Consider the following 72,089-nt stretch of genomic DNA (forward strand, 5'->3'; position numbering starts at 1 on the left):
CTGCTGTACATATTCAGCTGTGGGTCGACACTATACTGATCTGACTAGTGACCTTGTAGTAGCCTGACCAGACTTACTAGCTACCGCATGGCGTTTGCACTTGCTATCTCGTGGACTCTGACTGTCTCAGTAGCTGGGTCCCGAGAGAGCGGGAAACCTAGTGCCCTCTGGCTTTATAGTGGTAGTGTCCTGCCTGGTGATTGGCTGTGCTGTATTGTATGCTTACTGATCATCCTATGTGTCAATGACTGCCTGTCTGCATCTCATTATATACATGAGTGGATATTATGACATCTCCCCCCTTTTTTTGGGGGATCGCTGCCATTGCGGTCGCGTGGGCTGGCAGGATCGCTGGCAGATCGGTGGCCTCGTGGCCAGGTACGTCCGGAGGAAGCATGATAGCCGGCGGAGCACTGCGGTCAGGTGGTGAGCATGGAACTCTTTGCAATGCCCGTCTGTTGCGCCGTAGCAGGGAGCCATCAGCCATGCGAACAATGAAAGGCCTCGGGGCAACTTGTTTGACAACAACAGCTGTGGCTGGCCAACCGCCCTCGGGCAACTGGACGCGAACATGATCGGCTGGAGCCCGTTCAGGTAAATCCGTGGCATGCGCATCGTATGTGTCCTTCTGTTGGGCCCGGGACTGCTGCACTTTTTGTAGTACCGTGAGGTGGTCAAGGTCTGGAACATGGATGGCTGGAACTGTGCTCCTCAGAGTGCGATTCATGAGCATCTGCGCTGGAGACAACCCAGTGGACAGTGGGGTTGCCCTGTATGCCAGCATTGCCAGGTTGAAGTCGGAGCCTGAGTCTGCAGCTTTGCACAGCAACCGCTTGACAATATGGACCCCTTTCTCGGCCTTCCCGTTTGATTACGGGTAGTGGGGACTGGAGGTAACGTGACGGAAGTTGTAGGACTGTGCAAAATCAGACCATTCTTGGCTGTAAAAGCATGGACCGTTGTCGTTCATTACCGTGAGCGGAATCCCATGCCTGGCGAACGTTTCTTTGCAGGCTTTGATGACCGCCTTCGACGTGAGGTCGGACAGTTTCACCACTTCTGGGTAACTGGAGAAGTAGTCGAACAGGAGTACGTAGTCACGCCCCTTGGCGTGGAAAAGGTCTACACCTACTTTGGACCACGGAGAGGTCATGATCTCGTGCTGTTGCAGTGTTTCCTTGGGTTGAACCGGTTGAAACTTCCGACAGGTGGGGCAGTTGAGGACCGTGTTGGCAATATTCTGGTTAATGCCTGGCCAGTAACCCGCCTCCCGAGCTCTGCATCGGCATTTCTCGACTCCAAGGTGACCCTCATGGAGTTGACCCAGCAACAGAGCCTGCATGCTTTGAGGAATAACGATCCTGTCGAGTTTCAGAAGGATTCCCTCCACAACCGTCAGCTCGTCTTTAACATTAAAGAATTGGGGACATTGTCCCTTCTGCCAGCCATTGCTGAGGGGCTGCATCACGCGCTGCAGTAAAGGATCCTTGGCCGTTTCCTCACGAATTTGGACCACCCGTTCGTCAGAGGCTGGGAGGTTGGTGGCACACAATTGCACTTGCGCTTCTATGTGGCAGATGAGGTCACCTTGTTCTCACGGTGTGGTGATGGACCGGGATAGGGCATCTGCAATGATCAGCTCTTTGCCTGGCGTGTAGACAAGTTCGAAGTCGTAGCGGCGGAGTCGAAGAAGAATTTGCTGTAACCGAGGTGTCATGTCATTTAAATCCTTCTGGATTATGTGGACTAGAGGCCTGTGGTCCGTTTCAACCGTGAATTTCGGCAGGCCGTAAACATAGTCATGAAACTTGACTATTCCTGTCAGGAGACCCAGACACTCCTTTTCGATCTGGGTATACCGTTGCTCAGTGGGCGTCATGGCCCTGGAGGCATATGCCACTGGAACCCAGGGCGAGGAGTCATCACGCTGGAGGAGCACCGCCCCAATGCCGTCCTGGCTTGCATCAGTTGATATCTTGGTTTCCTTGGTTGGGTCAAAGAACGCTAGCACTGGGGCTGTGGTGAGCTTTGCCTTCAGCTCACGCCATTCCGCTTCATGTGTGGGCAGCCACTGGAATTCCGTTGACTTCTTGATGAGATGGCGGAGGGCCGTGATGTGGGATGCCATATTGGGAATGAATTTCCCGAGAAAGTTGACCATCCCGAGGAAGCGGAGGACCGCCTTCTTGCCCTCCGGGGTCTTCATGGCGTTGATCGCCAAGACCTTGTCGGCGTCTGGCCGCACACCCTGACGTGAGATGTGGTCGCCTAGAAACTTTATATCAGATTGACCAAATGAGCACTTGGTCTTGTTGAGCTGGAGACCATGTTCATGAATTTGCTGGAAGACCTGCTTGAGGCGAGCGATGTGTTCCTGGGGCGTTGTGGAGCAGATGATCACGTCGTCCACGTAAACTCGTACCCCCTCGATGCCCTCCATCATCTGCTCCATGATGCGATGAAACACTTCGGAGGCAGATATGATACCGCAAGGCATGCGGTTGTAACAATAGCGGCCGAATGGGGTGTTGAATGTGCACAGCTTGCGACTGGACGCGTCCAGCTGTATTTGCCAAAAACCCCAGGAGGCGTCCAGCTTAGAGAAGAATTTGGCATGAGCCATCTCACTGGTTAACTCTTCACGCTTCGGGATCGGGTGGTGCTCCCGCATGATGTTGAGGTTTAGATCCTTTGGATCAATGCAAATGTGGAACTCCCCTGATGGCTTCTTTACGCAGACCATAGAGCTGACCCAGTCTGTTGGCTCCGTGACCTTCGAGATGTGCCCTGGTCTTGGAGGTCCTGTAGTTGCTTTTTCAGACGATCCTTGAGAGGGGCCGGCACCCGGCGTGGTGCATGAATTACAGGGGTGGCGTTTGGCTTGAGCAGGTTTTGTATCGGTACGGGAGCGTGCCCATCCAATCGAATACACTGTGGTACTGCATGATAATGTTGTCTATGTCGGCTTGCAAATTTCCATCAGGCGAGGCCGTCGCCGGTGACGATGACATGGTGTGGACGTGCTCAACCAGGTGCAGGAGCATGATGCCCACCCGGTATGGAAACTTGAGGCACTCAGCATCAGGGTCCGTTGGGCTGTCGGGATCGGAATCTGGCATGCCTTGTTGTATTGAGCGGATACTTCTGCGCCGCAGCTGGGATCGGTGGCTGCTGAGCGGTGGAGCAGATCTGCAGAGGGCTGCGTAGTGGCCAAGCTTGCCACACTGGAGATATCGGCGTCCTCTTGCCGGACATTGCCGCTTTAAGTGAACGGAGCCACAATTTGGACACGTCATGACGCTGACGTCAGCGCAATCCGTGCGCCATCGCGCATGAGCAGTGCGGTGGGCCGACGTACGCACCTGCGCAGTCGGGTTTTCGGTCTCGTCGTCCACTCGGTCATGGCGTGCATGCGCAGGGATCCGAGAAAAGCACGTGAAACGACCACTCTCCTCGATGCTCAGGCCCTGCATCTGTGCAATGGCCTGCACCCTTTCTGCCTCGTGGGAGGCCAGCTTTGCAGTTTCTGCTGCTCTGATGTGGGAGTAATGATTCTTGGCATGCTCATGGACAACGCACGTCTCGATAGTGACAGAGAGGGTCAACTGTTTGATTTTAAGGAGCTGCTGCCGCAGGGAGTCGAAGTGGACCCTGAAAACGATCTGATCCCAGATCACGGAATCAGCCGTCGAGTCATATTTACATGACTGCGCTAGGATGCAGAGATGGGTCAAGAAGGAGTGAAAAGGTTCATTCTTACCCTGAAGCCTCTGCTGGAAGATGTACCGTTCAAAGCTCTCATTCACCTCAATGTCGCAGTGGCTGTCGAACTTCAGCTGGACTGTTTTGAATTTTGTTTCGTCTTCGCCGTCGGCGAACGTAAGCGAATTGTATATATGGATGGCGTGGTCCCCCGCAGTGGAGAGAAATAGCATGATCTTCCTGGCATCCGATGCTGCCTCGAGGTCAGAGGCCTCGATGTACAAGAGGAACTTTTGCTTGAAGATTTTCCAGTTGGCGCCGAGGTTGCCGGAGATTCGGAGTTTCGCAGGAGGCTGGATGTTTTCCATTTCACCGGATGGCTGCTAGCTGGTCGATGCTGATTCACTCGAGGTAGGTCCGTCAAGATCAATATCATTCTGGTACCATGATGTGTTAGGCAGGTTGGTTCGATGTGGACTGCACTCGATGCAGGGAAGTTAGAAACAGACGTCTAACACTGGAGAAGATCCAGCACTGTTTTATTCAACTAGATGAACTGCTGTACATATTCAGCTGTGGGTTGACACTATCCTGATCTGACTAGTGACCTTGTAGTAGCCTGACCAGACGTACTAGCTACCGCATGGTGTTTGCACTTGCTAGCTTGTGGAGTCTGACTGTCTCAGTGGCTGGGTCCCGAGAGAGCGGGAAACCTAGTGCCCTCTGGCTTTATAGTGGTAGTGTCAGTCTGGTGATTGGCTGCACTGTATTGTGTGCTTCCTGGTCATCCTGTGTGTCAATCACTGCCTGTCTGCATCTCATTATATACATGAGTGGATATTACGACAAGAAGGAATGTCAACGATTATTGTTTGAATGGGTGTAAATTGAGAGAAGTGGTTACTTAGTGGTGTCCTCGTGCATCAGTCGCTGAAAGTAAGCAGGCAGTAAAGAAGGCGAATGGTATGTTGGCCTTTATAGCGAGAGGATTTGAGTAAAGGAAAATAGAGTTGTCACAGTCTCAGATGACAATGGCCTGCTTTCCCCTTTGAGGGGGAGAGCTGACTGGTAGTGATTTATCCCGAGGATCACCCACACCTTAGGAGCAGGGCAAGCTTGAGGAGATGGGGCCTTCGTGAATAACCTATGCTAGAATGGGAAGTGAACCTAGGCTGCTGACCTTACTCTGCATCATAAAGCAGCTGTCTAGCCAAGTGAGCAAACCGGCCATGGAGTATAGGGATGTTTTACTACAATTGTACAATTGAAAATGAAAAAATGAAAATGAAAATCGCTTATTGTCACAAGTAGGCTTCAATGAAGTTACTGTGAAAAGCCCCTAGTCGCCCCATTCCGGCGCCTGTTCGGGGAGGCTGGTACAGGAATTGAAACGTGCTGCTGGCCTGCCTCGGTCTGCTTTAAAAGCCAGCTATTTAGCCCAGTGTGCTAAACCAGCCCCTGTACAATTCCCTGTTATCGAAGGAAGGATGTTTTTCGTATGGAGGGAGAGCAGCGAAGGCTTACCAGGCTGATTCCTGGGATGGCGGGACTGTCATAAGAGGAGAGACCAAATCGGTTACAATTATATTCATTGGAGTTTAGAAGAGTGAGAGGGGATCCCATAGAAACGTATAAAGTTCTAATAGGATTAGACAGGGTAGATTCAGAAAGAATATTCACAATGGTGGGGGAGTCCAGAACTAGGATCATAGTTTGAGGATAAGGGGTAAACCTTTTAGGACTGAGGTAAGGAGAAATTTCTTCACCCGAAGAGTGCTGAAGCTGTGGAATTTGCGACCACAGAAAGCAGTTCAGGCGAAAACATAATGGGACTGTACTCGTTGGAATTTAGAAGGATAAGGGGGGATCATATAGAAACATATAAAATTATGAAGGGAATAGATAGGATAGATGCAGGGAGGTTGGTTCCACTGGGGAGTGAAAGCAGAACTGGGGGACATAGCCTCAAGATAAGGGGAAGTAGATTTAGGACTGAGTTTAGGAGGAACTTCTTCACCCAAAGGGTTGTGAATCTGTGGAATTCCTTGCCCAGTGAAGCAGTTGAGGCTCCTTCATTAAATGTTTTCAAGACTAAGATAGATAGTTTTTTGAAGAATAAAGGAATAAAGGATTATGAAGTTCAGGCGGGAAAGTGGAGCTGAGTCCACAAAGATCAGCCATGATCTCATTGAATGGCAGAGCAGGCTCGAAGGGCCAGATGACCTACTCCTGCTCCTAGTTCTTATGTTCTTATATTTATGTTCTAATGAGAATATGTTTGATACGGTTGTCTGGAACGCAATGCCTGAAAGGACTGAGGAAGCAGATTTTGAACTGATTACCAGAGGGAACTGGATGCTGACATAAAAAGTAAAGATTTTCTGGGATATGGGAAATGGAAAGGGGAATACGTCTCATTCGATAAACCTTTGAATGAGCTGATACAAGCACTATGATTTCCTTCTTTTCTGAAAGTTATACCCCAAAAGTCATGGGGTAAGGGCTTCATTTTTCCTTTTTTATTTATTTTTTAATAGTTTCTTGGATGTGAATATCACTAGCTATAGGCCAAAACTTACTGCACATCCCGAATTGCCATTGAGTAGGTGGTGAGCTGCCTTCTTGGACCTCTGCGGTCTCTGTGGTGTAGGCACACCCACTGTGCCGTTGGGGAGGGAGTTCCAGGATTTTGATTCGGCAACAGTGAAGGAATGCCGATATATGTCCAAGGCAGGAGGTTGTGTGACTTGGAGGGGTCCTCCAGGTGGGATGTTTCCGTACATCTGCTTGTCCTTCTAGATGGTCGAGGTGGTGGGTTTGGAAGGTGCTGTCAAAGGAACTTTGATGAGTTGCTGCAGTATATCTTGTAGATGGTAGCCACTGCTGCCCCCTGTGTGTCTGTGGTAGAGGGAGTGAATGTTTAAGGTAGTGGATGGGGTGTCAATTGAGCTGACTGTTTACTCTTGGAAGGTGTTGAGCTTCTTGACACAACCCACAGCTTTTTGCTCAGCATATAGAATGCTTGGACCGATCACTGAAAGGTCATTTTTTCAGGTACATTGTGATTACCTCTTTGCTCTTGATCATTAAAAATGTAATTTGTATAAAATGAAACCACCTTATGAAAAATCATTTGTTCCCAACCATGTTCTTACCAGCTTTGAAAGCAACTGGAAATAATAAGCCAAGACGTGATAAAGAGACTACAGTTGGATCCATTGGCCTGATTTTCTAAGTGTGATGAAGTCACTCAGGTGATTTAAGTTTTGAATGCAGGAGGTGCACTTAGTGTTAAACCGGTGGCATTTAGCACCTCCAGGAGGTGGGGGCTGCCTGGTGCCCGCAACAAAAGCAGGTGGCAGCCATATTGGAGAATGCAGCTGGCTTGCTGGTTTGAGCAGGTGTGAGGAAAATAAAAGTCGTTTTAAGGGACATTTGTATCGGTGAACATTAGAAATAAGGTACAGTTTTAAGAGGGTTTAATTTAATGTTTCTGAGCCTGGAAGGGTAAAGGCTGTAGTTGGATTCATGCTGGACAAAGGTGTTTGTATGTGTGGGGGTTGGTTAAATTCCTGCTGTGTTTCCATGGTGCTTACCTTTTCAGTGGCGGCAGCAGAGTTCTGATCTGGGAAGAGAACCGAAGGCTCAGGGGAGTACAAAAGACAGGTAAGGTAAGGCCAAATTCACTTACCTATCGGCAAGGTAAAAGTACAAAGACAGACGATAGCATTCTGAGGTGAATTCACAGTTCAGAAAGTGACATGGGACCAACGAGAGCAGATGATTTGTGAGTAAGTCCGAGTGGGCATTTTAAAATTATATTAAATTGTAAGTCACTGTTTAAGCAAGAGTAGGGATTATTTGATTTATTTTATTTTTTTAAAGAAGGGTTTAAATTTAAAGGGTTTAGTCATGGCAGGAGAGATCAAAGCCTTAGAATGCTCCTCCTGCTGTATGTGGGAAACTGGGCACATTTCCAATGCCCGGGACCATCATATGTGCAGGAAGAATGTCCAGCTGCAGTTCCTGAAAGCTCAGGTTTCAGAGCTGGAATGGTGGCTGGGGGAGCTGTGGAGCATCTGTGAGGCTCAGAGCATCATGGAGAGAACTCAGTGAGTGCAGACAGAACCAAGTCCCTGGCACCACAAGCAGCCTGGTCCATATAGGAGGCTGAAAGAGAGGAAGAGCATTCATAATAGGGAATTCTATTGTCAGGGAAATAGAGAGGCGCTACTGTGGCCATCAACGTGACTCCAGGGTGGTGTGTTGCCTCTCTGGTGCCAGGGTCCAGGATGTCACTGAATGGCTGCACGGCAGCATGAAGGGGGTGGGTGATAAGGCAGGTGGCATGCTACATGTTGGTAGCAATGACATAGGTAGAAAGAAGGATGAGGTCTTGCATCAAGAATTCAGGGAGCTCGACACGATAGCAAGACATCTGGTGCTGTAATCTCTGGATTACTCCAAGAGCCAAATGCTAGCAAGAACAGAAATAGGAGAATAACGCAGATGAATGGCTTAAGAGTTGGTTCCAGAGGGAGGGTTTTAGATTTCTGGGACCATTTCTGAGGAAGCTGGAATGTGCACAAACGAGACGGTCTACATCTGATCCGGAGCGGGGCCAACATTCTTGCGAGTGGATTTGCTAGTGCTGTTGGGAGGAGTTTAAACTAATTCGGCAGGGGAAGGGGACACAGACTGTTAGCGCAATAGCGACATAGCGTAACACATTTTAAGCAATCAAGTGAAATGAAATGAAAATCGCTTATTGTCACAAGTAGGCTTCAAATGAAGTTACTGTGAAAAGCCCCTAGTCGCCCCATTCCGGCGCCTGTTCGGGGAGGCTGGCCTGCCTTGGTCTGCTTTCAAAGCCAGCGATTTAGCCCTGTGCTAAACCAGCCCCTTTTTGTTGCAAAAAAGTTGCAAAAAATAAATGTTTTGGATTGTGGGAGAGCAGATTTTAGTAAAATAAGTCAGAGGGAATACAGCAGCATTAAGTTACAAGGGAGTTAGGCCAGGCTGAATGGCCTCCACTTCAATGGCAGGCATATTACAGGTAAAATGGTTGAGTTAACGGTGTGGGTGGACACGTGGAATTGTGACATAGCAGCCATCACAGAGACGTAGTTGAAGGAGGGGCAGGATTGGCAGCTCCGCAATCTGGAATCTTCTGGCGAGACACGGGAGGTGGTAAAAGAGGGGGAGGCATTTTATTATTAGTTGAGGAGTCAGTTACTGCAGCAATGATAGATGATATATTGGAGGGGGCATCAAATGAAGCTTTGTGGGTAGGGCTCAGGAATAAAAAAGGGGCATTTATAAGTGTTTATTATAGACCCCCAGATAGTCAGCGGGAAATTGAGGAGCAAATATGTGCACAATTCACAGAGGTGTGTAAAAATAATAACAATAGGGTAATTATATCAGGTGATTTCAACTTTCCTATCATTAATTGGAATCATCTTGGTGTGAAGGGCTTAGGTGTAATGGATTTCTTAAAATGTACGCATGAGAACTTTTTCGGTCAATATATAGAGATCCATCAGGGACAGAGCAGTGCTGGACCTAATTCTGGGGAATGAAGCTGGACAGGTGGTTGAGGGGATGGTGGGGAGCATTTTAGTGATAGTGACCACAACATGGTATAATTTCAGCTTGTTACGGACAAAGAAATTGACAAGTTGCAAAGAATAAATGTTTTGGATTGTGGGAGAGCAAGTTTTAGTAAAATAAGGCCGGATCTGGCCAAGGTACACCGGGAACAGTTACTTGAGGGCAAATCTGCAGAAGATCAGTGGGGAGCATTCAACAAGGAAATGGGGAGGGTAAAGGCCCAGCTTGTTCTAGGGTAACAGGAAGGAGTAACAAGCCCAGAGAATCATGGCTGACCAGAGATATTCAGCGTAAGACGCAAAGGAAAAGAGAGGCTTTTAGCAAGCACAAGGTGAGCAAATCATTGGAGGCATTCGTGGAGGACAGAAAGTGCAGGGTGGAGCTTAAGAAAGCAATTAAAAGAGCAAAGAGGGGACACGAGAGAGCTCTGGCTGGTAAAAGTAGGTAAAATCCCAAGTTATTCCATCAGTGTATCAATGGGAAAAGGAGAAACAGGGAAAGAGTAGGGCCCATTAGGGACCAAGGGGGAAATCTGTGGGTGGAGCCAGAGGACATTGGTAGGATGTTGAAGAATACTTCACATGTCTTCACCCAAGAGACTGAGGAGGTAAATATGGAACTCAGGGAGTGAGACTATGAGATTTTTGAGCAAATTGACATAAGGAGTGACAAGGTATTACATAGAACATACAGTGCAGAAGGAGGCCATTTGGCCCATCAAGTTTGCACCGACCCACTTAAGCCTTCACTTTCACCCTATCCCCGTAACCCAAATAACCCCTCCTAAACTTTTTGGTCAATCAGGGCAATATATCATGGCCAATCCAGCTAACCTGCACGTCTTTGGACTGTGGGAGGAAACCGGAGCACACGGAGGAAACCCACGCACACACAGGGAGAACGTGCAGACTCCGCACAGACAGTGACCCAGCAGGGAATCGAACCTGGGACCCTGGCGCTGTGAATCCACAGTGCTATCCACTTGTGCTTCCGTGCTGCCCCTTGGAGGGGTTGGCAAGCTTAAAAGTGGACAGATCTCCAGATCCGGATGAATTGTGTTCCGGGGTGCTGTGGGAGGCGAAGGAAATGATTGCAGGGGCTATAATCCAATTTTTTAATTCCTCTCTGGCCACGAGGAAAGTGCCAGAGGACTGTTGAACAGCTAATATGGTTCCACTGCTTCAGAAGTGTTGTTGAAATAAGCCAGGGAACTATAGACCAGTGAGTCTCACTTCAGTGGTAGGAAAACTATTGGAAACAATTCTGAAGGAGAGATTCTATCCCGACTTGGAGAAGCAAGGTTTGATCAGGGCTAGTCAGCATGGCTTTTTCAGAGGGAGGTTATGCCTTACAAAATGTTTTTCAATTTTTGAGAAGGTGACCAGGCATCTAGATGAAGGTAGTTCAGTTGATGTTATTTATATAGAAAAATGCACATGGGATACAGGATAATTTGATTAGGTGGATTCAAAATTGTCTCAGTTGTAGAAAACAGAGAATGATGAAGACGGCTGCTTTAGTGACTGGAAGCCAGTGACTAGTGATGTACCACAGGGATCCGTGCTGGGCCCCCTGTTGTTTGTCATTCATATAAACAACGTAGATGATTATGTGCGGGGCAGAATCAATAGGTTTGGGGATGACACAAAGATTGGCCGGGTGGTTAACAGTGAGGTTGACTGTCTTGGGGTACAGGCAGACAGAGACGGATGGTCAAATGGGCAGATAAGTGGCAGATGGAATTTAACCCTGAAAAGTGTGAGGTGATACACTTTGGAAGGAGTCATTTGACAAGGAAGTATTCAATGAACAGCATGACACTAGTAATTTCTGAGGAACAAGGGGACCTTGGCGTGTTTGTCCATAGATCTCTGAAGGCGGGGTGGCTGTTTAATAGAGTGGTGAAAAAGGCATATGGGATACTTTCCTTTATCAATCGGGGAACAGATTACAAAAGCTGGGAGGTCTCATGGGGTCGAGGGTGTACTAGCTAGATGGATAATGAACTGGCTGGGCAACAGGAGACAGAGAGTAGTAGTGGAAGGGAGTTTCTCAAAATGGAGAACTGTGACCAGTGGTGTTCCACAGGGATCCGTGCTCGGACCACTGTTGTTTGTGATATACATAAATGATCTGGAAGAAGGTATAGGTGGCCTGATTAGCAAGTTTGCAGATGACACTAAGATTGGTGAAGTAGCAGATAGCGAGGAGGACTGTCAGAGAATATAGCAGAATATAGATAGATTGGAGAGTTGGGCGGAGAAATAGCAGATGGAGTTCAATCCGGGCAAATGCGAGGTGATGCATTTTGGAAGATCCAATTCAAGAGCGAATTATACGGTAAATGAAAAAGCCCTGGGGAAAATTGATGTGCAGAGAGATCTGGGTGTTCAGGTCCATTGTACCCTGAAGGTGGCTGCGCAGGTCGATAGAGTGGTCAAGAAGGCATAGGGCATGCTTTCCTTCATCGGAAGTGGTATTGAGTACAAGAGTTGGCAGGTCATGTTACAGTTATATAAGACTTTGGTTTGGCCACATTTGGAATACTGCGTACAGTTCTGGTCGCCACATTACCAAAAGGATGTGGATGCTTTGGAGAAGGTGCAGAGGAGATTCACCAGGATGTCACCTGGTATGGAGGGCGCTAGCTATGAAGAAAGGTTGAGTAGATTAGGATTATTTTTATTAGAAAGACAGAGGATGAGGGAGGACCTCATTGAGGTCTACAAAATCATGAGAGGTATAGACAGGGTGGATAGCAAGAAGCTTTTTCCCAGCGTGGGGGACTCAATTACTAGGGGTCACGAGTTCAAGGTGAGAGGGGAAAAGTTTAAGGGAGATATGCGTGGAAAGTTCTTTACGCAGAGGGTGGTGGGTGCTTGGAAAGCATTGCCGGCGGAAGTGGTAGAGGCGGACACGATAGCGTCATTTAAGATGTATCTCGACAGAGACATGAATGGGCAGGGAGCAGAGGGATACAGATCCTGAGAAAATAGGCGACAATTTTAGATAGAGGATCTGGATCAGCGCAGGCTTGGAGGGCCGAAGGGCCTGTTCCCGTGCTGTAATTTTCTTTGTTCTTTGTTCTTTATCATGTTGGAGTTGTTTCGAACTTTGATGAGGCTACAGCTGGAATACTGTACGCAACTCTGGTCACCACATTATAGGACGGATATTCTTGCACTGTAGGGGGTGCAGAGGAGATTCACCAGGATTTTGCTTGAGATTGGACACTTAAGGTATGAAGAGAGGTTGGATAGGCTTGGGTTGAATTCGCTGGAGCAGAGAAGACTGAGGGGCAACCTGATCGATGTGTACAAGATTATGAGGGGCATGGACAGGGTGGATAGGGAGAGCTGTTCCCCTTAGTTGAAGAGTCAGTTACGAGGGGACCCAGATTCAAGGTGAGGGGAAGGAGGTTTAGGGGAGGATATTTTTTACCCAGGGGGTGGTGATAGTCTGGAATGTACTGCCTGGGAGGGTAGTAGAGGCCGGTTAAGGCATTGATAAATAAAAGGCCGAAGCATATAGGTGTTGCTTGAATATTTTGTTCTAAAAAAAAAGTGGGCAGCACGGTAGCATTGTGGATAGCACAATTGCTTCACAGCTCCAGGGTCACAGGTTCGATTCCGGCTTGGGTCACTGTCTGTACGGAATCTGCACATCCTCCCCGTGTGTGCGTGGGTTTCCTCCGGGTGCTCCGGTTTCCTCCCACGGTCCAAAGATATGCAGGTTCGGTGGATTGGCCATGATAAATTGCCCTTAGTGTCCAAAATTGCCCTTAGTGTTGGGTGGGGTTACTGGGTTATGCGGATAGGGTGGAGGTGTTGACCTTGGGTAGGGTGCTCTTTCCAAGAGCAGGTGCAGACTCGATGGGCCGAATGGCCTACTTCTGCACTGTAAATTCTATGATAAACTGGTGTCTTGAAAGGTAGAGAAGCTTTTAAGAATTTGTTTAGCTAATTTGGTTGCAGTTAGAGTTTGGTTGTGCGAGAGAAGGTAACTCACGCAGCTCTGAGAAGTGGTTTGTTGAGAAGGTGAGAGAGGAACCATCTCTCTCTGCTTTTCTGGAAGAAAAGCCTTACCATAGAGTATTGGTTACGAAAACAAGTGTACAGATCCTTACAGCAGCTAGGTAAGAATCTAGTGAAAGGAAGAGAAGTTTCCAAGACGTCCGCAGTTAAAGATACTAAAACAGAGAACTGTTCAGTAAAGACAGATCAAGCTGAGAAGAGATCTGAGATGCCAGAAAGATATTTGCAGTGATTTTCAGGTTTGTGAGATTTTATTGCAACCTGTGCAATGTGGGTTGAAATAGCTCTCAGAATATGTGGCTGGATCTTGGATTTTGTTCAACAGCAGTTAAAACAAAGGAAACATAAAAGGGGTGGTGCAAATTCTTGGACTGCATTCACTTTTAAAAGTGGAGCAGAGCTTTGGGTCAAGAAAATAATTTGCAGATTCTTGACTGGATTTCGGAATGCAAACGGTTAAGGAAAAGCATGATTATGAGAGAAGATTTTAACGTGCGCTTTGCGGGTTGGAGTTTGGAAACTCTCATGCGACAATCATCTGGGAGAACTCCGAGGAAACAATCATTGACTTGGAGTTCAGAGTGAAGTGTGTAATTGCCCACAGTCACTTTGTGTGCTGAAAAGGGACTTTGCATTAATGAGACCATTGTCGATTAGAATGTTCTTTGTAATCCGTATTAATCCTGAAACCTGTGTGTATTTGTGGAGCCAAACAGGGAGTAAAGGAATATTGTATTATAATCCATTTTTCCCATATTTAATAGTTTTTTTTTCTTGTTGTTGAAACTAATTACCGGTCCTGTGGCTCTGTTTGTCCATATTTAAGAAAAACTAAAAGTTTCCATTATTCCCGTCCAGTTATAATATCAAATGGGAGCTCCTAAGAAGACCAGCAGTGTTTACATGGGGTTGTCATGTTAAGGCACAGTGCTGAACTTCCTGTTAATTGGTCAGTCCGAAGAACAACAGAATACCTACAGTGCAGAAGGAGGCCATTCGGCCTGCCGAGTCTGTATGGACCCTCTGAAAGAGCACCCTGCCTAGGCCTACTCCCCCGCCTTTTCCCAGTAACCCCATAGCCCCACCTAACTTGCATATCTTTGTACACTAAGGGGAAATTTAGCATGGCCAATCCACCTAACCTGCACATCTTTGGATTGGGGGAAGAAACCGGAGCACCCGGGGGATCCCTACGCGGACACAGAGAGAACGTGCAAACTCCACACAGTCACCCGAGGCCGGAATCGAACTGGAGTCCCAGGCACTGTGAGGCAGCAGTGCAAACCACTGTGCCACCATGCCACCTGTTCAGTTTTCCACAAGGACAGATAAACAGATAAACTACAATGAATCCAACAATTGTGCAGGAGCATGTTTAAATCCTTCCATGGGACTTGGTCATCATTGGCTAGGCCAGCATTTGTTGGCTATCCCTAATCACCCTTGAGAAGTTGTTGGTGAGCCACCATCCTGAACCGCTGGTGCCGGTATACGTAAAGTTCTTTTGGGAAGGGAGTTTTCGGATTTTGATCCATGGACCAGAATGTCTAGATCCGTGAAAATGAACATTTTACCTCGCATTCACAACTGCCCACGTCGGTTAAAAAGCTCCTTAACAAGCAGAGTGGGCTGTTAATTGGTGGCAAGCCGGTTGGGGGTGGGTGGATTTATGAAGAGAATTCAGGAGCGTAGAGGCGGCACGATAGCACAGTGGTTAGCACTGTTGCTTCACAGCTCCAGCGCCCCAGGTTCGATTCCCGGCTTGGGTTACTGTCTGTGCGGAGTCTGCACGTTCTCCCCGTGTGTGCGTGGGTTTCCTCCGGGTGCTCCGGTTTCCTCCCACAGTCCAAAGATGTGCAGGTTAGGTGGATTGGCTGCGCTAAATTTCCCCTTAGTGTCCAAAAAGGTTAGGTGAGGTTATTGGGTTACGGGGACAGGGTAGAGGCATGGGCTTAAGTAGGGTGCTCTATCCAAGGGCCGGTGCAGAATCGATGGGCCAAATGGCCTCCTTCTGCACTGTAAATTCTATGATTCTATAAATAAGGCCCCGACAGCTGAAGACACAGCCTTCAACAGCGGTTGGGAATGCCGAAGAAGAGAGCATTGGAGGAGTGCGGATATCAAGGAGGGTCGTGAGGCAAGAGGGGATTTCAGAAATAGGGAGGGGCAAAGTGGCGGAGGGGTTTGGAAACATGGCTGAGAATTTAAAAATGAAGTTCTTGCTGAGCCAGGAGCCATGGCAACACAGACAACCCGTGATAGGTTTACCGGGAGATAGTTTCTTTGATGCAAGTTCAGATACTGGTGGCAGAGGGTTTTGAAGGAACAGAATGTTTGCAAAGAATAATTTTAAGAAGCATATTTAAATGCAACCCATTTTTTTGCTGAAATAAATCATCAGCAGAGGGATTAGTAATAGTCAAAACAATATGCTCCCATGAGAGATACAAAAATCATGCAATGAGGAAATGTACGGCATCCCACACTCTGATTTATTGTTGCTTCATGACTAACGGCCTATATATAGGATCATAGCGGTGAAAGCGTGGTCGATTACTGCATTGTGGCCCATTGTGCTCCAGTAAAAGCTCCTGCTGCACATTGTAATGCTGCCGAACACTATGTTCTGTTCATCACCTAATCATCGTCGCCTCGAAGCAGCTTTTCCTTGGCCGAGACACAGCTGCAGGGGATTGATTTTCTTAAAGTGCAAAGGTTCTCATATTTGCTGCAAAGTTCATTTCAGGAACAAGTACAAGATGTCCTTCGAAAGTGAGACAACAAAGTGGATGCCTTTTTACATGAAATACAAAGGACTTATTCTCCAAGCACGCACAGGTTTCTCAGAACGGCTTAAAGTGCTTTCCGCAATAAACTAACTGAAAGTGGAGCAACTGTTGCCGCGGATCATCATTTGGTCGACACTGAGGGCTCATTAGTGAGCTCAGTGACCTGACACTCTGCTTTGATTGAGGGTGCAATGTTGACGAGGTCACTGGAAAATCTCATTACTTTAGTCGTGGGACGTTTAATATTGTTAAAAAGGGAGACACATTGCTGAAGCTTAACGTCTTGCATGTGCGCTGATAGCTACACTAACAACTAGTCCACCACGCTGGTGGCTCATTTACACGTACCAGCAGTGACATACGTTCGAACGCAGGGGTCCATTCTCTGCAAACAAAAGGGATACGTTCAGGCCTTGCACATTTTTGGAATTACCCGGGAGCTTTGGGAACCAATAGTTCCCCATTACTTTCTCCATGGCAACACCTTGGCCAAACAGTGCTCAATTACTAACCAATCAGCGTCCTTTACTCCTGTAGCATAAACTGTTGTGGTCATAGGAACATAAAAAATAAGAGCAGGAGGGGCGGGGAGGATTAAGCCCTCCAGCCTGCTCCACCTTTCAACTAGATCACAGACAATCAACTACCTGAACTTATCTTCTCACACAACCCGCACAGTCCTAGTTATCTTTAATATCTAAATATCTATCACTCTTGGGCGGCACGGAAGCACAGTGGTTAGCACTGTTGCTTCACAGCTCCAGGGTCCCAGTTTCGATTCCCGACTTGGGTCACTGTCTGTGCGGAGTCTGCACGTTCTCCCCGTGTCTGCGTGGGTTTCCTCCGGGTGCTCCGGTTTCCTCCCACACAGTCCCGAAAGACGTGCTGTTAGGTGAATTGGACATTCTGAATTCTCCCTCTGTGCACCCGAACAGGTGCCGGAGTGTGGTGACTAGGGGCTTTTCACAGTAACGTCATTGCAGTGTTAATGTAAGCCTACTTGTGACAATAAAGACTATTATTACTATTATTATTAGGAATCTCTGCCCTGAATATACGAAATGGGGAGATTTTGCACCCCTATCCACCCTCAGTGAGAACAGCGACATGGACATAAAATCTTGAGAGAGTCAGGAAATGAGATTCTCACTGACGAGATCAGGTTTTCCGATTCTCCATGCCCCTCGCTGGCGATGTAACGCGGTTCACGGCCACAAAGGGCGAGAACTTCATTTTAATAGATTTACACACATTTTCATCTCGTAGCCAAGGTCCCCGTGTCTGCGGAGGGGGTGGCGGGTGAGGGTGCTGGAGGCGGGTGAGGGTGCTGGAGGAGGGGGGGGGGGGGTTGGTATTTACTGTGCTGATCGGAATGTCGTTTTTAAAGTGCGCCCGATCTCTTTGCAACCGGCCTCACCATGCCCATCAGGCCCCGCCCCACCACAGTGACGGTGTAAACCACCCCCCTGAATTATGTTTTCAGGGATTTCAAACTCTGGTCTAAAAACTCAACTGTGCAGCTGGACAGCTAGACGTCGGGTTTCCGTCCGAGCCTGACACGCTGAAATAGTCTGGTAAAATTCCACCCATTGACTGGTCACCCAGGGCCTTAATCCACAGCCTGGGTTAACGCCCCCAAACAGATTTCAACAAGGTCTCACAGAGCAAATTACTATGCAAAGCTAAAGTGCATGGGGCTGTGGGAAGTGTCCGGCGATGGATAGAATGCTGGTTAGCAGGCAGGAAGAAAAGAATTGCAATAAATGGGTCTTTTTCCGATTGGCAGGCAGTAAGTAGAGGGTTATCGCAGGGATCTGTGCGAGGACCCCAACTGTTTATTAATGAATTGGACGAAGGAGCTAAATGTATTATCTCCATATATGCAGATGATACAAAGTTGAGTGGGAGGGTGAGCTGTGAGGAGAATGCAGAGATGCTTCAGCGGGATTTGGACAGGCGGAGTGAGTGGGCAGATGCACGGCAGATGCAGTATAATGTGAATAAACGTGAGGCTATCCACTTCAGTAGAAAAAAATAGGAAGGCAGATTATTATTTGAATGGGTGTAAATTTAGAGTGGTGGATACTCAGCGAGACCTTGTTGTTCTTGTGCATCAATCGCTGAAAATAAGCAGCAGGTACAGCAGGCAGCAAAGAAGGCAAATGGTATGTAGGCCTTCATAGCGAGAGGATTTGGGTATAGGAATAGGGATGTTTTATGACAATTGTTTAGGGCATCGATGAGGCCACACCAGGAGTATTGGGCGCAGTTTTGGTGTCCTTATCTGAGGAAGGATGTTCTTGCTATGGAGAGAGGTCAGTGAAGGTTTACCAGGCGGATTCCTGGGATGGCAGGACTGTCATGTGAATGTGGCTCTACCCACCGTGCGATGCATGTGTTCCTCCGGGATCTGGTAGCTATAAAACTCTCTCATCTTCCTCTCGTCAAATGACAATGAGCTGAACAAGGTCCGAGAGACAATTCTTGAATTGTACATGCCACCCATTTTCAATCTACATGTGTTTTCTCCAGGTGCTCCGGTTTCCTCCCACAAGTCCCGAAAGACGTGCTATTAGGTGAATTGGACATTTTGAATTCTCCCTATGTGCACCCGAACAGGCGCCGGAGTGTGGCGATTAGGGGATTTTCACAGTAACTTAATTGTAGTGTTAATGTAAGCCTACTTGTGACACTAATACAGATTATTATTATTATTTAGACCAATTAATTTCCTGCTGAGGTTATGCAAGGTTGGAAGGCAGGAGGAGATCCTGGTGATCAGTTGTTTTAGACCATAAGACATAGGAGCGTAAGTAAGGCCATTCGGCCCATCGAGTCCACTCCACCATTCAATCATGGCTGATTTCAACTCCATTTACCCGCTCTCTCTCCATAGCCCTTAATTCCTCGAGAAATCAAGAATTTATCAACTTCTGTCTTAAAGACACTCAACGTCCCGGCCTCCACCGCCCTCTGTGGCAATGAATTCCACAGACCCACCACTCTCTGGCTGAAGAAATTTCTCCTCATCTCTGTTCTAAAGTGACTCCCTTTTATTCTAAGGCTGTGCCCCCGGGTCAGAGTCTCCCCTGCTAATGGAAACAACTTCCCTACGTCCAGTCTATCTAAGCCATTCGTTATCTTGGAAGTTTCTATTAGATCTCCCCTCAACCTCCTAAACTCCAATGAATATAATCCCAGGATCCTCAGACGTTCATCGTATGTTAGGCCTACCATTCCTGGGATCATCCGTGTGAATCTCCGCTGGACCCGCTCCAGTGCCAGTATGTCCTTCCTGAGGTGTGGGGCCCAAAATTGCTCACAGTATTCTAAATGGGGCCTAACTAATGCTTTATAAAGCTTCAGAAGTACATCCCTGCTTTTATATTCCAAGCCTCTTGAGATAAATGACAACATTGCATTTGCTTTCTTAATTACGGACTCAACCTGCAAGTTTACCTTTAGCCACATTATAGGCTTTCTCTTTTGCTTTGATGCATTCCCTAACTTCCTTTGTCAGCCATGGCTGCCTAATCCCCCCTCTGCACTTCAGCATTATGAATTTTGTCACCATTTAGAAAATAGTCCATGCCTTTATTCTTTTTTCCAAAGTGCAAGACCTCGCACTTGCCCACGTTGAATTTCATCAGCCATTTCTTGGACCACTCTCCTAAACTGTCTAAATCTTTCTGCAGCCTCCCCACCTCCTCCATACTACCTGCCCCTCCACCTATCTTTGTATCATCGGCAAACTTAGCCAGAATGCCCCCAGTCCCATCATCTAGATCGTTAATATATAAAGAGAACAGCTGTGGCCCCAACACTGAACCCTGCGGGACACCACTCGTCACCGGTTGCCATTACGAAAAAGAACCTTTTATCCCAACTCTCTGCCTTCTGTCTGACAGCCAATCGTCAATCCATGTTAGTACCTTGCCTCGAATACCATGGGCCCTTATTTTACTCAGCAGTCTCCTGTGAGGCACCTTATCAAAGGCCTTTTGGAAGTCAAGATAGATAACATCCATTGGCTCTCCTTGGTCTAACCTATTTGTTATCTCTTCAAAGAACTCTAACAGGTTTGTCAGGCACGATCTCCCCTTACTAAATCCATGCTGACTTGTCCTAATCCGACCCTGCACTTCCAAGAATTTAGAAATCTCATCCTTAACAATGGATTCTAGAATCTTGCCAACAACCGAGGTTAGGTTAATTGGCCTATAATTTTCCATCTTTTTCCTTGTTCCCTTCTTGAACAGGGGGGTTACAACAGCGATTTTCTAATCCTCTGGGACTTTCCCTGACTCCAGTGACTTTTGAAAGATCATAACTAACGCCTCCACTATTTCTTCAGCTATCTCCTTTAGCACTCTAGGATGTAGCCCATCTGGGCCTGGAGATTTATCAATTTTTAGACCTCTTAGTTTCTCTAGCACTTTCTCCTTTGTGATGGCTACCACATTCAACTCTGCCCCCTGACTCTCTGGAATTGTTGGGATATTACTCATGTCTTCTACTGTGAAGACTGACGCAAAGTACTTATTTAGTTCCTCAGCTATTTCCTTGTCTCCCATCACTAGATTACCAGCGTCATTTTGGAGCTGCCCAATGTCTACTTTTGCCTCCCGTTTGTTTTTAATGTATTTAAAGAAACTTTTACTCTCATTCCTAATGTTACTGGCTAGCCTACCTTCATATTTGATCCTCTCTTTCCTTATTTCTTTCTTTGTTATCCTCTGTTTGTTTTTGTAGACTTCCCAATCTTCTGACTTCCCACTACTCATTGCCACATTATAGGCTTTCTCTTTTGCTTTGATGCATTCCCTAACTTCCTTTGTCAGCCATGGCTGCCTAATTCCCCCTCTGATAACCTTTCATTTCTGTGGGATGAACCTCTGTACTGTGTCCTCAATTACTCCCAGAAACTCCTGCCATTGCTGTTCTACTGTCTTTCCCATTAGGCACTGCTCCCAGTCGATTTTCGTCTGTTCCTCCCTCATGCCCCTGTAGTTACCTTTATTTAACTGTAACACCTTTACATCTGATTCTACCTTCTTTCTTTCAAATTGGAGATTGAATTCTACCATATTATGATCACTGCCTCCTAAGTGTTCCCTTACTTTAAGATCTTTAATCAAGTCTGGCTCATTACATAATACTAAGTCCAGAATGGCCTGTTCCCTCGTGGGCTCCATCACAAGCTGTTCCAAAAAGCCCTCCTGTAAACATTCAATTAATTCCCTTTCCTTGGGTCCACTGGCAGCATTATTTACCCAGTCCACCTGCATATTGAAGCCCCCCATGATCATTGTGACCTTGCCTTTCTGACATGCACTTTCTATTTCGTGGTGCATTTTGTGCCCCCGGTCCTGACCACTGTTAGGAGGCCTGTACATAACTCCCATTATGTTTTTTTTGTCTTTGTGGTTCCTCAACTCTACCCACACAGACTCCACATCATCTGACTCTATGTCGTTTAGTGCTATTGATTTAATTTCATTCCTAATTAACAAGGCAACCCCGCCCCCTCTGCCCACCTCTCTGTCTTTTCGATAGGTTGTGAATCCCTGGATGTTTAAATGCCAGTCCTGAACCCCCTGCAACCACGTCTCTGTGATGCCTACCACATCATACCTGCCAGTCACAATCTGGGCCACAAGCTCATCTACCTTGTTCCGTACACTGCGCGCATTTAAATATAGCACCTTTAATTCTGTATTGACCGTCCCTTTTTGTTTTCTTAGTGTGGTGGACCTCGGTTTACTGAGCCTTTCCATACACTGTGTCATATTTTGTGGGAGTGGGACTATCGTAACCTCGCCTGAGTTTTGTCTTTTCGTGCTTTTTTGTATTCCTAAGCAGCTACGCTTCCCACTGATTACTTCACCTCTTGGTTCCCTGACTTTCCCGTCCCCCCCAATCTCTAGTTTAAAGTCCTATTGACCACCCTATTTACTCTTTTCGCCAGAACACTGGTCCCAGCTCGGTTCAGGTGGAGACCATCCCAACGGTATAGGTCCCCCCTGTCCCAGAACTGATGCCAGTGTCTCATGAAAAGGAACCCCTCATTCCCACACCACTCTTTCAGCCACGTGTTAACTTCCCTTATTCTTGCCTCCCTATGCCAATTTGCACGTGGCTCGGGCAGTAATCCGGAGATTATGACCCTTGAGGACCTGTTTTTTAATTTGAAACTTAGCTCTTTATAATCTCTAAACAGGTCCTCTTTTCTAGACTTGCCTATGTTGTTGGTACCGACATGGACCACAACAACTGGATCCTCCCCCTCCCTCTCCAGTATCCTTTCAAGCATGTCAGAGATGTCCCGCACCCTAGCACCGGGCAGGCAACATACCATGTGGGACTCTTTATCCTGCTCACAAAGGATACTATCTGTCCCCTTGATAATAGAATCCCCTACAACTACAACTTGCCTATTTACTCCCTCCCCTTGATTGATCTGCTGAACCATGGTGCCTTGGTCAGCTGACTCATCCTTCCTGCAGCCCTGTTTCGCCATCCACACAGGGAGCAAGTGCCTCATACCTGTTGGACAGAGTCAAGGGCTGAGGCTCCTGCGTTCCTGACTGCTGGTTCCCTTTACCTGCCTGACTTGCAGTCACACCCTGCTCTCCCTGGCCACTGGCAGGATTTAAACTACTTACTCTGACAGGTGTGACTGCCTCCTGAAACACAGTGTCCAGGTAAGTCTCCCCCTCCCGGATGTGCCTCAGTGTTTGAAGCTCAGACTCCAGCTCATCAACTCTGAGCCGGAGCTCTTCGAGCAGCCAACACTTACTGCAGATGTGGTCGCTGCAGCTCGCAATGGGATCTGCCAGCTCCCACATCAAGCAGCTCAAGCACATCACCTGACCAGCCATCACTGATTAATTAATTAGTTTAATTTAAGTTTACGAGTTTAGCTGTGTTTTTTTTTAATTTGGGGCAGATTTGCTATCAACCAATCAGATCACAGCTTCCCTCTGACATCACTTTTGGGGGAAAAAACTGGAAAACTAAGTTACCGTTAGGTTTTTATACTCACAGAGACTGCTCCTCCTCCTCCGAACGGCTCCCGAAATTAGGCCCGGAGAAAGTGAGAGAACAAACCAGTCGGGAAAAAGCACCTTCTCCCACTCTTCACCGAATTACCTCACTGCACCAAATTACCAAATTCTCACTCTGTCTGTGTCTCACTCACTCAGGCTGTGTCTCCTTGACCAGCGCAATGCTTACTAAGTGCGCTTTCTGTCTGTCTTTTATACAGACTTTAAGATGACTCACACTAAAACTTCAAAGAGAAGAATACAATGTGTACCTTTGTGCCCCTTAACAGGCCTCAGGTGACTGGTTTTAATGACTATTCATGAGATGTTAATCAATGCCACTAGTCCACAGGATAACCGGCACGCCATTAACCTGGAGAATTGCAAACTCTTTCTATTTTATCTTTTTCATGGTTACTTTAATCAATGTCAGCTGTTCAAAAAAGAAATTTGAATTCCAAGCTGCCACAGTGGGGTTTGTACTTCTGTCCTCTGGGGACAACATCACCAATGACAAAGTGCTGCAGAGGATTGGTCAAAGGCATTGTGACGGAGAGACGACTGAGCTGGCGGGACACATGTTTCATCCCCTGGGCGTAGGCCCCAGCAGAGTGGCGATAGAATGGACACCACCAAATGGAAGAAGGAGACAATGTCGGCTGAAGAAAATCTGATGAGGTACATTTAAGGATGACCTTCAAGAGCAGGGTGTCACCTGGGCCAGAGTGAAATAAATTGTGATGGACTGGGGGCAGTGGTGGAGTCTTCCTCTCCATTTTCTTACATGGGACCAAGGAACTAAATCTAAGTAGGTCTTCTAAAGAGTTAATCTAAATCGATTAGGCTACTGGACCAACAGCACCACCACTACCCAGGTTTTCAAAAGGAACTTCCCCGTCAAGGACAGAATGAAAAGCTTATTGACATATACTGTGGGAACATTCACGTCTTGGTAACCCAGCTATTGTGTGTGAACAGGAGTATGAGTGCATTCAGCACTGCTTTACCCTCAGTTCCCATCATTGTTCAGGTACGCTGTATCCTTCCCTGCATTCACTGAGCTGTGTGGAAATAAGGAAAGGCCAGTTCATTGGAGAGCGTAGGAGACAGGTGCTTCCTGCTGCTTTGAATGCTGAAAAAACAACCTCACCTGTTGTTCACACAATGCAAACAATCTTTTCAGAAGAATGTACAAAGGCCTGAACCTTCAGCACATCACAGGCCATGTTTTCTTTTCCCAACACTCAGCTTATTTAAGGGGTGAATTTCTCGCTGCAGTACAGGTTCTCTGAGTGGCAGTTCTGTTTCGGAACCACACGCCAACACCACAGATAGTTTATTGCCCAGCAAAACACTGCGCTGCACCCAGGCCCCATACCGCATAAATACCATGTTAATATTTAATTTTCTGTCAGACATAGTCGCGGACTGCAAAAAATCAAAGCACAGAACAAGAATTGGACTGTCGGATGGTGAAACCCAAGTTAACAATAACGGGTGATATTTTTCTGTGAATCCTCTCCCCAAATCCCTCTACTTTGTTCCTCCTTTCAGAGGCCCCCTTTGCCAAGCTTTTGGACACATGTCCTACTGTGGGCTCCTCATGTGGCCCAATGGGCAGGCTTTGTCAGCAAAAGCAACTTGGGAGCACCTTGGTGTGTTTTGCCACATCAGAAGTGTTGTATAATTGAAAGCTGTTGTTGAAATGTCCCAAATTGGTCCTGAGCAAAAATAACTGTTGTCCGACTTTTCTGTTGTGACAAAATGTGCTCCACATTTACCAAAAGGACCAGCAAGCAAAAGGGAGCGATGGAAATTTTAAAACATACTATTTGCACCACCTCTTAAGATATCCTAAAGTGCAATATAATCAATAAATTACTTGTATAGACACTTAGATAAACAAGCTACCGTGGTCCATTTTCACACAGCAATACATCTTGTGCCATAAGACCATAAGATACAGGAGGAAAGTTGGGCCATTCAACCCATCAAGTTTTCTCCATCATTCAATCATGGCTGAAATGTTCTTGATCCCCATTCTCCTGCCTTCTCCCCATAACCCCTGATCCCCTTATTAATCAAGAAAACCCCTTATTAATGAAGAACACCAGATTTGGGCTTGAGGTGCTGTTACCCACAGGGCTGCAGGTAAAGACAAAAAGCTAGCGGCTTTTCACTGTAACGTCATTGAAGCCCACTTGTGACAATAAGTGATTATTATTATTATTATTAAGAGCTGGAAGGTGGAATTAGACAGAATAATTTTTTTTTTTTTAGGGCAGCACGGTGGTGCAGTGGGTTAGTGCTGCTGCCTCACAGCGCCGAGGTCCCAGGTCCAATCCCGGCTCTGAGTCACTGTCCTTGTGGAGTTTGCACATTCTCCCCGTGTTTGCGTGGGTTTTGCCCCCACAACCCAAAGATGTGCTGGCTACGTGGATTGGCCACGCTAAATTGCCCCTTAATTGGAAAAATGAATTGGGTACTCTAAATTTATATATTTTTTAAAAAGAATAGTTATTTTTTAGGCCATAAGAACTAGGAGCAGGAGTCGGCAATTTAGCTTCTCGAGCCTGCTCCGCCGTTCAATATGATCATAACTGATCTCATCCTGGCCTCAACTCCACCGTCCTGCCCGTTCTCCATAACTCTTCAACCCGTTACCAATTAAAAATCTGTCTACTCCTCCTTAAATTTCCTCACTGTCCCAGAATCCATTGCACCATGGGGTAGCGAATTCCACAGATTCACAACCCTTTGGGAGAAATAATTTCTCCTCATCCCTGTTTTAAATTTTTTACCCCTTATCCTGACACTATGACCCCTTGTTCTAGAATGCCCCACAAGAGAAAACATCCGCTCCACATGCTTTATCCATAACTTTTATCATCTTGTATACCTCAGTTTGATCTCCCCTCATTCTTCTAAACTTTAGAGAGTATAGGCCTCATCAGCTCAATCTCTCTTCATATTACAAATCCCTCATCTCTGGAATTAATCCAGTGAACCTCCTCTGAACTGCTTCCAATGCCACTCCATTGTTCCTCAAATGAGACCAAAACTGTGCCCAATACTCCAGGTGCAGTCTTACCCATGCCTTGTATAGTTGCAACAACATTTCCCTATTTTATACTCTCTTCCTCATGCTATAAATGCCAACATTCCATTCGCTTTCTTTAGTACCTGCTGTACCTGCATGCTCGTTTTCTGCGGCTCATGCATGAGGACAAGTCATTAATATAGATTGTAAATAGGTTGGGCTCAAGGACCGAACCCTCTGGTACCCCACTAGTTACAGCATGCTATCCAGAAAAAGACCCATTTATCCCGACTCTCCGTCTTCGTTCCGTCAGCCAATCTTCCATCCAAGCTAATAAATCACTCCTAAACCAGTGTGATCTTACCTATGGATTAACTTTCTGTGCGGCACCTTATCAAACTCCTTAGTCCAGGTATACTACATCTACAGCATCCCTATTACCACTTGGCTTGTTCCAAGAACTCCAGCAAGTTAGTCAAACGTGATTTACCCTTCATAAAACCATGCTGACTCTGATGGATTACATTTTGACTTTCCCTTTTTGACATAGCCATGAACATTTCTCTTTATAAATGCTCCAAGTACTTAATTGAATAATTCTCTTCATCCACGTCTCTTAATGTTTTAAATGTGTTAATGGGTACGTGGGTATTGCTAGCTGGATCCGCATTTATTACCCATTCACAGTTATCCTTGTGAAAATGTTAGTGAGCTGCCTTCTTGAACCGCTGGAGTCCATGTGGTGTCGGTACACCCACTGTGCTGTTAGGGAGAAAGTTCCAGGAATTTTCCCCAGCCACAGTGAACGAACGGCGATATATTTCAAGGATGGTGAGAGGCTTGAAGGGGAACTTGCATGTGGTGGGATTCCCGTGTATCTGATGTCCTTGTGCTTCCAGATGATAGTGGTCATGGATTTGGAAGGTGCTGTCTCAGGTGGTGTTTTCCAATCCTTTTTTCTCTGGACCCTCTTTTGCCAACCAAACCCACGCCAGCTGATCCTCGCAAGACATGTCACATTCACTTAAATTTGATGGGAAAGTGGAACTTGCTTTATCCTCACAATCTCATTTGAAAAAGGTTCACAGGAGGAGAGGGCTATGTGCAAAACAGGTACAGACTTCAGCAAGTTCCTTTGTGCCATCTTCATCTTTGTGAAAATTGAAAATCCAACTTTGCACATGTCGGTCATCGTGAAGGGAAATAGCAACAAAATGCTTGTTTTACTCAGCACTGGAAACTCCTCGGAATTACTACTCCATAATACTGACAGCTTCATGGACTTTTGGTGTGTTTTTAATGTGATATCACAAGTCTGGTGCAGCAGCATCATCTTTTAATTTGGAGTCGGCCGTTAAAAATTGGCTATGTGGTCTCAACCTCAAAAGACATTTTTCACCCACAGCTTATCTTTCAAAATCTTGAAATTTATTTTCTTATTTGCCAGTACTTCCCTGCATATAACACACACTGGGCTTTGCATCCTTATTTTTATAGGCACAATTGACAAAACCAAAGCTCAAGAAATCATCTTCATACTGCTTTGTTCCCGAGTTAAGTTTCTTCCTTGTTGGCTGTTATCCAGAGACCCTGGAGCTCTGTACAGAGCTAACACTGGCACAGCTCTGTCCTGCCCTGGTCTCTCCTGAGTAGCTCTCACCAGCAGATTCCATTATGAGATCCTGTCCAGTAATGACACTGCCTATTTGTGTCTATGGCCATCTCTTTCTTGGAAGACAATGATTCATTTTCACAGTACTGCTTTGCTTGTGAGCAGCTGGAAAATGGAAGCAGGGGTGGCATGGTGGCTCGGTGGTTAGCACCGCTGCCTCGTATCGCCAGGGACGTGGGTTCAATTCCGGCCCCAGGTCACTCCGTGTGGAATTTGCACATTCTCCCCATGGCTGCGTGGGTCTCACTCCCACAACCCAAAGATGTGCAGGGTAGGTGGATTGGCCACGTTACATTGTCCATAAATTGGATAGAATTTTTAAAAATGAAAATGGGAGCAGCTCTCCTCCCTGATTTGGTGCCAAAAACACATACAGGGCAAGTGAAGGTTTGTGGATGGGGTACCATCAAGTGGGTTGTTTTGTTCTGGATGGTGTCGAGCTTCTTGAGTGCTGTTGGAGCTGCCCTCGTCCAGGCAAGTGGAGGGTGTTCCATTACACTCCTGACCCGTGTAGATGGTAGATAAGCTTTGGGAAGTCAACAGGTGAGCTACTCGCTGCAGGATTCCTAGCCTCTGACCTGCTATTGTAGCCACTGTATTCATATGGTTAATCGAGTTCAGTTTCTGGTTAATGGTAACCCCCAGGATGTTGATAGCAGGGGAATTCAATTATGCTATTGTAATTGAATGTCAAGGGACAATGGATGGATTCACTCTTGTTGGAGATGATCATTGCTTGGCACATGGCACAAATGTTACTCCTCACTTTTCAACCCAAATTTGGATACTATCCAGGTCTTGTTGCATTTGGACATGGACTGCTTCATTATCTGAATAGTCACCAAGGCACTGAACATTCCAATCATCAACAAACATCCCCATTTCTGACCTTATGATGGAGAGAAGGTCATTGATTAAGCAGGTGTTGGGTCCAGGGCACTACCCTGAGTTCTCCTAATTAATATATCATTAACATCAAAAGCCCTTAGAATTCTTCTGAACTCTAACGATTATACATCCAACCTGCTCAGCCTTGCCTCAAACGGCATTAAGAACACCAATTTATATTTATATCGCACCTTTAATGCAATGAAACATCCCAAAGTGCTTAACCCTTCATCCCAGATGTCAGCATCATGAACCTTGTCTGAACTGCCTGAAGTGGAATTATATATGTATAAATATGAACTCACGGGGCAAACTATGTGCTCCTTCAGCCACTGGGGAACTAACCAATCTCTCGTGCAGTTTGCTGCACAACATTCCAGGCAAGTAGCCCAGTTAGTTACAGATTCAGTCAAATGGAAAATATTCCATCTTTGCTCATGGGAATTTCAACCAATTGTAGGAATGAGGGAGGAACTTTCACTCACGGTGGAATGAATCAGATCCCATTCGTTTACGTCGTGTGTTCCAAACTTAGCAAAGGCGAGGTTAGAATTGGATGAACTTCATCTGCAAAACTCATATTTACCAGTGCTCCCAAACACAGTGACACAAGTCCACAATTCCCACGGTTTTTAAGAAGATTTATGAGGTTATGGGAAATCCATGTATTTCTTTTTAAACTCTGGTATAATTTCTCTCGAGTTCTCCTTGTTCCTGGTAATAGTTGGATCAAGATTGTGTCCCGTCTCGTGACGGCTCGTGCACTTTATTGCCAATGTAGCAAGGATTCAAAAGTCTGGTTTGTCAAACACCCGGTATTAGACATGGAGATGACCCTTGACGTGCCTCTGTGCACCGTAGGTGTCCACATTCCATGTTAACGTGACGCTCTGAGGACGTTCTGATTTCATATGATTAAAAAACATTTGCAGCATATACGCACTGTCAGCTTTGTATAAACACAAGGCAAGTGATAGGAAAGAGAATGGAGCATGAAATCTGTTGACATGCAGGAATGGAGCAGAAAGGTCTCGTAATGTTTAAACTGACCATCGATCAGGAGAAATAAGCATTCCAGCCACTAAGTGTCAACACTTAAGATTTTGGCCCAGGACCAACAGATCACCCAAAAGGGTGGAGCACCAGGGACAGAAGGGGAGGGGGGGCGGGGGGAGATGAGGCGTGGGATCAGAGGCAATTCTAAAGTAATTAATTGAGAAGCAACATCTTCGGTATGATATGTAAGATAAATACACAGAAAAGGCTTCCATCCCGGCACAGATGAGAATGCTGTTTTCATTTGTACGTGGGATGTGGGCGTCGCTGGCTAGGCCAGCATTTATTGTTAATCCCTAATTGTCCTCAAGAGGGTGGTGGTGAGCCGCCTTCTTCATTCGCTGCAGGCCAATGGTGTCGGTACACCCACAGTGCTGTTAGGGACGCTGTTCCAGGATTTTGATCCAGAGGCAGTGAAGGAACGGCTGATGTATTTCCAAGTCGGGCTGGTGTAAGTGGTTTGGAGGGGAGCTTGCAGGTGGTGGTGTTCCCAGGCAAATAGGTGGCAGAGGTTTTGAGTTTAGAAGGTGCTGTCGAAGGAGGTTTGGTGAGTTGATGTGGTGCGTTTTGTAGGTGGTAGCCAGTGCCGATGTCAGCCTGTTGCTTGACCTGTATGTGGGACAGATCTCCAAATTTTGGCACAAGATAGAATCCATAAAATCCCTACTTTGAAGAAGGAGGCCATGCGGCCCATTGAGTCTGCACCGGCCCTCTTAAAGAGCAGCATACCAAGGCCCACTCCTCCACCCTAGCCCCATAACTCCACAGCCCTGCCTAACCCGCACATTTTTGGACACTACGTGCAATTTAGCATAACCAATCCACCTAACCTGTACATCTTTGGACTGTGGGAGGAAACTGGAGCACCCGGAGGAAACACACGCAGACATGGGGAGGATGTGCAAACTCCACACAGCCACCCAAGGCCTGAATCGAGCCTGGGTGCTATGAGGCAGCAGTGCGAACCATTGTTACTGAGAAGGATGTAGCAGGGTCACCAGAACTGGGTGTGCCTTTGTCCAGATTTATGATGGATATTCTGCCCATTTTCATTATTATTTCACGAATAAGTGAATGGTTTGCTGGACATCTCAGAGAGAAGTTAAAAAACAACCATATTACTGAGCGCCTGGAGTCAGGTATAGGCCAAACCAGACAGATTTCCTTCCCAAAACGGGCATTAGTGAACCAGGAGGGTTTTGTTTTACAACAATTGATGATCAAGCTTCATGGCCATTATTGAGACTAGCTTTATATTCCAGATTCATTATTTGAAGTTAAATTCCACCAACTGCCTTGAACTTGTGTCCCCAGATCTTTGGGATCACGTGCCTAGTGACATCAGTCACTGTGCCACTGCCTCATGCCTGGTTTACTGGTTCCGGATTAGGAAAACAGAGGACAGAAGTAGGAGGAATGCGTCTCCATCCCTGAAGCAGTCTCCTCAGAATGATAGCTTGGTCTTGAGCAAGCCAAAGTGCTCGGCCAACGCCTGCTTGGAGCACTTTGAAAAGCTTTCCTCTGTCCATGAGCCATCTTGAGCTAACTAGCGTGTTAGGCTGGAGACAACATTAGTTCAACTCGAGAAACTCTCATCCATCCAAAGTGGATTCTCTCTTGAATTTTTAAAAATATCTTATTTTTGGGCGAGTTCTGACGAGCTTTATTCAGTTTTGCATTGGCAAGCGACTTATATTCAAAGTAAACCATGAAGTCATCTTGTGGCTCATTACCAACTCGTATCTTCTGCCGGATACTCAGAAGGATGTACCTTTACAATGATAACAGCCGTTACTGTTCTGTCAGTGTCAGCATAGCAAGCCACATTTGTGGCTATCTATGTCAGAGGGAGAGGGAGAGAGAGAGCCATCTCTATAATATCAAATTATGTGCTTGGTGGCACAGTGGTTAGCACTGCTGCCTCACAGCTCCAGGGTCCCAGGTTTAATTCTGACCTTGGCTGACTGTCTGAGTGGAGTTTGAACTTCCTCCCCGTGTCTGTGCGGGCTTCCTCCAGGTGCTCCGGTTTCCTCCCACAGTCCAAAGATGTGCAGGTGAGGTAGGGTTACAGGGACAGACAGAGGAGTGAGGCGAGATAGAGTACGCTTTCAGAGGAAGGTTGCAGACTCGATGGGCCGAATGGCCTCCTTCTGTGATGTAGGGATTCGGTTTCAAGCAGAACATATTGTTTATGGAGAAAGAATTGCATTTGTATAGCGCCTAATCATCGACTTCAGGAAGCGCAGCACGACACACACTCCCATCTGCATCAATGGCTCCGAAGTGGAGATGGTCGATAGCTTTAAGCTCCTGGGGGTCACCATCACCAACAGTCTGTCCTGGTCCACTCACATTGATGCAACAGTCAAGAAAGCCCAACAACGTCTCTACTTCCTACGGAAGCTAAAGAAATTTGGCATGTCTGCATCGACTCTCACAAACCTCTACAGGTGTGCCACGGAGAGCATCCTATCCGACTGCATCACAGCTTGGTATGGCAACTACTCGGCCCAAGATCGCAAAATACTGCAGAGTGGGGTGACCTCAGCCCAACGCATCACACAAGCTTGCCACCCCCACATTGATTCTGTCTACACCTCCCGCTGCCTGAGGAAGGCAGACAGCATTGTCAGAGACCCCTCCCACCCAGGCTTTGCCTTCTTCCAGACCCTTCCATCAGGCAGAAAATGGGCAAGAATCACTCCGGACTTTTTCCTCAAACGTCCGGGGTGATTCTCAGTTTTCCAGGGGGCAAGCAGGACCCCGGCATGCATTCCACGGCAATGGCTGCTGGTGGGGCCCTGCCGTCCAGACCGCACGGCCGCGCATGCGCATGGCGGCCGCAAGTGGGTCCCCGCATGCGCACAGCGACACGCTTCAGCGTGGACAGCGGCGACATGGCGGAACCACACAGCGGGCCCACGTGGAGTAATGTAGGTCCCTCTCAGATCGCGACGGCCCGCCGATCGGTGGCCCCCAATCACGGGCCTAGCCACCGCTGTCAGATTCGCCCACCCCCCCCCCCCCCCCCCCCCAGTCCCAGCGAGTCCCAGCTCCCGGTGGGTGGTATCACCCGGGTGATATCGCCGGGTGGTAAACCATGCCGGCGGGAGTTCGGCCGGTCGACTGCGGAGAATCGCCGCGGGGACCTGTTCCAACGGCCCCCGACCGGTGCCGCGTCGACTGCGCGCACGGGACTGGCGGGTCCACGGAGATTCGCGGAAGTGTCATTGCGCTGGATTTCTGGCATAAACGGCCATTCTCTGCTCCCGCGCCGGGCGCAGTTCCGGTGTGGAGGGTCGGAGAAACCCGCTCACTATTCACAACGCCCTGTGCTGCTCTTGCTCAAGTATTTGCTTTGTTTGGCCCCTTGTTCCGCACTATAACCAATCACTGTTTGTCGATGTACCATTTGTCAATGTTCTCTGTTGATTATGCTTTTTGTCTACTATGTACGTACTGTGAACATTCCCTCGGCTGTAGAAAAATACTTTTCACTGTACTTCGGTACATGTGACAATAAATCAAATCAATCAATCACATGACCTCAGAACACCCCAAATGACTTCACAACGAACGAGGTATATTCATACCTGGGCATTGCTGCAGGAAGTGAGGAGGAGCCAATTTACAGACTGCAAGCTGTCACAAAATATGATAATAACCAAATCCTCTTTCTCAGCAATGTTGGTTGGGGTCTGACTAACAGCCAGGACACAAGAGAAAACTCTCCTGCTCTTCTTCAATAGACCTCGATGGGATTTTTCTTATCCACCTGAGAGGGCAGAAGTCACCTCAGTTTAATGTCTGGTCTGGAAGAGACATCTCCGACAGTGTGACATTTCTTCAGTTCTATTATTGGGAGTGTCACCCTGCTTCACATACTCAAGTTAATGGAGTGTGGCCTGGGCCCTTAACCTCACAGATCAGAGGGTAGAGTGTGACCCACTGGGCCAAAACTGATCACTCGGTTGTTGTGTTTGGCTTCTTCATGTAGCATAAGCTGTTTCCTTGATGTATACTCTGACAAAGGAAGGTTCAGCCTTGGAGATAGGTTTAACACATTTATTGAACAGTTAACAATTCTCCGACTTGAGTTTGACTCTCCTGCTGATCATGCCACAGTAACTCAATCTAACTAACCAGTCTGGCCTAATCCATGCGGTGGGTGTGATGCTTCCTGATCTGCCCCTGTCTCTCTGAGTGTTGCCTATGGAAAAGAGGAAGAGCATGTGTGCCCTGTCCTTTTATATGCCCTTGTGGTAGTATCACCTCTCGGTGTCTTGACTGCCCATTGGTCATGTCCTATCTTACTGACCTATTGGTTGAATGTCTGTGTGTCATAATGTCTCTGGTGCTCCCTCTAGTGTTTACTTAGTTCTAGTGTATCTACATTAACCCCTTGTGTACCTACAGTGATGCATATCACCACATCGGTATTGATTAATATTTAGCATTTGTGAAATTTTGCAGTGTGGACTTTCTGGTAGATTAGCAGCAGTAATGAGAGAAGCAATTGCAAACTTTTAGAAAACACTGCTTACGTGGAAGCTCGAATCTATTGCAATCCTTTCTCCATTGCTGTCTGTGCTCTGATATAGGGGGCATAATATAAACAGGGCAGATTCCCGATCACTGGGGGCCTCAGCACTTGATAGAAAATACTTCAGACAAATGTAAAGAGGCCAGCAGAATGCCCTCTCTGCATTTAATCCGGAAGACTACAATCTCTTTGAGTGCCAGTTTGCTCTGTAAAACAGAAATCCATTAGAATTAAATATCACCGAGGGCAGCATTAAATTATATTTAGGTCACCATTGCTGTCACCATTTATTGTGCAATCAATAACATTTCCTCGTGTGCGGAACAGTCTGTGAACTTCGTAGGCAAAGGCAAATGTAGATTAATCAAGACTTTAGAAAACTGACAACTGCAGATATGTAGTTGATTGCTTCAAAGTGATGTTCCAAAAGGTGGAGTTTGAGGAAGAAGGCAATTATTCAGCGGCAGACGTCAAATGGGCGTTTATTTCTCGTATGTAACCCTCATCAGCAGCATAAATGCCTAGAAATTTCAGAGTGATATTAGCTCAACTTTATCCATGCCTTTAACAGGAGTTAACAGGCCTGCAACAGGCTGGGCCTGCACCCATTGGTCTTTGGAAGAATAAGAGGTGCTCCTTTTGTGGAAGAGATTGGGAGATATATTGTCATGGATAGAGACCTGGACAATGGGCAGGAAACAGCGAGAGGCGAAAAGTGGTTCTTTTTCAGGTTGGTGACCTATAACCAGTGGGGTTCCACAGAGATCAGTGCTGGAACCACAACTGTTTACAATATATACAAATGACTTGGAGGAAGGGAGCAAATGTACTGTAGCCAAATTTACACATGACACAATAATAGGAAGGGTAAGTTTCTAGAGGGATTGTGTTATGGGCCAGGATTTAGAAAACGCCAAAGTGTATCATGGAGTTCACCTGACCTACAGCTGTTTGTAGATTTTGGTTACGATGAGCACAAGGGCCTACCTTTCAGGTGATATTCAACAGAGTTCTCAGGCACTTTTAATCCAAAAACAAGCTCTATTCTCAGGCACTTTTAATCCAAAAAAAAGCTCTATTCTTAGAATTTGGTTAACATTTGTATAAACACGCACGGTAAGAAATGTTATCAACTACAAACAAAAAGACCCCACACAGCTACAGTATTCTATGTACAACCCTTAATGAATCCCCCCTTAACTGTTCCAAAACACGCACGAACAGACTCAAAACCAGCTTCTTCCCCACTGTTACCAGACTCCTAAATGACCCTCTTATGGACTGACTTCATTAACACTGCACCCTGTATGCTTCATCCGATGCCAGTGCTTATGTAGTTACATTGTATATGTTGTGTTGCCCTATTATGTATTTTCTTTTATTCCCTTTTCTTCTCATGTACTTAATGATCTGTTGAGCTGCTCGCAAAAAATACTTTTCACTGTACCTCGGTACACGTGACAATAAACAAATCCAATCCAATTCAATCCAATCCAATCCAATCCAATCCAATCCAATCCAATAACAAGATCCCATAAACCAAAAAAAACTTTTTTACCAAAACAACAGGTAACTATAATCATTGGGTTTCTTCCTCGGAATAACTCTTTAAAATTGAAAATAGAGAGACTGGCCAAAATACTTCCCTGCCTGAGTACAGCAGCCAAATGTGAAAACGAAAGTAAAAACTCTCAGAGCCACAATCCAGCTCCAAAACTCAAAGCAAAAGTAAAGCTCACAGAGCCACAGCCCAGCTCCACACACAGAATGATATCACTGAAGCCAAGTGATGAGACTAAAACATTTCTTAAAGGGCCATTCCCATGACAATAGAAACAGCTTGCAAGTGTCGGGAAGTCTTGCTGCTACTGTACAAAGTACAGATGGGACCACATCTGGAGCCCTGTGAGTAGTTTTGGTTCCCTTATAATTCCAATTAAGGGGCAATTTATCATGGCCAATCCACCTGCACCACAAATCTTTGTGTTGTGGGGGTGAGACACACGCAGATATGGGGAGAACGTGAATACCCCAGATGGACAGTGACCCGAGGCCGGGATCAAACCCAGGTCCTCAAGCCGTTATTTAAGGAAACATTGGAGAGAATTCAGAGAAGGTTTACCCGGTGTGGAGAGATTGTCTAATGAGCAAAGGTTGGGACTCTGCTCATTGGAATTTAGGAGAGTGAGAGGTGATCTCATTGAAACATAGAGGATTCTCCAGGGGTTTGACAGGGTAAATGCTGAGAGGATGTTTCCCCTCATGGGAGAGTCTCGGACCGGAGAGCAGAGTCTCAGAATAAAGCGGTGCCACTTTAAGAATGAGATGAGAAGGGATTTCTTGTCTCAGAGTCGATGCGTTTGGAACCCGTTGCCACAGAGAGCTGTGGGGGCAGAGTGATTGCGTATATTTAAAGCTGAGATATATCAGTCAGGGGATCGAAGGCTACGGGGAAAAGGCAGGAAAGTGGACATGAGGAATATCGGATCAGCCATGATCCTATTGAATGGCGGAGCAGGCTCGAGGGGCCGAATGGCCTTCTCCTTGTTCCTATTTCTTATGGTCTTATAGATTAGATCCAGGGGCCACATTTAAAAATACGAGGTCTACCTCATGAAATAGAGGTGAGGAGAATTTTTATTTTTCGTCATCGCTTGTGTGGAATTCTATTCCCCGGAAAGCAGCGGATGTTGGATCATTGAATTCATTGAAGATCGATTTTTGATTGACAAGGGAGCCAAGGTGTTATGAGGGTGAAGCAGGAATGTGGAGTTGAGTCCACAATCAGGTCAGCCATGGTCTTGCCGAATTTCGGAGCAGGCTCGAAGGGCCGAAACATTGATAGGTCGAAGGGTCCCCTCGCTCTATTTGAAATGATTCGGACTTCCATCAAAACGGGGACGTAGACAGTTCTGCAAAGACCAGCAATATCAGAGTCACGTCTTCCCCCGCATCACCTGACTGCAAATGAAAGCTTTGCTTCCCCAAGTCCATTCACCCCACCTTCTCTCCGCGCTCCCCCCCCCCCCCCCCCCCCCCCCCCCCCACACACACACACACACTATAACAGCAAAGCTTGCAGCTCAAATGTCATGCATTGCACGAAGATGGTGCAATAATGCATCAAGGGCAAGATCAGAGAGCGTTACACTGGTGTAAGCCTTTCAGGTTTGGAGGTGTAAAACCCTTACAATTTAAAAACTCTAAGGACTGAATTCTTAATTTCAAACAGTCCTCAGTTGGGCTTGAACTACAAGGTGCAAATAACTAGTATATGTGAATCAAGTAGAATTTATCAAACAGGAGTTTACATGTACTTAACGCAAAGGAGTGAAGAAAACTTCCAAGTTCCCCATCACTCAAGTTCTTCGGAGTCCTTGAGCATCGCCAGCACATGCAATGTCTCTCTCGTCTCTGTCTTTGAAGTGACGTTGGACTGTGTTCAGGAAAGTCATACCCCAGAAGCCTCTGTGGCAACACAAAGACCACAATTTTCCCATTTTCATATCCGCTTCTCTGCATTCTTGAAATGAAATGAAATGAAAATCGCTAATTGTCACAAGTAGGCTTCAAATGAAGTTAATGTGAAAAGCCCCTAATTGCCACTTTCCGCGCCTGTTCGGGGAGGCTAGTACGGGAATTGAACCCGCGCTGCTGGCTTTGGTCTGCTTTACAAGCCAGCTATTTAGCACACTGTGCTCAACCAGCCTCTCTTTTGTGGAAATAGCCCAAGTTCACCTGTTCTATTAGCTTAGGTTGCAAGTCATTTCATGTCACCCCACCTCTGTAACCACAGGCAGATAGACCAAAGACAAATATTCATCACTTGTTTCCTTGGGAACCACAGAGTTTACATTCCATTGCAAACAAATAGCTTTTTCCTTCAGATATAATCTAAGTCACATCCTCTTGTCAGTAGCACTTCAGAATATAACGTCAGAAAAGACAGAATATTCCCCTCTCATACAGTTGTCCTGCCCTGCAAACATAATGAATCAATGAAGTCAATGCATGGTTTATTTAAACATGAGGGGTGGGATTCTGTGGCCTCCCAGCCGGATGTTTCCCAGCGTGCCAAACACTGGCAGCGAGATTCTCTGTTCCCGCCACTGTCAATGGGAGTTCCGATTGAAGACACCCCACACAACCAGGAAACCTGCAGGCGTGGGTTCCCCGCCTGCAGGGCAAGAGAATATCACCCCAGCGAACTGCCGGAGAATTCAGACCAAGATATCATTCTAAGAACAAACTACTTTTAGCCATTTCGACAAACTGCTGAATATAACTTAAGTCATAAAACCATGAAACTTTCTTTCTCACAGACAGTAGCCTGACACTCCATTTTCTCACCAACAGAAATTCAGACAAAAGCTATTTCAAAAAGTGGTTAAGGAATAAAATCCAAAGATGGGACAGACCATAAAAACCAGCCGACTTATCAAAATCTTACAATGGGCAGCAGAAAACTGGAATCGTTCTCCCCAAAAAGAAAGTGGATGCTGAGGAATAACTGGAGCTTTCAAAGCTTAGGTCCATAGATTATCCAATGACATCAGGGATATGGGAAAAAGCAGGAAAATGAAGTTGAGATACAGATCAGCCATGATTGAACTGGATGGTGGAGCAAACCCCAGGAGGCTATAGGCCTGGTACTGGCAAATGGGATTAGGTCAGCAGGTCAGGTGTTTTTCATGGGTCAGTGCAGACTCGATAGGCCGAAGGGCCTCTTCTGCGCTGTATTTTTCTGTGATGCTGTGCGGTGAATGGCCTTCTCTTGGACCGAATGCACCCATTTGTACATGAACAACTTTGTACATGAGCAACTTTATACATGAACAACTTTGTACATGAGCATATGATTGATCAGATTTTTAAAAATTGATTATGGATGAAGGTAGAATGTTTTGCTGGCCAACTTGGCAACTGGCTGCTACATTGAGTAGATGAGGCACACAACAAGGAGAACTAGTGAAAGATTTGAGGCCATTAAGGACCGCAGTGGTAATTTCTGTTAAACCGAAGGACGTCGCTAGTGTTCCAAATGAATATTTTGTTTCAGTGTTCACTAGTGAGAGGGATGATGTGGGTATGAAGGATTATGATAAAAATAAAGAAAGTACCATAAACTGAAAGGAGGTTCTGAGTGGTCCGACAGGCTTAAAAGTAGATAAATCTCCAGGACCAGATGAAATGTATCCCAGGCTGCTGAGTGAAGCAAGGGAGGAAATAGCAATAATTTTCAATTCTGGCAATAATTTTGAATTCTTCTCTGGACACAGGAGAGGTCCCGGAGGGTAGTCACAGTGATACCATTATTCAAGAAGGGAGGAAGGAATAAAACAGGAAACTACAGGCCAGTCAGTCTAACCTCATTGGACTCATAAGAACATAAGAACTAGGAGCAGGAGTCGGCCATCTGGCCCCTCGAGCCTGCTCCGCCATTCAATGAGATCATGGCTGATCTTTTGTGGACTCAGCTCCACTTTCCGGCCCGAACACCATAACACTTAATCCCTTTATTCTTCAAAAAACTATCTATCTTTATCTTAAAAACATTTAATGAAGGAACCTCAACTGCTTCACTGGGCAAGGAATTCCATAGATTCACAACCCTTTGGGTGAAGAAGTTCATCCTAAGCTCAGTCCTAAATCTACTTCCCCTTATTTTGAGGCTATACCCCCTAGTTCTGCTTTCACCCGCCAGTGGAAACAACCTGCCCGCATCTATCCTATCTATTCGCATCATAATTTTATATGTTTCTATAAGATCTCCCCGCATCCTTCTAAATTCCAACGGGTACAGTCCCAGTCTACTCAACCTCTCCTCGTAATCCAACCCCCTCAACTCTGGGATTAACATAGTGAATCTCCACTGCACACCCTCCAGCGCCAGTACATCCTTTCTTCGGTAAGGAGACCAAAACTGAACACAATACTCCAGGTGTGGCCTCACTAACACCTTATACAATTGCAGCATAACCTCCCTAGTTTAAACTCCATACCTCTAGCAATGAAGGACAAAATTCCATTCGCCTTCTTAATCACCTGTTGCACCTGTAAACCACCTTTTTGTGACTCATGCACTAGCACACCTAGGTCCCTCTGCACAGCAGCATGTTTTAATATTTTATCATTGAAATAATAATCCCTTTTGCTGTTATTCCTACCAAAATGGATAACCTCACATTTGCCAACATTATATTCCATCTGCCAGACCCTAGCCCATTCACTTAACCTATCCAAATCCCTCTGCAGACTTCCGGTATCCTCTGCACTTTTTGCTTTACCACTTACCTTAGTGTCGTCTGCAAACTTGGACACATAGCACTTGGTCCCCAACTCCAAATCATCTATGTAAATTGTGAACAGTTGTGGGCCCAACACTGATCCCTGAGGAACACCACTAGCTGCTGATTGCCAACAAGAGAAACACCCATTAATCCCCACTCTTTGCTTTCTATTAATTAACCAATCCTCTATCCATGTTACTACTTTGCCCTTAATGCCATGCATCTTTATCTTATGCAGCAACCTTTTGTGTGGCACCTTGTCAAAGGCTTTCTGGAAATCCAGATATACCACATCCATTGGCTCCCCGTTATCTTCCGCACTGGTAATGTCCTCAAACAATTCCACTAAATTAGTTAGGCACGACCTGCCCTTTATGAACCCATGCTGCGTCTGCCCAATGGGACAATTTCCATCCAGATGCCTCGCTATTTCTTCCTTGATGATAGATTCCAGCATCTTCCCTACTACCGAAGTTAAGCTCACTGGCCTATAGTTACCCACTTTCTACCTACCTCCTTTTTTAAACAGTGGTATTTTGTTTGCTAATTTCCAATCCGCCAGGACCACCCCAGAGTCTAGTGAATTTTGGTAAATTATCACTAGTGCATTTGAAATTTCCCTAGCCATCTCTTTTAGCACTCTGGGATGCATTCCATCAGGGTCAGGAGACTTGTCTACCTTTAGCCCCATTAGCTTGCCCATTACTACCTCCTTAGTGATAACAATTATCTCAAGGTCCTCACCTGTCATAGCCTCATTTCTATCAGTCACTGGCATGTTATTTGTGTCTTCCACTGTGAAGACCGACCCAAAAAACCTGTTCAGTTCCTCAGCCATTTCCTCATCTCCCATTATTAAATCTCCCTTCTCATCCTCTAAAGGACCAATATATACCTTAGCCACTACTTTTTGTTTTATATATTTGTAGAAACATTTACTATCTGTTTTTACATTCTGAGCAAGTTTACTCTCATAACCTATCTTACTCTTCTTTACAGCTTTTTTAGTAGCTTTCTGTTGCTCCCGAAAGATTTCCCAGTCCTCTAGTCTCCCACTAATATTTGCCACTTTGTATGCTTTTTCCTTCAATTTGATATTCTCCCTTATTTCCTTACATATCCTCCCTTATTTCCTTAGATATCCACGGTCGATTTTCCCTCTTTCTACCGTCCTTCCTTCTTATTGATATAAACCTTTGCTGAGCACTGTGAAAAATCGCTTGGAATGTTCTCCACTGTTCCTCAACAATTTCACCATAAAGTCTTTGCTCCCAGTCTACCTTAGCTAGTTCTTCTCTCATCCCATTGTAATCTCCTTTGTTTAAACACAAAACACGAGTGTTTGATTTTACCTTCTCACCCTCCATCTGTATTTTAAATTCCACCATATTGTGTTCGCTCCTTCCGAGAGTATCCCTAACTATGAGATCATTAATCAATCCTGTCTCATTACACAGGACCAGATCTAGGACCACTTGTTCCCTCGTAGGCTCCATTACATACTGTTCTCGGAAACTATCGCGGATACATTCTATAAACTCCTCCTCAAGGCTGCCTTGACCGACCTGGTTCAACCAATCGACATGTAGATTAAAATCCCCCATGATAACTGCTGTACCATTTCTACATGCATCAGTTATTTCTTTGTTTATTGCCTGCCCCACCATAATGTTACTATTTGGTGGCCTATAGACTACTCCTATCAGTGACTTTTTGGCCTTACTATTCCTGATTTCCACCCAAATGGATTCAACCTTATCCTCCATAGCACCGATGTCATCCCTTGCTATTGCCCAGATCTCATCCTTCAATAACAGAGCTACACCCCCCTCCACCTTACCATCCACTCTGTCCTTCCGAATAGTTTGATACCCTCGGATATTTAACTCCCAGTCGTGACCATCCTTTAACCATGTTTCAGTAATGGCCACTAAATCATAGTCATTCACGATGATTTGCGCCATCAACTCATTTACCTTATTCCGAATACTACGAGCATTCAGGGAAAGTACACTTATGTTGGCTTTTTTACCTCTGTTTTGAATCTTAACACCTCGATCAGTAACCTCTCCTAAGTTATATTTCCTCTTAACTTTTCTCCTAATTTTCCTTGTCGTTGATCCCAAAACTTCATGTCACAACCTGCCGCGTCGCTTACCATTAATGTTTTTACTTCCCGTTTTATTCCTTTTAGTATTACTGGGCCTATTCACTGAGCTCCCCTCAGTCATTGTACCTTATACTGTCGCCCTTTTTGATTTTTGACTCTGGCTTCTCTGCCTTACACTTTCCCCCTTACTGCCTTTTGTTTCTGTCCCTGTTTTACTACCTTCCGACTTCCTGCATCGGTTCCCATCCCCCTGCCACATTAGTTTAGTTTACTCGAAACATTCGCTCTTTTCTCTCCCTACAGATGCTGCCAGATCTGCTGTGATTTTACAGCATTTTCTTTTTGGTAAACATGGAGATGTTAAACTCAGGTTTTCATCTCTCCCCTTTTAGGTGGACATAAAAGACCCCCTGGAACATTCTCTATGATCTTCTGGTCAACATTTTAACTCTCAACCAACATCACTGAATGAAACAGATTGTCCTGTCCTTATCACATCGTTGTGAGTGGGATCTTGCTGTGTGTCAGCTGACTGCTGTATTTGCTAGATGACAACAGTGCGTTTTTTCGAACCTACTCCATTGGCTGTAAGGTGCTTTGGGTGTCCTGAGGTTGTGAAAGGTGCTGTGTAAATGCAGTTGTCTCTCTCTATTGACATTGAGTCAGAACAGGCCTGAGCTTGCAGCTTCTATCAGTTTAACACTCTGCTAATGCTGACATGATCCCAGCTGCTGGGGCTACTGGATAAGTCAGATACCGGGATGCAGCCTGGTGTGGTAAATGGTCACTTTTATTTTTTGTTTAGAGACGTAGATGAACAGAGTCACAGGACTGACGATGAAACTTTTAATAAAGAATAGAACAGTTGTTGAATGAGAAAAGGTTAACTATACTGCACTACCCCTCCAACCAAATTGTACCACTACAGAGATATACAGATTTGTAAAGGTAGCACAAGTTACAAATTTGATCTTATTCTCTAATGTTCTGAGGAAGTACATCGGTCGTCTGTGTAAACCAATGGCAAAATGTGGTCAGGCGCATCACTCTCTGAAGCCAAGTGTCAGATGCCACCCAAAACAACATCTGTGGATTTTTCATCAAATGCCCCCAGATGTTTGTTACTCTCTGAGGCAACTGGTCTCACTGGAGCTTTGTCATCGAACGAGAGTTTCCAATCTCCGTTTTCGAAGAACAAACTTTGAAATATTCTCCCACACGACGCTTTCTCCCAGATGCCTTTACCAAGAATCCTAGAATCATAGAATTTACAATGCAGAAGGAGGCCATTCGGCCTATCGAGTCTGCATCGGCCCTTACAAAGAGCACCCTACTGAAGCCCACGTGTCTACCCTATCCCTGTAACCCAGTAACCCCCACTTAACCTTTTTGGACACTGAGGGCAATTTAGCATGGCCAATCCACCTAACCTGCACATCTTTGGACTCAACTACGCCAACAGAACACCTCCATTTCACAGGCTGTATTCAGGTCACCTCGGACATCAGTCTTGTCGCTCGCCGAGATCCCCTGGGTCTGCACCTTGCAGCCCCATTTTTACCCGGGAGACTTTCTCACTTGATTTGACTTCGAAGATTCCTGAGATTTCCCTCTGTCCCTTTGCCTGGTTTCTGGGACTTTTTGGTCTTTAGCTGGGGACAGTCTTTCTGCCCCTCTGCATTGTCCTGGCTCCTTATTCTGGGTCACCTCGTTCCGAACTGACTCTAACTGCTTCTGCTATCATAGTGTGGTCTTCTGGTTGCTAAGCAATGCATTAGTTCTTCCGATACCCTGTGATTGATTTAGGGGTTGTAAAACCTTATTACAATACAGGCATCGAAACAGACCCACAGACATTCAGACCATCCTTTTCAACATGAAGCTAAACTGACGTTTTAATCTTTTCTTAACACGCAAATAGAGAAAGAAATTAAGCTTGAACTTAGACCTTGGGCGTCATTCTCCGACCCCCCACCGGGTCGGAGAATGGCCATTGGCCGCCGTGAATCCCGCCCCCTCCCCCGCCGAAGTCTCCGGTACCAGAGATTGGGCGGGGGCGGGAACCGGGCCGCGCCGGTTGGCGGGAACCCCCGCTCAATTCTCCGGCCCGGATGGGCCGAAGTCCCGCCCAGAAATTGCCTGTCCCGCCAGTGTAAATCAAAGCTGCTATTTACCGGCGGGACCAGGCGGCGTGGGCGGGCTCTGGGGTCCTGGGGGGGGCGCGGGGCGATCTGACCCCGGGGGGTGCCCCCACGGTGGCCTGGCCCGCGATCGGGGCCCACCGATCCGCGGGCAGGCCTGTGCCGTGGGGGCACTCTTTCCCTTCCGCCTCCGCCACGGTCTCCACCATGGCGGAGGTGAAAGAGACTCTCCCCACTGCGCATGCGCGGGAAACTGTCGGCGGCCGCTGGCGCTCCCGCGCATGCGCCGCATTTCTGCGCCAGCTGGCGGGGCACCAAACGCCATTTCCGCCCGCTGGCGGGGCAACAAACGCCATTTCCGCCAGCTGGCGGGGTGGAAATCCCTCCGGCGCCGGCCTAGCCCCTCAATGTTGGGGCTCGGCCCCCAAAGATGCGGAGCATTCCGCACCTTTGGGCCGGTGCGATGCCCGTCTGATTGGCGCCGTTTTTGGCGCCAGTCAGCGGACATCGCGCCGTTGGGGGAGAATTTCGCCCCTTATTTCTAATGTTCACCAAACAAATAAATATTATTAAACTGTCTCTTTTCCTTAACAACACACAGAGGGAAATTGTGACCCCACTTCCCCCCTTCTCCCCAACCATCCCCCACAATGTATGCAAAGTTATCATGCTCAGATTGGGTCCCTGTTTTATATCCTGGCCAATTATTACTTTCTGTTAAAGTCCCCAGCTTCAAAAGAAACAACTTTAAATTATGTAAAGGGCCTTTAACAAAGATAAAAATATCTCAGAGTTCTTCACAGAAACTTCATCAAACCAGGGGTGACACAGTGTTACGGTCCCAGTTAATGTTATAACTGGAAGGGAAGACCGCAGAATGGAACCCTTGCTCAAAAGAGACTGTCGATGGCACCCATGATGTGGAGATGCCGGCGTTGGACTGGGGTGGGCACAGTGAGAAGTCTTACAACACCAGGTTAAAGTCCAACAGGTTTGTTTCGATGTCACTAGTGTTCGGAGTGCTGCTCCTTCCTAAGGATACCTCTTCATTCACCTGAGGAAGGAGCAGCGCTCCGAAAGCTAGTGACATCGAAACAAACCTGTTGGACTTTAACCTGGTGTTGGAAGACTTCTCACTGTGCAAAAGAGACTGTCTGCCAGCCGATGCCAAAATCGGGAAACGCGTTTGGGCGGAGAATCAGTTTCGATGCCGAAACCGCGGCAGGCGCCGATTTAACGCCAAATCGCAATTCTGTGTCGCCTCCACAGTGGCGCCAATGTGGTCCGGTACGCATGCCCAGTAAACACCGTCTGCATATCTTGAGCGGGCCTGACTTGGTATTCTCCGGGGGCACCATGATTCTCTGACTTTGATGGCCGAATTCCCGACGGTTCACTTGTGCGTCAAAAATCGTGAAACGTGCAACATGGTTGTGGAGCGGGGGGTACAGAAAGTGTCCAACATCGGCATCATTTGCTGACAGTTGTGCCATTGGCCGGAGGGCTTCTGCCAGGCCAGGGAGAGTAGCGGGGGCGCGGCCAGGAGGTGGGCTGTGGGGTCAGGGTGGACAAGGAACACCTTTGCCGCAGCCGGCAAGGCAGCCTTGCAGCTGCGCACACGGCTAACTGGCCACTGTGAACCTAGGACCACAGGTCGTTTGGGTGTCCCCCCAGGCCACCCCCCTATGTGCCCTCTGGTCCCAGCCGACCTATTGGCTGTATGGGCGTGCTCCAGCACAACCAGTGCCATCTTGCTGGCTGGGATGAGTGTGTGTGGGGAGTGTAATGTGTGTAAGTGCGGCTGCAGCTTGTCAGCTTCCTGAGTGTCAATCATGGACCCTGCGAATCCCGCACCGTTTCTCATTGGAATCGATTGTGTTCCACACAGCCCCGGTGCTAGTTCCTCTGCAGTCATTGAATCGTTTGCCGTTCGGCATCAATTTTGCAATTGTGGAAGTCCACGAATCCTGCCCCAGCATCAACACTTAGTCTCAGGAACGGAAAATCCCCATAACTTTTAATTCCTTTTATCATATTTGGAGGAAGAGTCACAGGACTGCTAATTAGTTTTAACAAGAAAACAACATCTGTTAAACATGAAAAAATTGATTTACAATTCAATACTTCTGTACTCCACATCTTCACAAATACACACAGATTTTAAGATTAACAAAGTATGTTTGAAGCTACAATGGTCTCATTAACACATAAAGGTTTTTTTTAACTGCACAGATTGGTTTTGATCAAATACACACTCTTCACACTGTAGCCCTCTCGAAGCACAATAGAATCATTCTTGGAATTGATACCAACCCCCACACATGCAAACACCTCTGTCGAGCAGGAATCTAACTATAGGTCCCTTTGAGGCACTGAAACATTCAATTGAACCCACTTAAAACTCTACCTTTCTAATGTACACCCAGACAAATATAAATCCATTAAAGCTATCTTTGTTTTCCAAACAGAACCACATGGGGAGATATGAATGTACGTGGTAGATCAAAAAGGTAGATTTTAATATCTTACAAAGGATGAGAGAGAGAGAGAATGAAAGATGGAGTGGTTTACCAAAATGATTCTGGACCTTAAGACCTTGGGCGGCATGGTAACACAGTGGTTAGCACTGCTGCTTCACAATTTCAGGGTCCCCGGTTCAATTCTCGGGTTGTGCCACTGCCTGTGTGATGTCTGCACATACTCATGTGTCTGCCTGGGTTTCCTCCCACAGTCCAAAGATGTGCAGGTTAGGTGGACTGGCCATGCTAAATTGCCCTTAGTGTCCAAAAATGTTGGGTGGGCTGACTGGGTTCCGGGGACAGGGTGTAGGTGAGGGCTTTAGTGGAGTGCTCTTCCAGGGGCCGGTGCAGATTCGATGGGCCGAATTCTATGATTCTATAATTCTATGATTCTATGACCTCAGCAGCTGAACAGAGTAAGAAGTCTTACAACACCAGGTTAAAGACCAACAGGTTTGTTTCAAATCACTAGCTTTCGGAGCATTGCTCCTTCCTCAGGTGACTCAACAAGCTGAAGGAGCAGTCCTCAGAAAGCTAATGATTTGAAACAAACCTGTTGGACTTTAACCTGGTGTTGTAAGACTTCTTACTGTGCCCACCCCAGTCCAACGCTGGCATCTCCACATCTCAGCAGCGGAAGACATGGTTGCCAATGGATACGGATCAGGGATGCACAAGAGGCCAGAATTGGGGGAGACGCGAAGTGTTAGAGGGCCAGAGGGGAAGACAGGGATAGAACTGGGTGAGGCCATGGAGGGATTTTAAAACAAAGGTGAGAATTTTGAAAATCAAGCAGCAGATTCCTGGACGAGCTTGTGTTCAAGGACAGTAGAAGATGGGAGACCAAAAGGGAGAGCATTGGAATAGTTACGTCTGGAAGCAACAAACTAATGGATGAGGGTATCCGGAGCTGATGCAGGATAGTGTCAAACAAAATACTTTTTATAAAATGGATACAGTAAAATAAAACCACAGAATACAGGATTCTCAATGAGCCAAAAATACATTATTCAGATAATAACTTGGGCAATAAATGGAAGATTTTTCTCGATTACAGCTAATTAAAGTGACTACCTTAAACCCATTCGTCAGCTGAAGTTTGGTTGCTCTGAGGGAAATTAAATAATAGGAAAGCTGATGAGCGGATGACCCATATTGATATTCAGAACTCCAAGAATGACTGGACTATAAAGATTCACCATCCTCTGCCTCGAGTTTACCAGTTGACGTAACAATTTGAAGTCTTCCTACAGCAAGAATAGAAAAGATGAGACATGAGTGGACTTGACTGGCTCTGGTCATACGTTCATTAATTCAATTAGGTTTCAAACCATGGGGAAACCTTGAACTGCAAAGCTAACAATGTGGAAATTCGACATACATGCTCATGTCAGCATTGGAAAAATAAATACCTGGCACTTTTTCAGGGTGCGATTCAGCTAATCGGGAACAAAGTCACATAGCGAGCATGTTTAGCGACACTCACAGCGCCGAGAAACACATGGCTGTACAACACGACTCGTGTTGTACAAGGGCCCTGAGCAGGGAACCAGTAGGAAACCAACTTACTCAAAGAGCATGCAACTGGGGCCTCTGATCCCCTGGGGGACCCCTACAAGTATCGTTCCGTCTGGTCCCCATTTGTGGAGACCAGTGCTAGACGGCACTCACCCGAGGTCTCCAAGGTGAAGCAGATAGCCCCCTAAGCTTCAGGTACCTCGGAAATCTGCACATTAAACTGAGACTAGCTGTCTCGCTCTAATATGCACATTTTCCGAAAAGTTATCTCGTCCACAATGGGCGAGATTTATATCACAATGTCTCGTGAAATCGCGTTAGATCTCACGAAACGTTGCAAGCCGGGCAGATCCCAGGAGCGTGGTCTCCCGGCTTTTATTGGCCATGCAACACCACGGCGAGCTGCTTTTCAGATGGGCAGCTTAGCCATTAGATCATGCTCAAAGTGTTTTGCAGGACTTCGGGAATACCCAAATAGTTTTACACTGAATGAAGCACTGTATGGCATGCAGCCAACTGTGACAATGTGTAAAAATAAAGCAGTCAATTTTCATCGAGCAAAGTCCCACAACCAATAATGCTGCTGAAACACACGACCATGCCTTTCTTACATCCGGACTTGACTGCTCCAACACTTTCTTCTCCAACCTCGCAGTTTCCTTCCCTCCGCAAATTTGAGCTTGTTCAAACCTCTGCTGCCTGCTTCCTGACTCACACAAAGTCCAGTTCACCCACTGCCCTCCAGCACCCGGTCCAGCCTCAATTCAAAATTCTCAACGTTGTTTGCAAATCCCCCCAGTGCCTCATCGCTTCTCTCTCTCTCATTCTCTCTCTCTCTCTCTGTCATCTCTTCCTTGTCTACTCCAAGATGTTTGTGCTCCTGCAATTCAGCCCTCATGTTGTTCCAATCCCAGCTGATGTTATGACTGGACAGTAAGGTTCCAGAATAAATAATTTTTATTTTTTGTTTAGAGACGTGGATGAACAGTCACTGGGACTGCCAATTATTTTTAACAAAGAATTAAATATTTATTGAGCGTGAAAAGATTGACTGTAATACACTACTTAGAGCATTTAGGGTGAAGGGAATCAAAGGATATGGTGGGGAAAGCGGGATTAGGCTGTTGAGTTCGATGATCAGCCATGATCATAATGAATGGCGGAGAAGGCTCGAAGGGCCGAATGGCCTCCTTCTGCTTCTATTTTCAATGTTTCTATGTTACTCCTTCACACCAGCTATATCTTTATAGATTTTTAAGAGTACCACAAGTTACAGAATATATCTTATGCTATTTTATTCTCAGAAAATACATAGTCCCTGTAAACCAACAGTCCAACTGTGGTCAGGTACACCCTATTCTGAAAACAAGTGGCAGACTCTGCCGAATACAACTTCTGTGGATTTCCCATCAAATCCCCCCAAATGCTAGACACACTGTGGAACAACTGGAACTCTGGTTGCCACGTGAATGGTTCCCAGCTGCACTCTCGAAAACCACATGTTAGAATCCTCTCCAAGCAACATTTTCCTTCAAATGCCTTCTCCAAGGGTCCACTTCCAGGATTTCAACCTCTCCTTTCAGTATTCCTCTGCCCTGGAACACCATGTGCGTTCAATCTTCCACACAATCTCTCAGGTACCCAGGTACACCAACATTGCTTCCCAGGCTCAATTAAGGAGTCACTAACCTTAGGATTACTTCAGATATCGAGCTCCCCGTTTTAAATCTGGGGTGCGATTCTCTGACCCCCCACCGGGTCGGAGAATCGCCGGGGGCTGGTGTGAATCCTGCCCCCACGGGGTCCCGAATTCTCTGCCACCAGAGATTCGGCGGGGGCGGGAATCACGGTGCGCCGGTCAGCGGGCCCACCCCCGGCGATTCTCCGGCCAGCGATGGGCCGAAGCCCGTCCGCTGTCAACCTTCGCCAGCCGGCGTGGATTAAACCTCCTTTTGAACGGCGGGGCAACGCGGCGCTGGCAGGCTCCGGGGTCCTGGGGGGGGCGTGGGGCGATCTGGCCCCGGGGTGGTGCCCCCACGGTGGCCTGGCCCGCGATTGGGGCCCACTGATCGGCGGGCGGGCCTGTGCCATGGGGGCACTCTTTTTCTTCCGCTTCGGCATGGTCTTCATTATGGCAGAGGCGGAAGAGACCCCCTCCCCTGCGCATGCGCGGGGGTGCCGTGAGTGGCTGCTGACGCTAACGCGCATGTGTCGCCCGGCAAAGACATTTCGGTGCCGGCTGGCGTGACGCCAAAGTGCTTTCCCGCCAGCCGGCAGAGTGGAAACGACTCCGGCGCGGGCCTAGCCCCTCAAGGTGAGGGCTTGGCCCCTAAAGATGCAGAGAATTCCGTAGCTTTGGGGCGGCCCGACGACCATTTTGGCACCGGGGAGCGGACATCGTGCCAGTTTGTGGAGCATCCCGCCCCTGGTTTCTGCAGCTGCCTCTTTATCTCGTAGCACTTTCTTCTGCCTTTTATTTGAATTCTCCTGAACTGGACCATGTTCAACCTTTGTTCTTTGTTCCTTCAACTTAATTGTCTTCCTGAGATGTACTTTTTGTTCCAGCTCACTGGCTGTATCGACTTTCTCTTGTTCCTTTGGGAAGTCTGCTTTCCTCAGCAGCTTCCTGGTCTTGTCCAGTTACTTTTGGATCCGGCCGAACACTAAACTCAAAAGTTCTTTCTAGCCTAAGTTGACCCCTGGTTGCTAAGCAATAGTCTAGTCTTTCTTTAACCTTGTTTACTTTCACGTGGTAAACTCTTTATTTTCTTGTCCTTCAGAGGAGAGCCACCTTATGTGCGACTACTCAGCACATCCCCATCACCGGAAGTTCGCAAAGCGTTATTCTTGTTGATAATGACCAGATAATTTGCATTAGGTATTAGTGTAATTAACACTAATACTGTTGCATTATCCCATATTTTATCAGAGGTATTAACACCTATTATGCTCCCGTCTGCATTGAACAGAGGACCACGTTGTTGTGTTATGTTTCTTCACATAGCATAAGCTGCTTCATTGATGTGCACTCTGACAAAGGAAGGTTCAGCCTTGGAGATAGGTTTAACACATTTATTGAACAGTTAACAATTCTCCTACTTGGGTTCGACTCTCGTGCTAATCTAACTATAGTAACTCGATCTAACTAACCAGTCTGCTCTAATCCATGTGGTGGGTGTGATGCTTCCCTGATCTCCCCTGTGTCTCTGAGTGTCGCCGATGGAAAGAGAAAGAGCATGTGTGCCCTGTCCTTTTATATGGGTTCGTGTAATGCCCCCTTGTAATAGTGTCACCTCTGGGTGTGTCTTGACTGCCCATTGGTCGTGTCCTATCCTCCTGACCTATTGGTTGAATGTCTGTGTGTCATGATGTCTCTGGTGCTCCCTCTAGTGTTTATTTGGTCTTAGTGTATCTACATTAACCCCTTGTGTATTTACAGTGCCCTAGTGTATCTACATTAACCCCTTGTGTATTTACAGTGATGCATATCACCACACAAGTAATTTGAAATAAATACATTTGTATGCCAATGTGGCCCATATTCTGTTGGGCATAATCACAAATGCCAGTTTACTATTCCAACGCAGAGGCCAGAGGTAATATTTCTCCAGTAAGTATTGATCAAAGTGTTAGCTGTTTTCTTGGCGAAGCAGTGCAAGCTCCTGAACACACATGACAGAGTGCTTCCATTAGCAGAGAAAACAGCTTGAAGAAAAATATGAACATCTTATCCAGTTTGCAACAGAGGATTATTATTTCTGGATTATGGCTGTGCCAAGTAAGCATATTGGAAACCTCAAATTATTTCTGGCTAAGTATTTCCTAATACAATTCGGCACTGTAATAACTCTGTAGATGTAGCAGGGCCAGGAGATATGAAAATTATTTTCTCCATTGCAGCAGTAGATGTGACAATGATGAATGATAGTTATTTTAAATCAGCGGAATGTCTGTGGTCACTCGCACTCTATTTCACAAGTTATCAAATGTAGATTTTCTCCCAACAATGCAACATCCATATAGCCCACATTGGACTTCTGCAGCTGCTGTGTAACCTCCTCCAAGCCTGCAGTCCTGGGAGAATTCTGTGCCTTTCTAATTCTGCGGTGCGATTCTCCGTTCCTGAGACAAAGGTGGGATTCTCCGATCGGCGAAATCGCGTTCGTCAATTGGCCGGAGAATCCATTTTTACGCCGGAATCGGGGGTAGGGCTGTTTTTCCGATTTTCCGCCCCCTCAAAAATGGTGTACTTGGGGAGTACACCCCACGCCATCGGGGCAGCTTCAGGACGCCACCTGAGGCCCTCCCCCGATGCTCCGTATCCGATGGGCCGAGTCGCTGACAGCGTGGGGGGGGGCGAGTGTCCTCTCACTTTTCGGGGATCTCGCGTGGCGTCTGCGGACTTCGTCCAGCGCCGCCACAGTCGGGGGGGTGGGGAGCCATTCCATTGGCAGGGTGCTGGGGGGGACAGGTTGGGGGTGGTCCAGGGGTGGCGAGGGCGGCTGTAGGGGGGCAGTCTTGGGCAGGCGCGGACCCGGCCATTCTTCATCCGTGTCAGCAGGTAACGCCAGGGGCTTCATGTGGTGCGGCTGCTAGCTCCCCACCAGGCGGACGATCAGTGCGGGAGTGGCGCCGACGTTTTGATCGTAAGGCCAGATGGATCCTCCGGACACAGCGGGAAAATTGGAGAATTCAGCCCTAATCAGACCATCAGACATCGGAGCAGAATTAGGCCACTCGGCCCATCGAGTCTGGCCCGCCATCCAATCATGGCTGATATTTTCTCATCCTTATTCTCCTGCCTTCTCCCCATAACCCCTGATCCCCTTATTAATCAAGAATCTATCTATCTCTGTTTTAAAGAATTGCCCCTTTAGTCTGAGATTGCACCCGCTAGTTCTAGTTTTTCCTACATGTGGAAACTTCCTCTCCACGTCCCCTCTATCCAGGCCTCGCAGTATCCTGTACGTTTCAATAAGATCCTCTCTCATCCTTCTAAACTCCAACGAGTACCGACCCAGAGTCCTCAACCGTTCCTCATACAACAAGTTCTTCATTCCCGGGATCATTCTTGTGAACCTCCTCTGGTCCCTTTCAAAGGCCAGCACATCCTTCCTTAGATACGGGGCCCAAAACTGCTCACAACGCTCCAAATTGTTGACTAATTGTTGATGCCGGGCCACGATTCGTGGACTCCGAAACTGCCGCCGCACCTGGACCGATTCTGCTACTGTTAAGGGGCTAGCACTGGCACCATGTGGAACACAATCGATTCCAATGGGAAAGGGTGTCCAACCCCCTCTCTCTCCCTCGTCAGCCACGCCGCCAGTTTTTAAATGCACAGGCGAACCTCGCTGTCGGCTGTTCGCTCCATTGGAGGCGAAGGATCGCAGGGGACCCGGAGAATATTGGGTCGGGCCCGCTAATGATATGCAACGGGTGTTTAATGTACGTGCGGAGTGGAACGCATTGACGCCGCTGTCGAGGCGATGGAGAATTGCGATTTGGCGTGAAACCGTCTCCCGTCGCGATTTCGGCATCGGAACCGATTCTCTGCCCAATCGCGTTTCCAGATTACGACATCAGCCGACCGAGAACCCCGCCCCAGGTTTTTTGTATTCCCCCACCTCCCCAGCTTTTGTTCCCCATCACCGGGGGTCTTCAACTCTCCAGGCCCCAAGGTGCTGTCTTTCAAATGAGATTTTAAATCATGGTTCCGCCTGCCAGTCAGATGGGACAGAAAAATAAACACCTATCCCCCAACCAACATCGGACGCACGTGGTCATCACATTGCTCTTTGTGGCGACTAACTGGCTGCTGGGTTTCTGACATCACACAGGTGACTGGACTGCACAATTACTTTATTGGTGGTGACGCACGTAATGCCAATCTGAGTGAGAAACGTTTTTACATAGCGTTTCAACAAATACCTAGGGCCATACGTGCAAGAATGACCGTTTGTGTCCAAAACACATAAACAATTAATGACTTCAATCCATTAATAGATTAACTCTTTTCCGGCTATTAAAAGCATCTGTTGCCACACAGTCACCGTGACAGAATCAGAGGCAGTGAGTCCTTCGGAGGCATTGCAAAATGAGGTTTCAATATTTAATGTATATTAGCTCACTGAAATGGACACCAGATGATTAAAGAGAGAAACATGAAATACAAAGATTAAATAATACATAATGATTATAAGATAATTAAACACAGCGAGGACATGAAAGGACAAAAAAAGAAAGAGAATTGCAGCGTGATTAATGCAAGGGGGCATTTCAAAATCGAGAGGTTGCAGCATCATAAAATATGAATATAGAACTATCACACGAAGCCAAGGATCATCCAATCAGCAGGGATGTCTGTCCATCCCCTCCTCCATAATGCCTCCTTTCTTGGGAATCACTGGAAACTTTCAGACCTGTAAGCTGTGTGCTGAGCTGCTGTGTTCAATGCTGAGATCAATAGATTCTTGGATACGAAAGGAATTAAGGAATTAGGAGATAATCTAATAAAATGGAGTTGGGGTCGAAGATCCGGTCATTCTAATTGAATGATGGAGAAATCTCAAAACTGCCTGGCCAACCCCTGCTCCTCGTTTCTGTTCTCCTCTTCAAAATGCACTGACTCTACCTCTCTCTGGCATTTTGCCCATTCTTCGCATCCAAACCAAAGCGTTGACGGGCTGTTTGATTTTAGGTCAGGTCATAGCTGAGCACCTCTTCACACACGTCACTGTGATTGAGCCACTCAAGGGAACCCTCCTTGACTTTTCTCTCCCTGAGCCCAAGATCCTCAAGGCCAAATACCGTCTTACTGCGCACACTCCATTGGATAAGAATGAAACCTGTGACTGATCATGGCTTCGTCTGAATCTGCGTTGCTCAATCAAACCCATGCACCTGTGACTCTGACAGGCAAGTCCAACCACAGAAGGGAACTTGCATTTATGCAGCACATTGCACAATCTCAGGCTGCCCCAACGCAGATGGAGTCCTTTTGAGATGTTGTCACTGCATTATTTGGGAAACAAGGCATATAATTTGTGCATGCGATTTGTTTTATTTAGTGACATCGATTGAGGGACAAACAATGGCCAGAACGAGGGAGAAACGTGCCTCTTCTTCGAATTGTATTGTGGGATCTTTCATGTCTACCTGAAAGAGCATCAAAGACTCAGTTGAATGTCTTCTCTCATGAGGCTTGGCTGGGAGCCCAGAAATATATTAGCACAATGGGACACCTGTGCCGCACAGGACACACTGCTTGATGGACAGCTCAGACTCTTTGATCTTTGCAGTCAATTTCACTGTGTTTGGTTACACAAGTTTAAGTACTTACAAGTGTTTGTGGTTTGTGATTTTTCAAACTTCAAAGGGCCTAGGTGATTGCCACTTTCATTCGCTTGGCCAGACTGTTTTTTCAAGCACAGCGGAAAGTGATCAATTAATATACTTTTTTCAAAGTTTTCTTTTCTACATTGGCTTCACGCCGTAGTTTTCATTGATTCTAGAAAGATTGCAGGGTGTCAATGGGGATGGGAAAGCTGGAGTTTGTCACAGGGGCCACGAAACACAAGCTGAAACCCCGTGCTCTGAGACGCATGCTTCAACACGTGCACGGGTGGAGCAGCCGACAGGTCTGCTGAAGACACGGTTCCGGTACGTGGACCGGTCCGGGGGGGAGGAGCTCTCCGGCATAGCCCCAAGAGAGTGTCACACATCGTGCCAATGCAACAGAGGGGGGAGCACCTGGATGAGGAGGTGATGGAGAAGCGCCACATCTCGTCAGATGAAGAGGAGGTCACTGAGGGCGGAGAAGGGCAACCCCTGGAGGAGGCTGAGGAAGATCCTCAGGCAATGGCCAGGGCCCGAATGGGGAGCAAGGTTAGGGCCGCCCTGATAGCCTCTTGCCTTGGGGAGGACCAGGACGAGTGCGGCCAGATATGTCCCTCCATGGGGTGTGAGACCATCTCACTTGTGCCCTGCCAGCGGGAGGTCACCGTGTTGATCGCTCCTTTCATGGGCAGGTCCCGAAGGCGTTATGACCGGATGGTGCAGGAGAATGATGCTGAGTTGCAATGAGGACAGAGCGATGCTCTTCATATCTCCTGTTATTGTCTGTCTCTAACCTCACACGCACCTGAGCGCGACCTGCCAGTGAACCGGGTGATCTGTGGGCAATGCGATACCGATTGACACATCTCAGCTGTGAGGTTAGGGGTCTGGGTGCATGTCCCCACCTTTCACCAATGCTCACATCAGCATCGGCACAGTGGGAGGGGGAAGCCATTGAGCTGCAATCCTCTCAGAGCAGATGGAGGATGTGCCAGAGTTGTGTGGGGGTGGGCTGAGCATGCTGCACTGAACAGGGAGGCACTGTGAGGGTCCTCAACATGAATTTTAATACATTTAATGGTGCTAACACTGCTGGTTAATTCCTGCTGGTGCCTAGATTTACCCGCTCCTTCACTGTGACTATTTTTTCTTAGCTGCCCTTAGCTTTCCGCTGCATCTCGGTGCCTCCCCAGGATCCACAGCTGAGGATGCGTGGGCTACTGACTGTCACACCTTGATACCTGTAATGACCTTGGTGCCCGACCCATGGAGGTCCAGGGCCTTGAGAATTGGTTTCGGGCAGCACAGGTGTTATTGTGCTGCCCACCTCGGTTGCGGCGGCTGGAGGTGCATCACTCACAGGGAGTGGGGAGCCAGATGCCATGGACACCCCCAGGATCTCCAGGGTGGAAAGCCCTGGGCTGTGCACATGATGAAGCTCTTCCCTACGGCTGTACGGGTGCCCATAGGCTCCTCCATGGGGTAGAGGGGCAGCTGCAGTGAGATCCAGAATCCCCTCGCCCCCACCCCATCCTCTGCAGCTGATACTCGTGGATTCCCACAAGTGTCTGCACCATGCGGATGGGTCCCTCCGAAATGGAGTGTGTGACCTGAAGCATGGAGCAGTCATGCCCCGCCACAGAATGCCCATCCTGCAGTAAGGTCTCCACTGCGGACACCACTCTTACAGTGTTGGAGTCTTGCCTTCGGATGTGATGCAACTCCTCCAGTTGTCCTGACGTCCCTTCCTGACATTCCCAACTCGGCTTTTCTTCAGGTCCAGCAGTTCTGGGTTGACCAGACTGAGGGGAACGTCATCAGCCAGGGGCTGAGCAGTGTCCTCGGCTCCGACATCCCACCGAGTCCTTCATCCCGAGATGTCTCTGCCTCCACCTGCTGTGGATCATCAGCTGTGAGGTGCTCACCAATGAGTGGCCCAGAAACCTGACGATTACTTACTCCCACCGAGGCGTGAGTATCTGCGCTGGTGGACATTGCGGACGCCAGCCAGTGATGCCCCCTCGATGCTTGTGTCCGAGATGTTTCCATCAGAGCAGATCGTGTCTGTGGCTTCGCGAGGGCGAGAGGATGGCCTGGGCTGCTTGAAGGATTGACCTGCAAGGTTAGCAAGGTGGCCTTAGTGCTGGACTGGGGCATAGGGGCTGGTTTAGCACGGTGGGCTAAACAGCTGGCTTGCAATGCAGAACAATGCCAGCAGCACGGTTCAATTCCCGTACCGGCCTCCCCGACAGGCGTCGCAATGTGGTAACTAGGGGCTTTTCACAGTAACTTCACTGAAGCCTACTTGTGACAATAAGCGATTATTATTATAAGAAACTGACCTGACGCGAGATTGGCACGATGGCTGGGTGTGTTGAGAACTCTCACTGTTGTCTCTTGCCCCCACCTTGCCCTCAGTGCAGGTGCAATCCTGATCCTCCACGGCCAGCACAAGATTCCTTCCTCAAATGGGGTGAGGGTCTTCAGGTTGGGCATAGCACCCGCTGGCCGGGCCTGCTCACGGCCGTTGCGTCCGCGTTTGTCCTGCATTGAGAAAGACGGGGAGAGTGTAGGTGGGACCCGTGCCTGGTCAGATGTTGATGAAGACCGGCATGTGTGGTGGTTGAGTGGGAGAAGGAATATAAGGATGGGCAGTGCCATTGGGGGAATAACGGGAAGTTGGGGGGTGTCGGCAGTTGAGTACTGGGGTCCTGTGAGGTGGGAGTAAGGTCACGGTGGAAGTGCGATGGGCGTGTAAAGGGGTATGGGTGGACACATGAGAAGGCAGACGTAACTCGTCTGCATGAAGAAGGTCATTCACCTTCTTCCTACCCTGGATCCCTGCCCTCGTATGCAGTGAGCTGGTGCTCACTATCGCTGCTACCGCCTCCCGCCTCACCTCGCTGTCTGCCTGTGCAAGGGTGGAGGATGCCACGCCTCTGCTCCATCCCATCCATCATCTTAGTCAGGGCTCCTCAGAGAATCACGGGCTTTCATGACTGGCTGCCATCCTCCCCAGCTGGACTTGTACAAATGTTGGGAAGTGCTGGGAAGTGTTGGGAAGTGCTGGTGGGGGAGGTTTAAAAGAGGCCCCCCCTCCTGATTGCTTAAATGAAGTAATTCCGGGCGAGCAAATCAGAGACAGGCCGTCGTGGGCATGCCGTGAAACCCGGGAAAATGTTTTTCACAAAGTGAGGCAGGTGAGGCAAGAGGTTTCGTGGGGATTTGAGAAAGATTTGTGTCAACCAGAGGGCTGTGAGTGTTTATAACTTGCTGCCTGAAAGGGTGGTGGAGGCAGAGACCCTCCCAACATTTAAGAAGTATTTAGATGTGCACTTGCGATCCCAGGGCAGACACGGCTGTGGGCCAAGTCCTGGAATGGGATTGAAATAGTGAGGTGGTTGTTTTTGACCGGCAGACACTCGATGGGCTGAATGGCCTTTTCTGTGCTGTCTGACTCTGACTCTAAGTGGCTGAAGATAGGACACATTTTCTCACCTCTGGCACCGAAGGGATTCTCTCCTGAAACCGACACTTTGAAAAAATATCATAACATTTCGCCCCTAAGAATCCCGTTTGCCTTTCGAACTTGCCCCGCCACGCTCAGTGACCCGTGTCCCTACACCCGCAGATTTTGTTGTTCCCAGATTTGATTTAAAATTGTATTGCAATTTGGTCTATTTTAATTTTTTGATTGTAGGATTCAGAGTTGCATATATTATATTAATTTGAACCGCTTGTTCCTCTATAATTGTACATCCAGGTCGTGAGCGAGCATTCATCAAGCTTTGGGGAGCTTATCGGGTGGAATCAATGAATAAATGTTGCATTACTGAAACAAAACGTTGGGTATTGGCATTTCTCCCAATGAAAAAAGGAAATGGATTAACCATACGTACTCCCGGTCGATTTTTAAGAGGCATATTTAAGGAGATTATCTCCATCGTGTCACGTCTCAACATGGAAAATAATGAAACTGAACTCAATAAGGCCGATGATTTTAATGTAAATATTCAGAAAGGTGCTTGGCCATTGCAAAAAACCCGACTGGTGCATCAATGGGCAGCACGGTAGCATTGTGGATAGCACAATTGCTTCACAGCTCCAGGGTCCCAGGTTCGATTCCAGCTTGGGTCGCTGTCTGTGCGGAGTCTACACATCCTCCCCGTGTGTGCGTGGGTTTCCTCCGGGCGCTCCGGTTTCCTCCCACAGTCCAAAGATGTGCAGGTTAGGTGGATTGGCAATGATAAATTGCCCTTAGTGTCCAAAATTGCCCTTAGTGTGGGGTGGGGTTACTGGGTTATGGGGATAGGGTGGATGTGTGGACCTTGGGTGGGGTGCTCTTTCCAAGAGCCGGTGCAGACTCGATGGGCCGAATGGCCTCCTTCTGCACTGTAAATTCTATGATCTATGAACCTCATTCGGCAAAGGTACCCAGTACTGTTCCTCGGCCTCAAAACTCCTCAACTTTTCAGTCCCCCTGTCCAAGGCTGTCCAAACAGTTTGAAGTAGACATTGATGATTTCTTGTTGACCCACAGCAATGCTAACCCAGAACACAAACAGGGCTGAGCAGGAACTTGACAGTGAGGAGCTGCTAGGTTTTTTTGATTTTCTCGAGTACCAGTATTTGTTGCTCATCTAGAACTGCCTTGTGAAGGTGGTGGTGAGTCACCTTCTTAACCACTACAGTCCATGTGGTGTAGAAACACCCCACCGTGCCGTTAGGGAAGGAGCTCCAGGATTTTGACCCAGTGACAGTGAATTCCAAGTCAGGATGGTGAGTGGCTTGAAGGGTAACTTGCAGCTGTTGTTATTCCCAAACACCTGCTACTCTTGCCCTTCTAAGTGGAAGGTGCTGTCGAAGGAGCCTTGGTGAGTTGCGGCAGTGCATCTTGTAGATGGTACACACGGCTGCCACTGTGCATCACTGCTCGATGGAGTAAATGTTTAGCATGGTGGAAGGAATAGCAATCAAGCAGGCTGCTTTGTCCTGGATGGTGTTGAGCTTCTTGAGTGTTATTGGAGCTGCACTCATCCAGGCAAGTGGAGGGTATTCCATTACACTCTTGACCTTGTAGATGCTGGACAGGTCTTGTGGAGTCAGGAGGTGAGTTACTCGCCGTAGAATTCCTTCTCTCTGTCCTGCTCTTGTAGCCACAGTATTTATATGGCTAGTCCAGTTCAGTTTCTGATCAATAGTAACCCCCAGGATGTTGACAGCGGGGGATTCAGCGATGGCAATGCCATTGAATGTCAAGGAGATGGTTGGATTCCCTCTTGTTGGAGATGGCCGTTGCTTGCACTTACATGGTGTGAATATCACTTGCCACCTATCAGCACCAATTTGAATGTTATCTGCTGCATTTGGAGAAGGACTGCCTCAGTATCTGAGCAATTGCTCAATATTGTTAATATCGATCCAGAACACAACTAAACTAAACCTGCAAGTGGAGCACTAGCTTGTTATGAATTAATCTTCAAGGATACCGAACATTGCATCAGTAATGATTATTCACAGGGGGAAAGAAATGTGGGGATTTTCCCTCACGCACAGATGGATTATGGCCCATCAGCAAACTGTGACAGCACAAGGGAAGGTTGGTCAACCTTGATTCTTTCATCAGATGTGGGTATCACTGACAATTAAGGCCAGCATTCAGTGCCCTTCAACTGAGTGGCTTTCAAGGACAATTAAGAGTTAACCACATTTATGTGGGTCTGGAGTCACATGTAGGCCAGGCCAGGTAAGGACGGCAGATTTCATTCCCTGACGGACATGAGTGAACCAGATTTGCAACTATCGATTTCATGGTCACTATTACTGAGACTGGCTGTATATTCCAGATTTATTAAATGAATTTAAATTCCATCATCTGCCTTGGTGGGATTTGAACCCACGACTCTAGAATGTTTGTTGGACCTCAGGATTACCAGACCAATGACATTACCAATATCTCACCATTTCCTCCTCAAATAGATTGGGTAGATTTAAGGGGAAGCTCAATATCTTTGTGGGGCTGATGGGGGTAGTGAGAATATAGGTGTGAAAGCAATTGGAGGATATGTTGACAGGTTTAGTTTACGTAGTGTGGAAGGAAATTCAAGTGGAGCAGAAATTCTGGCAGAGGTGAGTTGGTCAGATTTCTGCACTGTAATCTGTTTCTGAACCTGATTGCGAATATGTTTGAAAATTCAATGACTTCCATGAGATCTGGAGACACTTTTTGAAGTTCACCTGACCTACAACCTTTATGTTGAATTTGGCTAGGATGAGCACAAAGATCTTAACTGTACGTGTGATTCATCAGACTTCCCAGACATTTCAATGAAAGCAAGGTTTATTCTAAGAATGTAGTTAACATAAATATATATAAACACTGCAAGAATTCTTTATCAATTACAAACGTAACGACACCACACAGCTACAGTAATCTATGTACATGACACTTAATGAATTCTCCCTTAACTGTTCCAATTCAATAACAAAATCCAATAAACCACAGTCCCTTTACAAGGGTGTGGCCCAGATCACTGTAATCTCATTTGAATGGGACTGGTCCTTTTCCTGAAATTCTGATCCAGTTCCAACCAGCCGATTCAAACACCTGCCGGAAAGCAACTAAATCTATAAAGTTACTCGATCTCACAGCTGCCTCCACCGTTTGGCACACTGGCCTCCTCCTGAAGCTGTCACGGACCCTCCCCCGCTCCCGGGTGACAAAAAGCATCGGAATATTGTTGAACAATCGCAGGTTCAGAGTTCACCTTGGAGCGGCAAAGACAAACTGGGAAAAGACAAACCAATGGACACCCCCCGAGGTTCAGCATTGGCTACAGACAGTTCAACTTGCACACAAACGATCTTCTAGAAACTACCTCCCAAAAATTCAGATACGCCGATGACATCTGCCTCGCAACTCAAGTTCCCAATGTCAACACCTTGGACCAGCCCTAAATGAGGACTTGTCAAAACTTGAACAATGCTGAAACACATGAAGCCAAGCCTTGAAAAAACAGTATCCAGTGGATTCCAGTTTTGCAATGCAAAAGCCAATACAGAACATCAATCCAAATGAATGGCTACAAGTTAAAACACCTCCCAACTCTAACATGCCTCAGAGTGACCTTAGATAGGACACTGACCTTCTGGGAACTTCTAAAAACAACTGTAGCCAAGGTCAAGTTCTGAAACAAATTGATTGCCAAACTGATTGACTGCCGGCTCATCGAGGGGCACTGATACCATTTCTATTGGAGAAGAAGTTACAGGGTTTTAACTCAGCGACAGTGAAGGAACAGCGATGTAGTGAGATATGGCAGAGTGGGCAACATTCTCATCATGCTCAGCCAGTTAAGAGTTCAAGTCTCACTCCTGGGACATGAGCACGTCATCAAGGCTAATGTCTCAGTGTAGTGATGTGGGTGCGCCGCACAGCTGTCAAGGGTGCTGTAGGTCAAGTGAGAGGTTAACGAGGTTAAACTCAGGCCATGCTCACTCTCTGAGGCAATTGTAAAAGTTCCCATGTAACTATATCAAAGCAGAATAGGAGAGATCACTCTAATACCCTGATCAATATTTATCCATCAATCAGCATCACCAATGAGGCAAATTATCCAGACATGACCACATTGTGGGAACTTGCTGTGTGCTAATTAGCTGCCACACTTCCTGCATTACAATGATGACTGCATTTCACAAAGTGATTGGATGTAAAGTGCTTTGGGATGCCTTGAGATGGAGAAAACTGCAAGTTCTTCCTTTCCCTGTCCATCCCAGTCACGCAGGCAGCCCCTTCCTCCAGTTCCTGATACCTAGGGCGGGATTCTCAAATAATGGGGCTATGCCTCCACACCGGCGTGAAAACCGGCGCCAACCACTCCGGCGTCATTGGCCCCCAAAAGTGAGGAATTCTCCCCTTTCTAGGGGGCTATGTTGCCTCCTGAGTTGTTCCCGCAGCTCCAGCCGGCGGCGAATGGCCCGCGCGAGTCCGCGCATGCACGGAACGGCCGGCGTATTTCCGCGCATGCGTGGAATGTCTGCCGTATTTCCGCGCATGCACGGGGGTTCTCTTCTCTGCGCCGGTCCCCGGGCAATATGGCGCAGCCCTACAATAAAATAGGCCCCCACGGAACCAGCCTGCCCGCCGATCGGTAGGCCCTGATTGCGGGCCAGGCCACCATGGGCCCCCCCGGGGTCGGATCCCCCCGCCCCCCCTCCACGACGGCCCCCGCACACTCACCTTCCAGGTCCCGCCGTGTGGGAGCTGAGTAATCCACGCCAGCGGGACTGGGCCAAACTCGTCGACCACTCGGCCCATCGGGGCCCGGAGAATCGCCGGGGGGGGGGGGGGGGGCGCTGTCAACGGCCCCCGACCAGCACGGTGGGAATCCCGCGGGCACCAGAAAAACAGCGCCGGAGAATGGGGAAGCTGGCGTTGGGTCGGCAGGGCGGGATTTGCGCCTCCCCCCAGGGCCGGGTCGGAGAATCCCGGCCCAAACGTTCAGACTCCCCCCCCCCCCCCCCACGACACACAAAATGTGCAACGTCAGCAACCCAGAATTGAGTCTAATCTGAAGGAACTGAAGCAGTAAAAGGGTCGGAGAAAAGGCAGAGCTAATTCCCGGCCAGAAAAGCGGACACGTGGATATTGCAGCGAATGACGAATGTCTGGATCAGACTGAAAACAACACGGGAGAAGTTGACAGCCTTCCTCACGAGGAGAAACTTTTGCGAGGAAAACTGTGATGAAGGGAAGTCCCTTCACTCAGCGGGTTTTTGGATATCTCGAGGCCAGCGGGTACCATTGTTTCAGGTTCCAGGCTGGGATTGGTGGATATTTGGGACATTCAGGGAGTGAAGGACATGGGTTTGGGACTGGAAAGTGGAGATGATGTGGAAGGTCAGTCGAGATCGTACGGAATGATGGAGCAGGTTGGAGAGGCCAAATGGTCTATTCCTGAACTAGTTTCAGATATTTTGTATCCATTCTCCATCTCAGGCCGGTTGGCACCTGGATGGGAGGCGCCAATGTGCTTAAAGTACACAGATCAGAATACGCTACCTTTAATGACGGGGAACCTTTAAAGTAATAACTGGAGAGATAAGTGCTGCTCACCGCCAACGGAAATTAATTAGAATGGTTGCTTCAAATTGAAGTAGTCGATTGAAAGATTAATTGAGCGGAAATTAACAGTTAAACTTTTTGGTGCTTGCCTCAGGCTGATACAAGAAGTACTGTTCCTTTCTGATGTGTCCAAGATGATGATTTGGGACCTGGGTTCTACTTAATTTGAGATGAGGTCCCAAGTTTGTCGTAAATGTGGGGAACCGATTCTCTCCCCCTCCCCTCCCCCCACCCCCCACCCCCCATCTAAGCAGCTGCTGATTGCAACTGGGATGGAGGAAAGGTACTCACTTGCTCTCGGACTGCCTCACAAGGACTGTCATCAGTGTCAGACCGCAATCTGCTGATTGCAGGGACAAACACAGAGGGTTAAATGATGAGTCTTTTTTGTTTTGCTTTCAGTTCCACCTCATTGACTGTGACAGTCGATGGGTTTTCAATCTGCTGTAGCCTTCGTGATAACTGCAACCCCAACCCTTCAGCAGGCAAGGCGGCCTCGATCAAGACGTGGTCTGTCCCATTCATTGGTCATTTAAATGTCTGAATTGGCCGGAGGGCAGGTAAAATACCAATGGAGGTGGGAGGAAAAAGACAAAGCGCTCCCCGATTTGAGGATCCACTCTTTCCACTTGCTGGTTCACTCACAGTAGGGCCATGAAGTTCCTCCATTAATGTCAGCTTTGAAGACTCTCAGTTTGCTAGTTTTGGCCGTGAGGATTGGACAGTTATGGGATATCTTCTTTGCAACAAAAATGAATCAGGAGAGAAAAGGGGACAATTAGAAGGGAAATGAGAAAAAACTTGTGGACATAATAAGGATGGGTTTCCTGTAACTTTGGCCAGGGTTTTCCAGTCTCGACACCGAGGGACATTGATGTGGGTGGGATGGAAACGGAGAACCCCTAGCTTTTAACAGCTCTCCAAATGTCCCTGTTCTACTCACGATGTGTCCCTACCACTGCCAGATCCTTAAAACCCCACCTTTTGTCTTAATTCATGATGAAAAAGACACGGCTGATAGATGCTCTCTGTTTTTATTGTGCTCATGCATCCATCACTCTCGCTCTGTTTATTGAGCAGCTTATTTACCTTTTCCACCTTCTGTTCCCTAGCAGCACTGGGTATTCCTACACCACATGGACTGCAGCAGTTCGAGAAGGCAGCTTCCCAAATGCTGGCTTAGCCTTCAATGCGCATGAATGAATGAAAAAAAAGTCACTGAATCTTGTCCTAATATGGACAAGAGGGATGCTGCCCTCTTGTACATCATCCAATGTCTAGCACAAAAGATGATGGTTGTGGTTGTTGGAGGTCAATCATCTCAGTCCCAGGATATCACTGCAGGAGTTTTGCAAGGGACTGTCTGAGGCCCAACCACCTTCAGCTGTTTCATCAATGACCTTCTTTCCATCATAACGCCAAAAGTGGGGATGTCTGTGGATCACGGCACAATGTTTCGGACCATTCATGACTCCTCAGATACTGAAGCAGTCTGTACCCATGTGCAAAAAGTCCTGAAAAACATTCAGGCACAAACTAAATGGCAAGCGGCATTAGTACCACACAAGTGCCTGGCATATCCAACAAGACAGAGTCTATCTAGCTCCCCTTGACATTCAATGGAATTAACATCACTGAATCCATTCTGGGGGTTCCCATTGACCAGAAACTGCACAGGACTATCCACATAAATACTGTGGCTACAAGAGCAGGTGAGTGCCTTGGATTTCTGTGGGGTGTAACTCACTTCCTGAACCCCCTTGAAGCTTAACCATCGTCTACAAGACACAAATCAGGAGTGTGATGGAATACTTCCCACTTGCTTGGATGAGTGCAGCTCCAACAACACTCCAGAAGCGTGGCAGCATTTTGCCATTCAGAATAAACCACCTCATTTGATGAACATCCCATCTACTACCTTCATCACCGACTCCCTTCACCACCGACGCACAGTGGCAGCCGTGTGGACCATCTGCAAGATGTACTGCAGAAACTCACCTAGGCTCCTTTGGCAGCACCTTCTAAGTCCATGCACCACCCAAAAGAGAAAGGACAGCATATAACCTGGGAACACCACCCTCCATGGTGGTTCCCCTCCATGCCACACACGATCTTGACTTAGAATTATATCGCCGTGTCTTCATTGTCACTGTGTCAAAATCCTGGAGCTCCCTACCGACCAGCACATGAACTTCAACTGTTCCAGAACTCAGATCACCACCACCTTCTCACGGGCAATTCGGGGTGGCAATAAAAATGTTGGACTAGCCTGTGACGCCCAAATCACATGAAAATCTTAAAGAACAGTATTCACGTGTGAGGATGAATGCAAGCTGCCAGTATATTGTCTGACTGCGCTCCTGTGAATTGTCATGGGACTTTTTTGTATAATTTGTTCCGTCATTCACACATTCTAACACTCTTTATGTGCCACGATCAGCATCCTTCTTAACCTTCATCACCTCCATTTATATTTCTTCTGTCTTTCTGTCCACAACAGCTTTGTCAATCTCCACCTATCGCTGGTCCCCTATCCTGCCCCACCGCTTCACCTCCCCACCCACTACAGTATAAATCTGACTCCATTTCCAGCTCTCTCCAGCTTTGACAAAGAATCATCCAGACTCGAAACGTCGGCTCCCTTCTCTCTCCACAGCTGCTGTCAGACCTGCTGAGATTGTCCAGAATCTTCTCTTTTTGTTTCAGATTCCAGCATCCGCAGTAATTTGCTTTTATCTTCCTTTGTGCCGGGTATGACTCCAACCAGCGGAGAGTTTTCCTCCTGATTCCCATTGGCTCCAGTTTAGCTCGGGCTCCTTGATGCCACACTCGGTCAAATGCTGCCTTGATGTCGAGGGCAGTCACTCTCACCTCACCTCTGGCATTCAGGTCTTTTGTCCATGTTTGAAGCAAGGCTGTAATGAGGTCAGGAGCTGAGTGACCCTGGCGGAACCCAAACTCAGCGTCTGTCAGCAGGTTATTGCTGAGTAAGTGCCGCTTGATAACACTGCTGATAATGGAGAGTAGACAGTAATTGGCTGGGTTGGATACACCTGGGCAATTTTCCACATTGCTGGGCAGATGCCAGTGTTGTAGCTGTACTGGAACAGCTTGGCTAGGGCTGCCACATGTTCTGGAGCAGAAGTCTTCAGTACTATTGCCGGGATATTGTCTGGGCCCAGATCCTTTGCAGTATCCAGTGCCTTCAGCCCTTTCTTGATTGTGGAGGGTGCTACACAAATTAAAATTGCTCTTGACTGTGCCAGTTCATCACATAAGTGTCGAGTCATTAATGGCACTGATGGAAGTCATTGAAGCCACATAGTTTATGCTGCTCTCTGCGGAGCAACACAACTCATCGGATGTCAAGATGCCACCCCAGGCTGAGGAAACTGAGACCAACAGCATTGCTAGAAACCATAATTGGGCAACTCAGCCACGAGCGGCAGGGTGACACAGTGGTTAGCACTGCTGCCTCACAGCGCCAGGGACACGGGTCGGATTCCCACTTTGGGTGCTTGTCTGTGTGGAGTTTGCACGTTCTTCCCGTGTCTGCGTGGGTTTCTTCCGGGTGCTCGTGCTTCCTCCCATAGTCCAAAGGTGCGCAGGTTTGGTGGATTTGCCATGCAAAGTTTCCCCTGTGTCCTAAAGGCCGGTGGGGTTACAGGGATAAGGTTGGGGCATGGGCCTAGGTCGGGTGCCCTTTCGGAGGGTCGGTGCAGACTCGATGGGCCGAATGGCCTCCTTCTGCACTGGAGGGATTCTATGAATCGATGATCAAAGCTGATCCAGTATCAAAGGAGCAGCGATAGACAATTATAGACCATTCAGACCCTCAAGTCTGCTCCTCCATTCGTTTAGATGATTACAGATTTAACACAGTGCAGGGGATGTGCGTTTCTGGGTCTTGTCCCTGAAGCAAAAGCTAAGAATCAAGGCCAGTGTATCTGCTCTGTAACCCTCTGGCAATTTCCATATGCTACAATGTAATTCTACTGTGTAATTAATGTGCACTGTTAAACATGTCCAGGGATGAAACATATCTGGTCTTTCCAGGATCCTTGATGTGGTTTCAAAGGTCAGAAATCAATGTTTGATTAAGTGGAGTTTTTTTGTTCTTTGATGAATAATCTTGTCTTCTCCCCATAACCCCTGATCCCCTTATTAATTAAGAACCTATCTATCTCTGTGTTAAAGACACTCAGTGATTTGGCCTCCACAGCCTTCTGCGGCAAAGAGTTCCACAGATTCACCACCCTCTGGCTGAAGAAATTCCTCCTCATCTCTGTTTTAAAGGATCGACCCTTTAGTCTGAGATGCTGTCCTCTGGTTCCAGTTTTTCCTACAAGTGGAAACATCCTCTCCACGTCCCCTCTATCCCGGCTTCGCAGTATCCTGTAAGTTTCATTAAGATCCCCTCTCATCCTTCTGAACTCCAACGAGTACAGACCCAAAGTCCTCAAATGTTCCTCATACGACAAGTTCTTCATTCCAGGGATCATTCTTGTGAACCTCCTCTGGACCCTTTCCAAGACCAACACATCCTTCCTCAGATATGGGGCCCAGAACTGCTCACAATACTCCAAATAGGGTCTGACTAGAGCATGATACAGCCTCAGAAGTACATCGCTGGTCACCAGCCTTCAGGTGAAGCAAATACTTCGTAAACATTGTTTTAACCTGCCTGAATTCAGGATCAGCTGAATTAATCCAGATTCCCTTGGGTTCAAATGCTGCTTAGACCCTGTCACTCTGTATAGCTGTTGTGACGCTAACCATTCGGAGTTGTGCAGCTCAAGTTGTTTGAACAGATCCCTGGTGAATAGCCACGGTTAAGAATAATTGGCATCAATCTTAGATGTTCAACGTAGTGCCTGTGGGTCACACTGCAGAGCCTTACAGAAGGAGCAGATTGTGAATTTGCTAGTTCTTTGAAAAAAGCTCTGTAATTATTCCCGCTCCCTCTTCCCCACTGACTTGCATTTATTTACTTTCTTCCCCTTTTCAGGGCGATTTATCCCAATTCTCTTTGAAAGTTGAGTCTGCTTCCATCGCCCTGTCAGAGGCAGAATCGCAGAGCATGACAGCTCGTTGCATCCAACAGGTGTTGACTGGCGGTAGATGAGACTGCCGCCTCTCATTCTGGAGCAGGGCCCGCCTTGGAGAGCAGCTGGCTAACCAGGGGTGTGATTCTCCGAACCCCCGCCGGGTCGGAGAATCGCTGGGGGCTGGCGTGAATCCTGCCCCGCCGGTTGCCGAATTCGACGGCACTGGATATTCGTCAGGGACGCCCCCCCCCACCCCCCCACCCCCCCCCCCACCCCCCCCACCCGCCCACCCCCCCCCACCCACCCACCCCCCCCACCCCCCCGCGATGGGCCGAAGTCCCGCTGCTGTCATGCCAGTCCCGCCAGCGAGAATCAAACCACCTCTCTCACCGGCGGGACTAGGCAGCGCGTGCGGGCTCCATTGTCCTGGGGGGGGCGCGGGGCGATCTGTCCCCGGGGGGTTTCCCCACGGTGGACTGGCCCGCCGATCTGTCCCCGGGGGGTTTCCCCACGGTGGACTTGCCCACGATCGGGGCCCACCGATCCGCGGGCGGGCCTGTGCCATGGGGGCACACTTTTCCCTCCGCCTCGGCCACAGTCTTCACCATAGCCGACGCGTAAGAGACACCCCTCCTGCGCATGCACGGGGATGAATGCAGCAGCCGCTGACGCTCCCACGCATTGCCGGACTTATGCCGGCCGGCGAAGTCCTTTCGGCCCCTGCTGGCATTGCGCCAAATGCCTTTCCCGCCGGCTAGAGGCGCGCCAACCACTCCGGCGCAGAGCCTAGCCCCTCACGGTGAGGGCTTAACCCCTCAAGGTGCGGAGAGAGCCGCACCTTTGAGTCGGCCCGATGCCAGAGTGGTTCACGCCATCCATCCCGCCGGGAGCCCCCCCCCGCCCCGTAGGGTAGGGGAGAAGCCCGGCCATGATTGCCTGACTGTTCTCCAGTCCACTTGAGAGTAAAGACGTCCATGGTGAAACCCTTCCGCCTCAGAGGAGGCATCATTGACTCATCAGGCAAGAGGGAACTCTGTAAATGCTGGCCAAACGTTAGCTGACCCTGGGATGGATGGCCCATGAAGGAATTGTCATTGTTACTGCCTTTCCAGGGTTCTGAACTGAAGCACTGGGAGAATACAGCGGATTCCCAAGTACATCCATGGGGGATGGTATCATCTTGCCAGCACTTTCTGGAAAGGATATTCTACAGTTGTGTGTCATAATATACACCAGTATATCATGGTGCAGACACACACACTGATGGACACACGGCAAGACCAATCAACACACACAACATCGCAGCCAATCACCAGTTAGAGCACACTCACTATAAAGAGAGGGGGCATCAGAGTTCCCGCTCATTCGGGATGCAGCCTCCTGCAAGAACACAGCTTACAGCTTACAGCACAGATCTTCACCATGTGCTGAATGCATAGACTGGTTCGGACAGGCATAAGTCTTTAGTTTAATCTAACATCGTGTTAACCCACAGTGAAAGTATGTTCAACAGTTTCTAACTTAATAAAATAGTGTAGCACTATTTTAAGTGTTGGTGGCCTGTATGTGCTCCACGGATCCCGAGCACCCAACACATGATGATACCTGGAGTTGA

Source organism: Scyliorhinus torazame, chromosome 7 (genome assembly GCF_047496885.1).
Source record: "Scyliorhinus torazame isolate Kashiwa2021f chromosome 7, sScyTor2.1, whole genome shotgun sequence".
Taxonomy (NCBI): Eukaryota; Metazoa; Chordata; class Chondrichthyes; order Carcharhiniformes; family Scyliorhinidae; genus Scyliorhinus; species Scyliorhinus torazame.